A 72,089-nucleotide genomic window follows, 5' to 3' on the forward strand; every position below is an offset into this window, starting at 1 on the left:
ACGGTTCAGTTTTGCTTGACTTTTAATGTGTTTCAAAGATTCATAATCAGAATGTATAACAAATTCCTTGGGCTATAAATAATGTTGCCATGTTTCTAAGGTCCGAACAAGAGCATATAATTCTTTATCATAAGTAGAATAGTTCAGACTAGGCCCACTCAATTTTTCAGGAAAGTATGCAACGGATTTGCCATCTTGTAATAACACACCTCCTAATCCAATTCCACTAGCATCACATTCAAGCTCAAAAGTCTTATTAAAATCAGGAAGATGGAGTAAAGGAGCATGTGTCAACTTATCTTTCAATATCGTGAATGCTTCTTCCTGTGCGGTACCCCAAACAAAAGGCACATCCTTCTTTGTAAGCTCGTTGAGAGGTGCAACAATGGTGCTGAAATCTCTCACAAAACGCCTATAGAAACCAGCGAGGCCAAAGAAACTCCTCACTTGTGTGACCGTTTTGGGCTGCGACCAACTCTCAATAGCTTAAATCTTGGCTTTATCAACTTCAATTCCCTGTGGAGTAACAACATAGCCAAGAAAAGATACTCGGTCGGTGCAAAAGGTGCACTTTCCAAGGTTACCAAACAAACATGCATCACGTAGAGCAATAAAAATAGCACATAAATGTTCCATATGTTCCCCCAAAGATTTACTATAAATCAATATATCATCAAAATAGACTACCACAAATCGTCCAATGAAAGCACGTAAAACTTCGTTCATTAACCTCATGAAAGTACTAGGTGCATTAGTTAACCCAAGCATGACTAATCACTCATATAAACCAAACTTAGTTTTAAGTGCAGTTTTCCATTCATCTCCCAATTTCATACGAATTTGATGGTATCCACTACGCAAATCAACTTTGGAGAATATTGTAGAGCCACTCAATTCATCAAGCATATCATCTAGCCTAGGAATAGGATGACGATAACGGGAAGTAATATTATTAATGCCTCTACAATCAACACACATACGCGATGTACCATCCTTTTTCGGCACTAGAATAATAGGAACAACCCAAGGACTAAGGGATTCGCGAATATAACCTTTGTCGAGCAGCTCCTGGACTTGATGCATAATCTCCTTCATCTCCTCTGGATTGGTACGGTATGGTGTGCGGTTGGGTAGCGAAGCACCGGGAATTAAGTCAATCTGATGCTCAATCCCTTGAATAGGTGGTAATCCTGGTGGCACGTCTTGTGGAAAGACGTCAGCGAACTCCTGCAAAATGTTAGTAACAACAGGAGGCAAAGAGGAAGGCACATCCTCGAATGAAAATAATGCCTCTTTGGACACAAAAGCATAGCAAACAAATTTGCTGAAATCTAGATCATCAATATCAGACTTGGTGGCAAGTAAACAAGCGCTTTTCAATGTAATTTCAGAAGCAACATTAGATGGTTTATTATTAGGCTTCATGTGTTGCTCAAATTCTTTTGCCACAATCTGAGTTTCACTCTTTTTTCTCCTGTTTTCCTTTATTATCTCTATTAATATCATCTTTCAAAATGGAATCAGGAGTCATAGGAAGCAAAGTAGTATGGCTATCCTGATGAACAAGAGTATACTTATTATTTCTACCATGGTGTACAGAAATTTTATCAAATTGCCATGGTCTACCAAGTAATAAGGAACATGCTTGCATGGGTACCACATCACAGTCAACATAATCAGCATATGTAGAGATACTAAAATTCACACGAACAGTACACGTTACCTTAACCTTGCCGTTGTTGTTGAACCATTGGATGTAGTAAGGATGTGGATGTGGTCTTGTGGTGAGAGATAGCTTCTCCACCATCTCCATGCTAGCCAAGTTGTTGCAGCTCCCTCCATCTATGATGACGCGAACAGAACATTCCTTCACAACTCCCTTTGTATGGAACAAATTATGCCTCTGATTTTTCTCAGCTTGTGTAACCTGCACACTCAAAACACATTGAGCAACTAAACATTCATACCTGTCAGCATCTTCAACAGCCATGTATTGCGTCTCATGATCAGAATCATCTCCACCGTGTTCGTCACATGTAATAAGAGCCAAAGTCTCCTCATCATAGTCACTAGCGGACTCATACCCACCATCCTCAGTAGCAATCATCACACACTGAGATTTGCATTCTCTGACAAAATGTCCTCTTCCCTTACAACGACGACAAATAATATCACTTGTGTGCCCTGTTGATGCCACGGAAGAAGAAGAGCTCTGCGCAGGCCCGACAGGTGTGCTCTTGGCAGATAGTGGTGGTTGTGCTCGCTTTCTTGTATCACGGCTGGAGGTGGCACCTGATGGAGGTGCTGGTGTAGTGGAAGTAGAGGATGCACATGGTGTCCATGATGAAGATCGACCTGCAGAAAAGTTAGTTCGTGCCAATGCCTGTTGATCCTGCACTTCACGTTCACCTTTACAAGCAAGATGGAATAAACGAGTGATATTATTATACTCCTTATACTCTAGAATGGTCTGAATCTCTCTGTTTAATCCACCCATAAAACATGCAAGCATAGCTTCATTCTCCTCAACAATACCACATCTAATCATGTCAGTTTGTAATTCCTGATAATATTCTTCTACATAATTTTTTCCTTGTCTTAAACACTGCAATTTTTGAATTAATTCACATTGATAATATGGTGGAACCCAACAAGTACGCATAGCAGTTTTCAAAGCAGTCCAAGTAGCTTGAATAGGATATAACCTACAATGTTCAGACTACCAAACACATGCAAAGCTAGTGAAAGCACAAACAGCAGCAGGAACACATCTCTCCTCAGGATATTGTAAACATGTAAATCGTTGTTCAGTTTCTAACTCCCAAGTAAGATATATATCAGGAACATATCTACCCTCAAATGGTGGAATATTCAATTTCAGTTTAGGGAGATGATCATGATCTCGTACCCGAGGGGGAGCCCTACCATTGCCATTATTTGCATGTGGACGACCTGGTGGTTGTGGTGCTGGTGGTTGCACGTAGTTCTGATTTTGATCAACCTCATCCTCGTAATCTCCCGCATAATCATCCTCCTCCGCATCAGTAGCAGGAGCAACAGAAGTATGAACAGCAGCACCAACAGTTTGGCCAGGCGCAAGAGGGACACGACTCGCTTGGCGGAGGGCTGTTTCGCGACGTGGAGTTCGTCGTCGTCGTCGTTATGGTTGTGGTTGTTGTTGTTGTTGTTGTTGAGGTGCGTTAGGTGCAGCTGCTGGTGGTGGTGGAAGACGCGGGAGCAGTTCATTAAACTTGTTATCGAGCTTTGTTTCGAACGTATTCTCCATGCCATCTATCTTCTCCATGGCCTCTTCAAATCTTTTTAGCACATCTTGCACCTGTCCACTCATCATTTGCTGAAATTTATCATGCAACTCCTTATTCATCATGTTCTCCCTGTCAGTCTCGTTGGCTTGTGAGCCTGCCATGGTTAGCAGCAATAGAAACACACAAGAATATGATCCTATAGACTACTAACAAGAGGTGGTGGTGGGTGTCACAAATCCGTCAAGCAAATCTCAAATCCTTACCAGTTCTTACCCAGCAGCAGGCGGTGATCGGCAGGCGTCATAGTCAAAACTCTCAAAGTTTGGATAGAGCGATTACCAGGGAGAGTCAAACACACGACGTAGATCTTTGTGGAGCTGGGAAGGCTTATAATATGGTAGCAAAAAGGGTCAACAATAATCAATTCAAAGATGCAAAGTTGAATAAATGCTCAACGACGGTACTGTGCTGGTCCTAGGCTAGACAGTGCTAGACACGCGAGCCTAGAACACTAACAAAATCACGACGCTGCACGTAAACAAGGGAGGAGCACGCTCTGAAATTTTTTTCTTTTTATTTTCACTTTTTTTGCACTTTTTTTGTTCCTCTCTTTTTTTTGCTCCGCAACAATCTTTTTCGAAAAAGTCTACAAATGGTCTAAAAACTGCCTAGCCAGAATTTTCCAGACTTAGTTTTTTTTTAGTTTGGAACTATTTTTCTACTGCGGGTAGCACAGAATCTCGGGAGTCCTACTCTGTCACGACTCGAAGTATCGCGTGATCTGGAACTCGAAAGCAATGCAACAAATACTGGACTCGGACTGGTGGCGGAGATGAATCTGGTGGAACTCGGACTTGTGGCGAATATATGTAGGGCGGTGGAACACGCACTGGTGGCGAATCTGTGATGGAGGTGGACTCGGATTATCGTGATGGCGGTGGATATGTGGTATATGGCAGCGGCGATGACGATGGTGGTATATGGCAGCGATGACGATGATGGTGGTATATGGCAGCGGTGATGATGATGATGCGGCAGCGGCGTGACTACTGGTGAACAGAACTCGAAACTCTAAAGGACTAGACACTAAGACCAGCAACTAGACACGATGATGCAACCGCAAATTCAACAATGCAAAACCCTAAAAAGATTATGCAAAGGCTCAGACTGGTTCGGATATGATGAACCAACCCTAAATTTTTTTGTGGCTTTTTCGTGGACTTTAGGTACGAAGAACAGACTCGATCTAAACTACGAAAAATTGTAAAATCTCACCGAGCAACCTGGAAATCTGATACCACTTGATAGAGGCAAAGGTGTCCCGATGTTTCGATGAGATGGTGGCTATCATTTTCTATGGGAGTCGACCTTGACAATCCGACTACAAACGTGCGAGATGTCGCGCCTTAGCAATCGCTAAACCAACTTCCGAGGGGTTATTGACCACGCCAGAGCACGATCAACCTGATCACGAGGGTCTGTTTCCTGTGAGAAAATGAAGAACAAGCAAGAAACTAAGATTGCAATCTGGATACTGCGAATATAAGATGAAAGTTTTATTGATCAAGGTGGGGTTCTGTGACGTCTTGGTTTGGTCGTTGAACACAAACGAAGTACGCGAAGTTGCAGCTATGGCGAACTTTTAATCTAAACAAAACCCAAAGTCTAAACAATGCCCTAAGGGCTGTATATATGGAGGAGAGAGGGGGGAATTTCGTGGCCCTTGAAGGAGGGGTCCGAAACCAACCCTAACTCTTGTTTCCCCACACATACAGACTCTAAAAACTGCCTATAATCAAGTATTTCGAAATTACATGGTCCTGGCCCAAAAATAAGGTCACGCAGCACCTAGAATAGCCTCTGGACGAAATTTATGAAGTGGCATCTTGTATATTTCGTCCAAGGCTTCATGCACTCATTATGGTGGCTTCAAAGTCCTGGAATCATCACTTGTAACTCCGTTCTTGTTCCCCTTGCGCATGCCATCATCTCCATGCTTGAACTTGCTCCAATGTTCATCTTTCTTGTCCAAGGTAGGCCCTTCATTTTTAAGAAAAACGAATGTATCCAATTTAGGCAACATCATATTCTCATGAACATTAAAATCGTTACCAAGAAACGAAAGTACCTGATAATTCAATTGGCTTGCGCGAGCTCTAGTAATTGGTCTAGTATGTATAGCAGCAGGGACTGTGGGTGTAACAATGGTATTGATGTCCTCATCAGATATATGACAAGAAGCAATAACAATCATGTGCAAAGCATGATAATGATTGTCATCAACCGCATGAAATAAGCAAGTATGAATCATCGGGATGCAACAAGGCAAGCAATCATAGTAAGCAAGTCGTGCAAGCTAGTAGTGTGAAGATGCAATATACTAGAGGAAATCATGGCAATCATGTCATGTGAGCAAATAATAGGCATAGACAATGCACATGACATATCGCAAGCACGAACACAAAGCAATATGAAAGGATCATCATAGGAATGGTGCCCAAAGCAATCATGGCAATAACAAGCAATATCTCCACCAAGCTTGCAAATACACATACAAGTACTAGAACCAATCATCATGTGTAATGCAAAGCATGGGTCACAAGTGCATGGCAAAGGCATAGTAATGAGCATATCATGAAAAGTGAACATGGCAAGATGGGCATATAATATGTAATGAACAATAACCCATAGCCAAGTGAGGGCCATGTAGTAGAAATGCGTGAAGTCTTTGCGCGAAGAGAGTGGTGGGAAAGATAATCCATGGGATCCCAAGTCATCCTTGCTCTCTAGAGTTTGTTTTGTCAACTCATGAGATTGTGAGGTTGACAAGTATTCATGGGTACCTACACAAAAGAGACACAAACCAAAGAAATTGTCTTCGTGGTAAATATACACATCATCCATCATGATGTGTATGTGCACGTGAGAGTTAGCACAAGATAAGCATCGCTCAAAGAAATTTGATGCATGGTATAAGAACATGTCATCCATCATGAAAGAATAGTTATTGTGTATAACACGATGGGGGCACAAATTGGGAATACAAGTGTATGGCACATCAATACCATGTTTATTAATGGGGAGCATATTGTGCACACAAGTATTGGGATCATGCAATTGAAGGGATGGATCAAAATCTCCTAAAATGTATGAGGAAACTATGGGGGTCTCCTCATGTGCAATATTGGAAGCATCATATGGAGAATATGGACAACATCCAAAACAATGCATATCCGAAGCTAGGTGGTCATGGCATGGCATATGAGATAAATGATGCAAAGGGAGAATATCAATATCATCACAAGAAAAACAAATGCCAAGAACCATGGGCTTGTCATCTATGCCATATGTGCAAATTGGGTTTATTTTAATGGCATATGCATAGTTACTATGAAGAGATTGCGAATATGATAGTTGATCTCATGCATAGCATATGACAAGTCAAGCGGATTGTCAAACATGATGTGACCTAGAGAATTATCACAAGAAATCCTATGTAACATGGCATCACAACTAACAGACTCCACATGGCAATCATCATACTCATCATAAATGGGCAATAAATCATCACATGGGGAAGTCGAACTAGCATGAAGCATGGTAATAGGTTGATCAACATCATGCAAGCAATCAATGTCAAGAATATCCACTAGTGGGACTAGAGCATCACCGTCACATATGTTACCATTCTCATTCCACTCAAATGGTGTAGGTGAGGTGGGAAAGACCAAATGGTGGTCATCTTCATCTTGATGAAACCATGTGGGGGTGCATCATATTCCACCATGGCCATCGTCTTGTCCAAAGGGAGGAGGAAGTCGTCGAGGATTGATGCATCATCATAAATGGGACCTAGCACCAAATGAGAAGACACAATAGAGGTAGAGGTTAAGTCATTACAAATCGAAGTGGCCTCACATGCCCTATCAACTATCACTCTCTCTCTATGTGGTGGTTCACTCACTCCCTCAAAATAGGTGCACTCAAACTCACATATGGTGAAGTCACTCATCTCACTCAAGTGGTGGGGGTTGTGGATCTCCTCACATGGGAATTGGGGCAACACATCATATATGGGGCTAGTGGTGAAGTCACTCTCACTCTCAATATGGTGGCACAAGTCACTCAAGTCATCATACGTCGCCGTGGTTGAAGGGAAAATCCCATGCTCAACCATCTCGTCGTCGTCGCCGTGGATGAATGCCGAAGATGGCACATCATCACTCTCGCCTCCTAAGATGGAAGCATCCTCCGTGCTCGTCACCATGTCGCACGCCTCCAAAGCTTGTTCCTTGAGGGTCTCTGTAGTCGTACTCGTCGCCGCATCGTCTTGAAAAATAGTCGAAGTAGACTCGGCATCATCAATGCCACAAAGAGGGATGGCGATGAAGTCGAACTTGGGAGCATCGTCTTGGATCTCTTCGGGCTTGGGCATCATCGTGGTACTAGCCTCATGCTCGCCGTCTTGGAACTTGGTCATCATAAAGTGTGCTTGGGGTGGAGAAGCCTTGGCCTTCATGAGTTCTTGTTCCGCCTTGAGAGCACCAATGTATTAGTCATCGAGGGACTTGTAGTTCTCGAGGAAGATCGTCTTGGAGATGTTGTTGTGCAATCCCATCATCAAGTGGAACTTCACTGAAACGGGGTCGTCCACGCCGGCTCGTTGCAAAGCATTCTTCATCTCCTTGAAGTACTCGTCGATGGACTTGGATCCTTGTATGGTGTTCTCCAATTGGCGTAGAAGTTGTTCCGTGTAGGTTGGAGGCACAAACTCTCGCCGCAAAGCTCTCTTCATCTTGGGCCAACTCATGTCATAGCTCTCCGAATGTGTGTGAAGCCACCATGTCGATGCGTAGTCGTGGAAGTTTCTTGTGGCGCACTTCACTTGTTCTTCGGAAGTGACTTGATGTAGCTTGAGGTAGTCGTCCATCAAGCGCTCCCACTCGAGATACTCGTCGGGTTCTAGAGTTCCATAGAAAGGAATCTCGTGGTCGGTGTCGAGGTCGTAGTAGCTCGTGGAAGTCGCGGACTTGAGCTTGGAGAGCTTCTCTTGAGCGTAGTCTTGGGGTGCTTGTTGGCGAAGATGTCGTATGTCCGTTGGCGAAGATGCCTTGAAGTCACTTGGCGAAGATGCCAAGGGAGATGGTGAAGTCGTTGAGCGGTAGTTGGTGTTGAGCTCTTGACCTTCACGTTCTTGTTTATGATGGTGTCGATTCCGATTTGATCTTGCCGGAGATGGTAGCTCGGAAGCATGTTCTCTTGAGCATCTTCTCAAAGATGAGGAAAACCGCTTGTAAGACTTGATGATGGCTTTGATCTCCTCCATTTGAGCATGCATCTTGGCGTCGGTGTAGTTTTTCTTCGCATCAAACTCGTCATTGTTGTTGTAGACCGAAGGTGAAATGCCTTGCCTATCCATCACAAAACTCGAGTAGAGGTGAGTAGGAAATGAGATAAACAATACCAAGTTACCTTTTCCCAAAGTTGAGGATGTATCCCGTTTCACTCAATGTGAAATGAAAGAATAGTGGAATTGGTACCAGACTTGTTCACTCACACCTATCAAGTAAATCTTATGGAGAAGCTTGGTGAGGATAGTGGCACAAAAATTTAATGCAAAATGTTAGCAAGGGTCAATAATGTTGAAAGAGATTCACAAATTCGCAAGTGAAATAAGTAGACCAACAACAATATGGCACACGGAAACACACACACACGGATAGATAAATGGGGTCATGCAACCAAGGAATGAGCACAAAATGTGGAATCCACGGAAAACGCTCATGTTGCACAACTCAAGAGAGATGCTAGCACGATTGCTCAATAGGCGGATACGACACTTGTGCACAACCTATAAGATGCAAAATGTATCAACTTTTATCCCAAGTATGCTATGTATGTATGGTTCCCATTGTTATGATCCAAGATGATCGAATATGACAATCTTATGCAATGTGGTAGGATGCCATGGCTATTGCTGACAAGCTTCTTTGCTCTTTCTCTTTTGCTTAAAAGCTTATTCTTTTTTGTATTACCACTTTTGCACAATGCACAAACCAAGATAGCAATTGTGTATATGCGGGAACAAACTTGAGGCGCACGAGATGATATGATACCAAGATGATACCAATATGATTTGGTATGTATGCAATGGAAGGTGTAGATCAATGATCACTAATGTGCACAAGTAACGTTGCCGACAATACTCAAACGGCTAGTCTCAATAGGAAAGTGACGCAAAATGGGCTAGAGGTTAACAATGCAATTGCAAGGGGAATATACAATGGCGTCGTCGAGGTTACCATCCTTGGCGATGATGAGAGGTGGTGTTGTTGATGTCGACCCATTCCTAATTAGCCAAAACACCTTAGGAAACGAAAAACCCACAACTCAAAATCTTAAGGACAAAAGTCAAATGGTGGTAGCAGAAAGCGGTGATGGTTTGCACTCGGCAATGCGGAAGTGGAATGATGGGTTATGCGAGTCAAAGTTGAAGTTGTCGTCCCTAAGTAGCCGAAACACCTTAGGAGACACCAGCCACAACTCAAACAAGCTCGAACAAAATTGGGTTAAGTTGGGGTGGCGGAAGTGTATGGTGGGCAAGCCTATGCGGAAGTGGTGGTGGTTGATGAATAAGCAACCGTCACTAAGTAGCCAAAACACCTTAGGAGACTCAAATCACAACTCAGACAACCACTAATGCTATGGTGAACAAAATGAGTTAGGTTGCGGAAAGCTATGGTGGTTATGCGGGTGATGTGGTGGAAGCCCTAGTCAAAGATGCCAAAGTTGCAAACATTTGATGGAATCAAATGATGTTGGAAGTATTTTTGTAGGAAGGGCGATCTCAAGATCTTCGAAACGAGCTAAAGAACGTCAAAATCGGAGTTCTGATGAATTAGTTATGGGCAAAACAAAAATCTGCCGAAGTCTGAATCTACAGGTATCGGACATCCGGTAATGAACGGATGTCCGGTCGTTGGACGTCCGGTTGGCTCAGAAATCCGCTGTTTCAGCTCGGGTTTGGGGTTTTGGTCGTTCGGTAAAGGTCGGACGTCCGGTGGGTCGGGGTCAACGGGGGATTTGAGGCCCGGGACGCAATTTTGGACGGAAATTGGAGATTTTGGGGTCAAAATTGAGGAGATTTCGTGGATGGAAAGTGAGGAAACTTGTGGAGATGCTAGATCCACTCGAAACCAAGCAAATGCACGGATCAAAATCAACAAAACATCATCAAACCAACAAATCACAAAAAAATTGGGGCTATTTTTGGTGAAGATTTTCAAATTTAGGACGAAATCAAACAAAACAAGGCTAGAAAACAAAGAGGGAGGCTCTGAAATCGTGATCAACGTGACTCGTCATACCATATGATGCGGGGCTATAACCTGGTGTAGGCCGATCTTTCATGATTGGAGTGGATTCCCTCAAAGAACACAAAGAATACGGGGAAGAACGGGTAGAAATCATAAGGGAAAATACTCAAGAACAAGTCCAATCACACATCCACTAGACAATCAAACACACAAGATCCACAAGGTACATGAACAACAAAGGGAAAGATACAAGGTAAAGTTCATCCCAAATCCAAAGGAGATGGGGGCTTGAATCCTAGAAGGATCTTCTCCGTGAGAAGGTCTTGAATCCCTCGGGATCTTCTCCAAGATGGAGGTCTTGGCCTCCAATGGAGTAGTCTCTCTCTCTCAAGAGTAGAGGTAGGTAGGAGCAAAGCTCACATACAAATGAGCTATCACTTTGCTAACCCTAGCTAGGAGGAGGTAGGGGCATATTTATAGTCTAAGTGGGCAAAAGGGTAAGTGGGAAGGGATACAAGGCCAACGGCCCGCGGCTGCACACATGCAATTACCGGACGACTGGTGGGGGTCGGACGTCCGGTGGCTCGGGGCGGTCCGGGCGGTCCGGACGTCCGGCGTGCGTCGGAAGTCCGCTGATTCTTCTTGGGTGTAGCGACACCGGATTTTCGGAGGTTGTCGGACGTTCGGGCGCTGGGACTTGTCAGACGTCTGGTGGGCGTCGGTCGTCCGGTCGCTGTAGCACGCATCAGCTGTAGTTCTTCTGGCCATTTGGGATGCCTCAGGTACCGGATGTCCGGTGGTTGTAGCTTGTAGTAGCTCCGTTTCTTCCGTATTCTCTTCCATGCTTTCCTCGCGGATGGTGTAGATGTTCCTTGGCGCTTGCACTTCTCCTTGTCATCCGTGAAGCTCCGGTAATACCTATGCATGCACACGAGAGGAATGTCAAGTAGTATACCATCCTCGAAGGGGTCAAGTGAACATGTGTAAAGGAGATGATTCACCTTTATTTGTGTGAAGTAGATGTCGCATGTGTCACCTGCCAAACGGAATCTTGACATGGTGATGTCCGTAGGATGCTCCGCATCAACTGCTCTTGCAAAAGTGGATCCGGCACTCTTTAATCTGAAAGGCATGCGCACAAAGCAATATGTACCACATGGGGTGATGAATGGGGTCTTCTCTTCGTCTTCCTTGGACATGAAGATCTAATGATACCCGGAAAATGCATCCAGAAAGGAGAGCAAATCACAACCTGAAGTGGAGTGCACAATCTAGTCGATGTGCGACAAGGGAAATGGGTCCTTCGGGCAAGCCTTGTTAAGATCTGTGAAATTTATGCAAAGCCTGCATTTTCCGTTAGCCTTGCGTATGACCACTAGGTTTGCTAACAATGTCGGATGTAGTACTCCTCTGACTAGACCATCTGCCTCAAGTTTCTTAATCTCTTAGGCAATGAACTATTGCCTCTCCAAGGCCTGCTTTTGAACCTTCTTCTTGACGGGTCGGGCATGTGGGCAGACAACAAGGTGGTGCTCGATTACCTCCCTAAGAACACCGGGGATATCAGATGGTTGCCAGGAAAACACATCGATATTCGCCCGCAGGAAGGCAATGAGTGTGCTTTTCTATTTGTCATCAAGGATGGCGCTGATGGTGAAGGTACCATCAACGCCAGCTAGCCCTGCCGGGACCTTCTTTGCATGTGGTGCAACGACCTTGGATCTCTTGCTATTGGAACTCTCTGGCAAGTCATCAATAGGCGCAGCACACTCTGGAGAGGTACGCTTCCTGGAATCCTTGCTGGTGTCTATACTATCCTTCTTCTTTCCTCCGTTTTCCTTGGCGGGAACTACTGCTGTCGTGGCCTCTGTTGCGACTGCGTCCCGGTACATCTTATCCATGCAAATGATTGCGTCTTTCTCATCTGACGAAATGGAAATGACTCCTACCGGCCTTAGTATCTTCAAGGTGTTGTAGTTATAGTGGGATGCCGCCATGAATTTTGCCAGAGCTGGGTGTCCAAGGATCCCATTGTATGGCAAGGGGAGGTCGACCAAATAAAACACAACCTTCTTAGTCCGATAGTTCAATTCTCCCCTAAATGTCACTGACAACGTGAGCTTTCCCTTAGGATGACTCCTGCCGAGATTAACTCCTTGAAACGTGCCCCTGACCTTTAGTCCCTCCTCTGCTATCTGAAGCTTGCTGATAGCCTTCGGGGAAATCAGATTCGACCCGGCCCCGCCGTCAGCCAACATCTTTGTGACTTTGAGGTTGCGAATCGTTGGAGAGACCAACAACGACAAACACCCTACCGCGGTGGTACGGTCAGGATGGTCCTCTTCATCAAAGATGATGGGCGTGCGCAACCATTTGAGGGGCTTCCGAGACTCTACCGCTGGCTCCATGGCATTGGCCTCACGTGCCCACCGTTTAAGCTGATGGTGATAGGAGTGCAAAGATGCACCCCCGCCAATGCACAGGGCGTCAATGGCCTTCTGGAATTCCCGCTCGCTGGTTTCCTCTTCATCCCCTCCATCACTCTCATCTTTGCAAACTTCCTTCTGTCAACCCCTGGCGGGTTTCCCTTGGTTCCAAAAAGCCTTGCTAGGGCGATTTGCTTCACCGCCTCGGCCTTTCCCGCTAGTGCCATTCTAATATTTTTCCTTATCACGCTTCTCATATTCATCCCTCTGTCTCTTGACGAGCCGCTCAACCTGATGACATTCTTGGAGATCGTGGCCCTTGGTCCGATGGATCTTGCAGTATGGCCCATCGCCTTTCCCAGCCCTCTCGGCAGCTACAGCCTCTCGGTAGTCAGCACATGCAGCAGCTTCCTTGCCGGGGCCTCGGCCTTAGCCTTCTTGCCGGTACTAAGCGTGCCCGATCCTTCTACGGTCATCACTGTCTTATCCTTGCGCCTCATGTTGCGCTTCTTGCTCTTCTTCTTCTGACTAGTGGATTCATCATCATCCTCTGAATCAATGTCGATGCAATCTTCCTCTCCAGGGAGTTTCCTTCCCTCCTCCATCCGAGCACATTTGTCCACCAAGGTGTAAAGCTCCTTCACAGTCTTGGGCAACCACACATTCATCTTGGAATGTATCCTGCGGTTGCGCACATTGGACTGGAACGCAACTATCACAGCCACCGGGTGGATATTTGGGATATTTTTGTGGACTCTATTGAATCTCTGCAAATACTTGCGGAGAGTCTCTCCTTCTTTCTGTTAGAGAAGCTGCAAGTCCCTGGGCGTCCTGGTTCTTGATGGCCGCCCGTGAAGGCGCCAACGAACTCATGGCACAGGTCAGCCCATGATGAAATGGAGTTCTCTGGCAGGTGCATCAGCCAAGACCTCACATTGGACTTGAGTGCCAAAGGGAAATAATTGGCAAACACCTTCTCATCTCTTCCTCCGGCAGCTTGAACAGCGATGGTGTAGATGCTCAAGAACTCTGCCGGGTTCAGCCTCCCATCATACTTCTCATGTATCTCTGGCTTGAACGTGCGATGGATGGTCAACGGACTTGTCGTAGCTCATGAGTAAAGGCAAGGCACCTAACCTCAAAAGGCAGGTACCCGCTGTCCTCGAGCGCAGGCTCGTTGACATCAGGACTATCGCATCCATTGGTCCGACGGTGGTCATCGCGGCGTCCCTCGATGACGACGCGCGCACCTCCCCTCCGTCTGTCCTCTGGGGCTCGCTGTTGTCCTGGACATGCTCGAGGGTCGGAAGAGGCCATCGAGACGTCGTCGGGTCTTGATGCTGCAGTGCCCGTGCTGGTTTCCATGGTGGGGACTACATAGTGGAGTGGCCCCTTCCATGCGGCCAGCAGCGCGAGCCATTGTCATCGCTTGGGGAGGCCACGGCGGGCCAGCTCGCTGTGAGCCCCCAGCCTCATCGAAGCCAATCAAACTTTGAATGGTGGCTCTCCATTCATCCATCTGATTGGCCGTCGGTGGGAACCTCAACAGCAGTTGGGCCCACGCCATGGCCTTCGTAGCGGTGCTTGGTATCGATGATGACGATGTGGATCGTACCGTCGCTCAGCTTCTGATGGTGCCGGTGGCAACAACGTTACGCCCTCGCTGTTGCGAGCCGGCCACTTGGATGGCATGGTGACGCGGTGAAGGCGCTTGGGGGCCAGTGGCTCCATTGGGCATGGTGGCTGGGTTAACCCGCCCCAGGGGAGGCGTGCATGCTGTGCTCGCGCCCGTGGCGGGGGCGGCCGAAGGGCGGCGATTCGCCCCAGATCGGGTGCCACCACTGTGGTTGTGCCCTTCGATGAGGGGAAGAGGTATAGATGGTATGACCCCTTCGTTCGTACCTCGCGGAGCATGACCACTGGGGTGTTGCTGATGCTGCTCTCCTCTGGTGCATCCCGCTCCTGCTTCGGCCGCGGGGGAGGCGGTGACAATAACGCCTGCGCCGACCGCGTCCCCAGCAGCGCCCACCTCCTCGTGTGCCTTCGCATCCCCCGCGGCGTTGGTAGCTGCTGGCGACGGAGCCTTCGAGGTGGATGGGTGAGCTGCAACATTGGGTTTCTTCTTGGGCGCCATAGTCGATGGAGTCGTCGATGATGAAAATGGCGATGAAGAGGATGCGCTGCACATGTTTTCGGGTTCGCGCAAGTGATCCCCCTACCTGGCGCACCAAAGATGTCGTAGGAAACCACGGCCACCTATGGGACCAAGGGTCCCTTGCTGGTTCGGCGGGGGGATGGCACGTTGCACAAAGAGCCGAGGAGCGTGGAGCAGCACAACAGAGATCACACGGGCAGTCTTTACCCAGGTTCGGGCCGTCATGAGGTGTAAAACCTACTCCTGCTTTGGTGGATTGATGCTGGAAAAATGGTGGTGAGCGCAACACGCTTGCCCGGCAGGGTTTCCTTGGGGCAAAAACGGCTACGCGCATATGAGTGTGTGTGGGGATGGATTTTTCAACCCAGTGTCCAACCATTTCTACGATTGCCTTGGGCCTCCTTTTATAGACAAAGGGGTCACCACAATGGCAAATCAGTCATTATGCACTAATTAGATAGAAAACAATGCTATCATACCTAACTCTGTAGGCTGACAAGGCACATTAAATGTGCCGCCCAACGTTGTCGGCATCCTGGGAACGGGGGTCCCCAGACTTGCCTGCATGCGGCCCGCAGCGTGGCTCCACCAGCGGCCCCATACGGCCCATCTTCATCAGCAAACGCTCAAGACCCTTGCGAGGGGCCAAGCCTCGCGAGGCGGACGACGCAAGACCTCCTCGGGGGCGGCCTCTACAGGCTGGCTTGCGAGGGGCGGAGAGATCAAGGTGAGGGGCACCTCGCGAGGTCCCTGTGATGTAAGCCATGACGACCAAGGCCAGGCAGGTGCCAGCGCGCGCAGTGTCCTCGTTTCCTCTTTAGTGCTAAAGAGGCAAGCGCAGGCAAGGAGTCCCGAGGCATCAGGCAAAGGTTTCCATATCGGTGCAACAAGACCAAGACCAGCAGGATAGAAGTCACCATGGAGCCCAGGACGGCGTCACCACCAGAGCCTTTGACAGGCGAAGACCATTTTTTTTCAGGATAACTTGTACTAGTTGTCTCCCTTCAAATTTGGTTGTTGTGGGATCCCTTCCCGCCTACATTTGGGAAGAGGACCAGGGCCTCTATAAATAGGACTAGCCACCACCGTAGTCGGGGATCGTCTCATCTGGGATTGGATCCACTCCACCAAGGCCATCTCACCAGCTCACAAAGCTCAAGGACACCTCTCTTCAGGAGGCTATTCTTCCCTTGTACTTGTTCATCCTCAACCCAAGAGGCAATCCACCACACCACACTGGAGTAGGGTATTACACCACATCGGTGGCCCAAACCAGTATAAACCCTATGTCCTTTGTTCTACGAGTTCGACGTGCTGAGCTTTGAGATCGTGGTGAGAGTGTGAGCTAGGGGGGAGAGAGATCTTCATGCACACCCCAGAGTTCGAACCTCAAGGGTTTTACCGGAACCCGAAATCTGACATTTGGCATGCCGGGTAGGGGTGTGCTGAAGCTTTCCTTACGTTGATCCACATTCCACCAGTCCACCGCATCCATGGCAGATGCGCGTCGAGCCCGCGCCGAGCGCAGGGCCGCCCTCGCCGCCCGTGTCGCTCAGACGGCCCCTGTCGGCGGGCCTCTCCGTCGTTCTCCATCTCTTGTTGCCAACGCCGCTACTGGCCCGACAGCAAACGAACAGCAAGCATCATCACTGCACCCCTCCGTGCGGCGGGACGGCCGCACCGCCACCCCGTCGCTGACTTCGGCCGGCTCATCGTCTCATGCTCCTCGCGCGCCCACGGACGCGCAGGTCATGCTACTCATGGTGCATGAGCTCCTGTGCTACCGCCCGGACGACGACCCCTATGAGGACTGGTTAGACCGCATCGCCGAGCTCGTCAGCATCGCTGGGGGCTCTCCTGCACGATCCCTCTCGCTGCCTCGCCCACCTCTAGCCGCGGGCGACGTAGCTCATGGAGCACCTCCGCATTAAGACGACGCCCTTGCACCGAGGCGTGCAGCTCACGGATTGCCACTGCCTCCTCCGCGTCAAGACGGTGTCCTCGCCCCAAGACGCGCGGTCCTACAGCGTGATCCGCCACGCCGTGTGCCCGTGCATGAAGAGGGAAGCTGCCAGGAGGTCTCTTGGCCGCAAGAAAACGCTCATGCTCTCCCAACGCCACCACGACAAGACCGTGTGCCGCCTGCGGCGGTGGTGCGCGGACATCAAGGGCAGGCTCCGCCCCTGCAGAGGGCCCCGGTGGCCACCGCACGCTGCCGCACCTTCGCTCCCGAGCTACGCACCATCGTTTGACCAGGCAAGTTCAAGCCGGATCTGCCTCCGCGCTACAACGACGCTCCGACCCTGCGGAGTTCCTGCAGCTCTACGAACTGAGCATTGAGGTGGCCAACGATGATGAAAACATCATGGTGAACTGGTTTCCCAGGGCCCTCAAGGATGGCGCTCGCTCGTGGCTCCCTGCCCGAGGGATCAATCTCCTCCTGGGGTGAGATGCGCAACCGCTTCATCGCCAACTTCCAGGTCACTCGCGACCGCCCTCCGGCCGCGGGTGACCTGCGCCGCATCAAGCAACAGCCGGGAGAGACCCTGCAGAAGTACATCCAGCGCTTCAACAACGTTCGCCTCAACATCCTCAAGGTGACGGATGAGGCCATCATCTCAGAATTTTTCGATGGCATCCGCGACGTCAAGATGAAGTAGGAGCTCGCCATCCACGAGGAGCTATGCACGACTTTGGAGATGTTCAACATAGCGACCAAGTCCGCAAGAGCTGAGGAAGGGCGCCTCTCCCTCCTCGAGCTCCCTGCTGCCGACCCAGAGGAGAAGAAGGCCAAGGTCAAGGACGTGAAGCACAAGGGAGTAGCTGTGCTCGCGGCGGAGCCGGACACGAAGCGCGACCGAGACGACCCCGAGTCGTCCAAGAGCAACCGACCGTTCTGCGCCTTCCACAACGTACATAGCCACAGCACCAACAATTGTCAAGAGCTCAGGGCCATCCGAGATGGTCGCTTTGGTCGACGCCCCGAGTGCAACGACCGGGGCTATGGCCGAGGAGGAGGACGAGGTGGAGGAACACGGCTACTATAAGTATAGCCTAGCCACCACCATAGAGGGGGGAGGAGACGGATGATTGAGACCACCCACACCACCTCATACAAACACAAGAACACACCTCCTGAGGTTGTTCTCCCACTGTACTAGTTCATCCTCAGCCCACCTCAAGGCCAATCCACCACAAAGTAGGAGTAGGGTTTTACACCGCAAGGTGGCCCGAACCTGGGTAAACTGTTGTGTCCGATTTCCTTGCAGTTCATCGAGCTAGGACGTGATATCGACGCATTGGCTGACCGGGGAGGTTGAGTTCTTTGCACGCACCCCAGAGTTCGAATCTATCTAGAGTCTATCGAGCCCCGAATCCGACAAATACTACTGATGTACAAGTCTTGGAAAAATGCTTATACTTTTATTTAAATTTTGTGCCCATGTACAAGTCACAAATTTGATATTTTGTTGGGTGAAAATGTGTGGACGATTTTTGATCGAAATCAAAGTATGTGCACAACTTTGTACTAATTTGAATAATTTTCTGTAAATTGAAATGCAAAGACTATGTTGATGAATTTGAGCAGAACTACGTAAATTAAAAAACTACTTCAACTTTAAAATAACATTTTAAGCCTTGTAATATTACAAATTAGAATTTACATTACAAAATAAATTTTTCCTTGGCAAAACACCATTTAGATAATGCTCGGTTTATAGCAATGTTTTACAGGAAATTAGCATATAAACAATCTTTGAGTGGCATTAGGGGCATTATAATCGGTAGTTTCAGAGTTACTCCCACCAAACAATTTTAAGCTTCCCCACTGGAGTGAATTATGGCCATCCGAATGTTCAAGAAATGATTACTATCTCAGTCTTAGTCTGGTATTTATGGTAGGAAAGCCGAAAATTGGTGCACAAGGAGACACCATAGAGTGCGTATTAGATCTCTATGGGGGTACTAGCTCTTCTGGCAAACTTTATTACTGCCTCTTCTCCAAAGGCCTCTATGAAAAGGGTGTTGGTCTTGCTCTCTAGTGGGTTTTGTGAAACTTAATGTAGATGCTTCTTTTGACTATGACTTGCTCATGGGTATGATCAGGTAGTCTTTAGAGATGACAAAGACAAATTCATTGTTGGGGTGTAGGAAGATAGACTATTGTGCAGACATCTTAAAGGCTGAAACCTTGGCTCTCAAATTAGGACTATCGTTGGTGCAAAGGTCGAAATGTGATCGCCTTATTGTTAATTCAGACAATCTAGACGTGATTGATACCATGAAGGATGGAGGACAGTCGGTGGGTGCAGTGGCGGCTATTTTTGATGTTTGTGATTTTATTATTACTAGATTCAAACATTGTAACAGAGAAGCAAATAAAGGTGCTCATGAGCTAGCTAGTTTAGTTAGATTTTCCTTGACTTATAATTTGTTTGAAGAAATGAAATTATAACAACCCTCGTAAATGTTGTATTGGTTGTTTCTAATGAATAAAATTTCGAGTTTATTTAAGAAAATAACTCATTTTTAGTTCATAGTTCCGGGCAGTCTTTTTCCAAAACCCATGTCCGAACCAAACATGCAATCAAATCATGGATCCTGGAGATGTAAAAAAACCAATGATAAGTGCCACACGTGTGGCACGAAGTAACATAGCCCAGCCAACTCTAGTTACCTAGGATGGCAAATTTATCTTTGAAGCAAAATTAAAAAGGATGCGTCTAGCGAGTGGCCGTTGGCTCAATAGACATTCGGAGTGGCCGGCCATATATGGAAATATTTTGTCCTCTTCATCAATATTAGGGAATCCTAATCCATATTAGGAAAGGAACAACGTGAACAGGAAAGAAACAAAATAGATGTGCATGTGAACAAGTGTGAACACATTTAATTTGGGTTTTAAAATTTATAAAATACCAAAACTTTTGAACTGGATATCGAAATTAAGATCCGTTTTCACCATTGGAATCCTCGTCATGTGCTCTTCGAAAATAGATCCCATATGAGTATGTTTTGCAAAAAAATTGCGAGCAACTTGCTCCTCATTTGGTGCAACTGTCTAGCGGTCAATGTGCAACTTTCTCCCAACTTGTGGACATGCAGTTTTCGCCAATGCGAATAGGTGTGAACCCATTCAGTTCAGATTTTCATTTTCCTAAAAAATCATAGCTTTTGAACCGAACATCAGAATTAAGATCTGTTTTCACCGTAGAAATCCTCGTTGCGTGCTCTTTGATGTCTACTATGCAAATTATTCTTGTAGACTCGTGTTCGGCCTCCAAGCGTAGAGTTTTGTAGGACAGTAGCAATTTTCTCTCAAGTGGATGACCTAAGGTTTATCAATTCGTGGGAGGCGTAGGATGAAGATGGTCTCTCTCAAGCAACCCTGCAATCAAATACAAAAAATCTCTTGTGACCCCAACACACCCAATACAATGGCAATTTGTATAGGTGCACTAGTTCGGCGAAGAGATAGTGATAAAAGTGTAATATGGATGGTAGAAATATATTTTTATAATCTGAATAAAGAAAAACAGCAAGGTAGCAAATAGTAAACGGGCACAAAAATGGTATTGCAATACTTGAAACTGAGGCCTAGGGTCCGTACTTTCGCTAGTGCAATCTCTCAACAATGCAAGTAAAATTGGATCACATAACCATCCCTCAACGTGCAACAAAGAATCAATCCAAAGTTCTTATCTAGTGGAGAACATAAGGAGAAATCATTTGTAGGGTATGAAACCACCCCGAAGCTATTCTTTCCGATCGATCTATCCAAGAGTTCGTACTGAAATAACACAAAATAATTTCAGATTCATAATACTCAATCCAACACAAAGAACCTCAAAGAGTGCCCCAAGATTTCTACCGGAGAAAAAAATACAAGAACGAGCATCAACCCCTATGCATAGATTACCCTAATGTCACCTCGGGAATCCGTGAGTTGAGTGCCAAAACATATATCAAGTGAATCAATACGATACACCATTGTCACCACGAGTATTCAATTGCAAGACATATATCAAGTGTTCTCAAATCCATAAAAGTATTCAATCCGATAACAACGAAATCTCAAAGGGAAAAACTCAATTCATGACAACAAGATAGAGAGGGGAAAACACTATATGATTCGACTATATTAATAAAGCCCGCAATACATCAAGATCGTGACATCTCAAGAACACGAGAGAGAGAGAGAGAGAGAGAGATTAAACACATAGCTACTGGTACAAACCCTCAGCCCCGATGGTGGACTACTCCATCCTCATCGTGGTGGCCGTCGGGATGATGAAGATGGCCACCAGTGATGATTTCCCCCTCCGGCAGAGTGCCGGAACGGGGCCTAGATTGGTTTTCGGTGGCTACAGAGCCTTGCGGCGGCAGAACTTTTGATCTAGGTTAACCCCAAGGGTTTTTGGAATATTTGTGAATTTATAGGGTAAAGAGGGGCTGCGGGAGGCCACCAAGGTGGGCACAACCCACCTGGGCGCGCCTGGGCCCCCAGGCGCGGCCTGGTGGGTTGTGCCCCCATTGGGACACCCCACAGGTGCTTCTCTAGCCCATCCCGGGTGTTCTGGTCCATAAAAATCTCCAAAAAGTTTTGCGATGTTTGGACTCCGTTTGATATTGATTTCCTGCGATGTAAAAAACAACAACTGGCACTGGGTCAATAGGTTAGTCCCAAAAAATGATATAAAGTTGCTATAAAATGATTGTAAAACATCCAATAATGATAATAGAACGACATGAATACTTCATAAGTTATAGATACGTTGGACACGTATCAGCATCCCCAAGCTTAATTCCTACTCGTCCTCGAGTAGGTAAATGATAAAAGAGATAATTTATGAAGTGTGAACGCTAGAAAAGTGCATAAGTTTGATCATTGATAATTTCTATCACTTTTCCTAGCATCATAACAACAATTCTTTCTTATGAAACTTCTCATGTTAAAGTAGCAACCAATTCACATGTTAAGGTTCAAACATGAACTCTCTTGAAACTCAACAACCTATGTTCTCAGTCACGAAGCAATTGCAATTCAACTTATTCAACAGAGTTTAAGTAATAGCTCCACATACTAAACCATCATATAGTCTTCTATGATTGCTAACACTCACCGCATACACATGAGAAAAACATTTCAATCGAACACATAGAAAGATAGGGGCTTATAATGTCGCCCCCCAACGTATTCACCTCAAGAGTGATGTCAACAATAATAACTCATGCTACCAATATCCAACTGGATATATGTGCCTAGCTCTTTCCTCACCACATGATGCTTGCCAAAAGAGAAAAATAAAAAGGAGTAGAGAGAAAAAAATTGACTCTTGCATGAAAGTAAATACATAAAAGTAAAAGATAGGCCCTTTGCAGAGGGAAGCATAGGTTGCCATGCACTTATTTGTTTGTATGCTCAACCCCTTAGTGCAAAAGAACATTACTTTGTATTGCCTCTTGTGATGGCAAACTTTATTATGCAGTCTGTCACCATCACAAGTTCGCACAACGCTCAATTTTCTCTTACACTAAATGATCTCACACTTTTAGAAGCAATTTTATTGCCTTATTGCAGCAATGACAACTTACTTGAAGGATCTTGCTCAATCCTTAGGTAGATATGGTGGACTCTTGAAAATAAGATTTAGGTTTAAGGGTTTTTCGATGCACAAGTAGTATCTCTACTTGGTGCAGAATTTTTGGCTAGCCAAGATGGGGGGCAAGCACCACATGTTGAAGGATCTATGACAATATAACTTCTATGTGAATATGAACAAACATAAACCATTACGTTATCTTCCTTGTCCAACGTCAACAATTTTGGCATATAATATTTTGATGGGGGCTCACAATCACAAAAGATTTCCATGATAGTGTATTTGTATGTGGAAGTTCACAATCACAAAAGATTTCCATGATAGTGTATTTGTATGTGAAAGTTCTCTTATACTAATTATTCATGAATTGCTTGTATGACCAATATTGTGATTGTCAAGCCTCAAAAGATTTCACTTTCTAAACCCAATGTGAAGCTACCACTAGGCATGATATGATTTCAACTTCATGACATTCAATTTATTCAACAATTTACTCATAGGACATAAGTGAATCACAGGAGTAAATGACAAGCTACTCCAAAAATATATAAATGAAGATCATGAGCATAATATTTATTTATCTCAAATTAATTTAAGTGAAGCAAGAGAGAATTTCTTCAAAAATACTATAGCACAACGTGCTCAAAAAGATATAAGCGAAGCCCTAGAGCAATTCCATAGAAAAGAGCTTCATTGACGGGATGTGAATGCCGCTTACCTAGCCTCCCTAGCAACTATTTGAGGACTCTATTTTATTTAAAAACTATCAGATCTAAGTATTTTATTAAAACAGCAAGCAAAACAAAATAAAATGACATTCCAACAATAGCACAACTCATGTGGAGGAGCAAAAAACTTAGGCTCAACTGATACTAACCGATAATTGTTGAAGAGGATAGGAGGGATGCCTATCGGGGCATCCCCAAGCTTGAGCTTTTGTGTCTCCTTAATTCTTCTCATATCATGGTTTTCCTAAATCTCAAAAGCTTCATCCACACAAAACTAAACAAGAACTCGTGAGATAAGTTAGTATAAACCAATGCAAAAAATTTATCATTCTCTGCTGTAGCAAATCACTAAAATTATTATTCAACATTGCATACTAAATGCCTCTGCATATTTAATACTCCTATCCTCAAATAGAATCATTAAACAAGCAAACATATGCAAACAATGCAAACATAACAACAATCTGCCAAAACAGTACAGTCTGTAAACAATGCAAGAGTATCAATACTTCCCTAACTCCAAAAGTTATGAAAAAATACCACACTGTAAAAATTTATCAGAGCTCAATTTGCAAAAAGTTTTAACATTTTATCACATTCTTACTTTTCTAGGGAATTCTTGCAACAGCGGTAAACTTTCTGTTTTCAAACAGCAACGTGTAGACTTGTAAAATATGCATGGCAAAGGCTATCATTGCCACTTTTATTGAAATAAAAGATGCAAAACATTATTCTAAATAACAGCAAGCAAATCCTAACAAAATAAATTGATGCTCCAAGCAAAACACATATCATGTGATGAATGAAAACATAGCTCCAAGTGAGGTTACCGATAATGCTGGAGACGAAAGAGGGGATGCCTTCCGGGGAATCCCCAAGCTTAATTGCTTGGATCGTACTTCAATATTACCTTGGGGTGCCTTGGGCATCCCCAAGCTTAGGGTCTTGTCACTCCTTATTCTCCTCATATCGACATCTCAGCCAAAACTTGAAAACTTCAATCACACAAAACTTAACGGAACTTCGTGAGATAGGTTAGTATGATAAAGAGCAAACCATTTCACTTTCGGTACTGTCAAAGACAAGATTCGTAATTATTCTCACACGATGCCTACTGTAGCATATCATCTCCACAATTTATATTGAGCAATATAAGCCATGGAAATTAGAAAACAAGCAAACTATGCATTGAAAACAGAATCCGTCAAAAACAGAACAGTCTATAGTAATCAGTACTCCAACCATACTTATGATACTCCAAAAATTCTGAAAAAATAGGTAAACCTGGGTAATTCATCTATTAATATTCTTCAAGAAGAATTAGCATTTTATCACGCTTCTGTTAAAAATGAGAATTGCTTTCCTAAGCACAAAAGTTTCTGTTTTTCAGCAAGATCAAATCAACTATCACCATAAGCCATCCCAAAGGTCTTACTTGGCACTTTATTTAAACGAGAGCAATAAAACATGATTACTACAGTAACATAATCATGTGAACACACAAAAACAGTAGGTAAAAGTGTTGGGTTGTCTCCCAACAAGCACTTTTCTTTAATGCCTTTTAGCTAGGCATGATGATTTCAATGATGCTCGCATAAAAGATAAGAATTGAAACATAACAAGAGCATCATGAAGCATAAGTTCCTCTCTCATAATAATTTTTAGTAGCATCATGAATGGATTCGTCAATATAACCATCACATAAAGCGTTCTTTTCATGATCCAAAAGCATAGAAAATTTATTACTCTCCATATAAGCAATTTTATTCTCATTCACAATAGTGGGAGTATCATATTGAACTTGAATACTAAAGATTGTTCCCACATTATCAAAATTATAACAATAATTATCACTAATTTTTATAACATAAGTATCATCACAATAATCATCATAAGTAGGTGGCTGCAATCATCATAGAAAATTTGGTCATTCAAAGTAAGGGGACTAAAAAGATCATCTTCATTAAGCATAGCATCCCCAAGCTTGGGACAAACATTAATTGCAGCAAAGAAATTCTCAAACATGTCATTCTCATCAAACATAGCATCCCCAAGTTTGTGGCTTGGCGTATCATAAGAATAATCATTCTCATCATTAATAGTATGAATACCACCAATGGTATAACAATTGCTATCATCATAATTTCCCAAGTTGGTGCGAAAAAGATTTCCAAGAATATAAGAAGTATCATTATCTTCCCAATCATAATTATCACAACAAGCAATAGGCATAACAAAATCATCATCAAGTGCATCATCTTCCACGATTATTTTTGATTCATTTTCATGAGGCACAACAATAATAGGAGCAACACTATTTGGGAGAGATACCTTTTTACCTCTATTCTTTTTTCTTTTCTTCTTCTTCACCACATCATGTGTGGGTTTAATTAATCTTTTGAAGCTTCTTATTGACGATATCGGTTGGATAGGAAGCTCCTACTCGTTACCTGATTCATCATAATAAACACTAGGAGGGTATTGGGAAATATTTTCCCTTTCATTAGTACTCTCTTCATATTATATTTGGTTTCTTGACTTTAGATAGTTGGCAATATAATGATTTGCAATGCAATTTACCGCACAAAACATATAAATTTCCTCTAGATCAAAATCAAGAAATCTCTCGAGATTAAAATTTGGAATACCCTTAGTTATATGTTTCATTTCTTCATACCCGAAAAGAAGACTAAGCTCTTTATGATGCTCAAGGGTAATCAAGTTATCACATTTTTTGGACACGATTTGATCATGAAAGAGTTTGCATTGGATATTTAAATGACCACGTTCATTGCAAAGTTCACAAGCATGGCTAAAAAATTAAATCTTTCAGCACAATCATCTAGCCTCTCTTGCAACGTTTTCGTTTCTAAATATTTATGCTTCTTACAAAATCTATCTTCCCTTTTTGGTGTGCAAATGCACTCCCAATTCACTCTGCAAAAATTGACATGCTTATAAGAAACATTTTTCTCATGACTAGTGCAATAATCATTAGCATTTTGGATATTCAAAGAATTCATACTAACAACATTGCAATCATGCTGATCATTCAAATATTTTGTGCCAAACATTTTATTGACTTCTTATTCTAACAATTGAGCACAATTTTACGACATCATTTTCAAAAAAGATATTATAAAGATTATCAATAATATGATGCAACCTCAATTCCATTTTTATGTAGTTTTATTTTATAAACCAAACTAGTGATAAAATAAGAAACTAAAAGATTCAATTGCAAGATCTAAAGATATACCTACATGCACTCACCTCCCCGGCAACGGCGCCAGAAAAGAGCTTGATGTCTACTACGCAACTTTATTCTTGTAGACTCGTGTTGGGCCTCCAAGCGCAGAGTTTTGTAGGGCAGTAGCAATTTTCCCTCAAGTGGATGACCTAAGGTTTATCAATCCATGGGAGGCGTAGGATGAAGATGGTCTCTCTAAAGCAACCCTGCAATCAAATACAAGAAATCTCTTGTGTCCCCAACACACCCAACACAATGGCAATTTGTATAGGTGCACTAGTTCGGCGAAGAGATGGTGATAAAAGTGTAATATTGATGATACAAATATATTTTTTATAATCTGAATAAATAAAAACAGCTAGGTAGCAAATAGTAAATGGGCACAAAAATGGTATTGCAATACTTTAAATGAGGCCTAGGGTCCGTACTTTCGCTAGTGCAATCTCTCGACAATGCTAATATAATTGGATCACATAACCATCCCTCAACGTGCAACGAAGAATCACTCCAAGGTTCTTATCTAGCGGAGAACATAAGAAGAAATCATTTGTAGGGTACGAAACCACCTCGAAGCTATTCTTTCCGAACGATCTATCCAAGAGTTCGTACTAAAATAACTCCAAATAATTTCAGATTCATAATACTCAATCCAACACAAAGAACATCAAAGAGTGCCCCAAGATTTCGACCGGAGAAGCAAAGACAAGAACATGCATCAACCCCTATGCATAAATTACCCCAATGTCACCTCGGGAATCCACGAGTGGAGTGCCAAAACATATATCAAGTAAATCAACACGCTACCCCATTGTCACCACGAGTATTCAATTGCAAGACATATATCAAGTGTTCTCTAATCCATAAAAGTATTCAATCCGATAACAACGAAATCTCAAAGGGAAAAACTCAATTCATCAAAACAAGATAGAGAGGGGAAAACACTATATGTTCTAACTATAATAACAAAGCCCGCGATACATCAAGATCGTGACATCTCAAGAACACGAGAGAGAGAGAGAGATTAACACATAGCTACTAGTACAAACCCTCAATCCCGAGGGTGGACTACTCCATCCTCATCGTGGTGGCCGCCGAGATGATGAAGATCGTCACCGGTGATGATTTCCCCCTCTGGCAGAGTGCCGGAATAGGGTCTAGATTGGTTTTCGGTGGCTACAGAGCCTTGCGGTGGCGGAACTTCTGATCTAGGTTAACCCCGAGGGTTTTTGGAATATTTGTGAATTTATAGGGTAAAGAGGGGGTGCGGGAGGCCACCAAGATGGGCACAACCCACCTGGGCACGCCTGGGCCCCCAGGCGCGCCCCGGTGGGTTGTGCCCCCCTCGGGGCACCCCCCAGGTGCTTCTCTGGCCCATCCTGGGTGTTCTGCTCCATTAAAAATCTCCAAAAAGTTTCACGGTGTTTGGACTCCATTTGATATTGATTTCCTGCGATGTAAAAAACAAGCAAAAACAACAACTCGCACTGGGCACTGGGTCAATAGGTTAGTCCCAAAGATGATATAAAGTTGCTATAAAATGATTATAAAACATCCAAGAATGATAATAAAATGGCATGAATACTACATAAATTATAGATACGTTGGAGACATATCACTCTTCAAAACTAGGCCCTGCGGTATGTTTCGACGAAATTTTTTCTGTGCAATTTAGTCCCTCTTCGGTGCAACTGTCTAGCAGTCGGTGTGCAAGTACCTGACAGTCATTGTGCAACTTTCCCCTACCCATGGACGTGCAATATTCATTATTGGTACATTCACTGTCTAACAGTGAGATGTGCAACTACGTCTGCTACTCCGGCCAACTTTCTAGTAGTCGATGTGCAACTTCCTCCTATCCCCATGGATGTGTAGTTTTCACTATTTGCACCCTGCCAAAGTACTTTGCCAATGAGATGTGCAACTTCATTTGCCACCTCGGGCAACTACTTAGCAGTGGATGTGCAGCTTTTCCCTATCTCGTGGGTATGCATTTTCACTGCTGGTGTCCATGTCCCACCTACCCTCCATGTGATGTGCAACTTCCCTTGCTGCCTCCTGATAACCCACAAGTATAGGGGCTTGCAATAGTTTTCGAGGGTAGAGTATTCAACCCAAATTTATAGATTCGACACAAGGGGAGCCAAAGAATATTTGCAAGTATTAGCAGCTGAGTTGTCATTTCAACCACACATGGAGATTAATTATCTGCATCAAAGTGATCAGTAGCAAAGTAGTATGATAGTTTTGATAATAGTAGCAGCAGCAATAGTAACAGTAACAGTGATAGCGGTAATTTTGTAGCAAGTGCAACAATAATGATAGCAGTGGTAACTTAGCAAGAAAAATATAAGAGAGATTCGTAGGCATTGAATCGATGATTTGTTGGATGATATTCATCATGTGACAGTCATAACCTAGGGTGATACGGCACTAGATCTAGTTCATAAATATAATGTAGGCATGTATTCCGTAAATAGTCATACATGCTTATGGAAAGAACTTGCATGACATTTTTTGTCCTACCCTCCCGTGGCAGCGGGGTCCAATTGGAAAGTAAGGGATATTAAGGCCTCCTTTTAATAGAGAAACAGAACAAAGCATTAACACACGATGAATACATGAACTCCTCAAACTACGGTCATCACCGGGAGTGGTCCCGACTATTGTCACTCCAGGGTTGTCGGATCATAACACGTAGTAGGTGACTATAACTTGCAAGATCGGATCTAGAACATGGATATAATGGTGATAACATAAACGGTTCAGATCTAAAATCATGGCACCAGACCCAAAATGACAAGCATTAAGCATGGCAAAGTCATTGCAACATCAATCTCAGAACATAGTGGATACTAGGGATCAAGCCCTAACAAAACTAACTAGATTACATGATGAATTTCATCCAACTCCTCACCGACCAGCAAGCCTACAAAGCAATTACTCACTCCCGGTGGGGAGCATCATGGAATTGGCGATGTAGAAGGGTTGGTGATGACGAAGATCAAAGATCCCCCTCTCAGAAGCCCCAACGGACTCCAGATCTGGCCTCCTGATGAAGAATAGGACGTGACGGCGGCTCCGTCTCATGGAACGCGATAATTCTTTCTCCCTCATTTTTTCTGGAAAAATAAGATTTTATAGCGTAGGTTTCAGGGTCTGCAGGGCCACCATGTGGGGACAACCCACCTGGGCACGCATGGAGGGGGGCGCGCCCTGGTGGGTTGTGCCCACCCAGGTGCCCCCCTCCGGTGATTCTTGGCTCCAGAAATTCTCTTTTGTTATATAAAAAATCCTCGCAAAGTTTCATTCCATTCCGAGAACTTTTATTTCTGCACAAAAAAACAACACCATGGTAGTTCTGCTGAAAACAACATCAGTCCGGGTTAGTTTCATTCAAATCATGCAAATTAGAGTCCAAAAAAAGAGGAAAAGTATTAGCAAAAGTAGATATGTCGGAGACGTATCAACTCCCCCAAGCTTAAACCTTTGCTTGTCCTCAAGCAATTCAGTTGATAAAATGAAAGTGAGAAAGAAAAACTTTTACGAACTCTTTTGCTCTTGTTTGCATAAATAGGCTTAAACAGCACCCAGGTTTTTAGCCAATATTATAACTAACCATGCCGACAATAACTCTTAAAAATTATATTAACTCATATCAATGACATAATTAGCTAGCGGGCAATAATAAGATATCTCAAACAGCAACACGTTATCAAAACAACCATGATATAATATGACAATAGTGGTATCTCGCTATCCCTTTCTAAGACTGCAAAACATAAATGCAAAGCACCTCCAAAGTTCAAGCAGCGACTAAACATTGTAATTCATGGTAGAAAAGATCCACTCATGGTGCACCCAACATTAGCTACACACAATGCATCAACATGACATCGGTGCTCTCAGGTTCTGGCGCTTATTTTAGAAGGTGATGACACAACATAAAAGTAAATAGGTAGTCCCTTCGCAGAGGGAAGAAGTGATTTGCAAAGGTGCGAGAGCTCAAGTTTTTAAAACAAAGGTAAATGATATTTTGAGAAATGCACCCTTCTTCTTTACTTCGCAACCATCAATTATCTATATCTTCCATGATAAACACGCTAGTGGCGGTTCCCAAGCGATAAAGTAAAGGTTATGACTCCGTAGGAGTTTTTGTTTGATTATTTGAAAGACCAATTCTTTTTGCAGTTTGGGACTGGGCATCCCTATTACTGCCCTTTTCTCGTGCTATGGTGAGTGAATAAACACTCATCTTGAGAATAACCTGCTTAGCATGGAAGATACCGACTACCTCCTATCGCTCCATGAACGATCCAGGCACACGAAAAAGGATATTTATTTGAAGTTTTTAGAGGTGGCACATGCAAATTTACTTATGACGGCAGGGTAATACCGCATATAGGTAGGTATGGTGGACTCATCTGGAATAACTTGGGTTCAAGGTTTTGGATGTACAAGTAGAGTTCCCACTTAGTACAGGCGAAGGCTAGCAAATAGGTTGACAAGCGGCCAGCTAGAGAGCAACAACGGTCATGAACATGCATTATCCATAAGTAACATTGGATACTAGCATGAGTAGGATATGAACACCATGAACATAAATATCACAGAGGCTATGTTGGTTTTGATTCAACTACATGCATGAACATGTGCCAAGTCAAGCCACTCGAACATTCAGAGGAGGCTACCATATCATCATACTTCATCACAATCATTTCTAAGATAATTCATTATCAACTCCTAGCTACTTATGCATGTCCTAAGAAACCATAATCTCTAATTGTCATTGCAAACATGTTTGATCATAATGAGCTGAATCATGGATACTAGATTAAACATATTTACAAAAACAAAACAAGTCAAGTTCATACCCGTTCTCTCTTCCACGGCCAGTTCATCAAATATCATCATTATTGCCTTTCACTTGCACGACCGAACGATATGAAAATAATAGTAGTGCAAGAGTGTCGTGGACTAATCTGGAATCTGCAAAAAAATTATTTAATAGGAGAAGACAAGGTAAAATGGGCTCTTTGTTAGATCAACAATAATGCATATGAGAACCACTCAACATTTTCATCGTGGCCTTCTCCTCGGTATGACTCAATAAAAAGAAAAGAAATTCAGAGAAACACACTGAACTATTTTTGGAGTTTTTGGTTTTCTTGAACAAGCGAATAAAAAGGAAAAGCAAAAATGAGAAAAACTATTTACATGGGAAAGCTCCCAACAAGCAAAAGAGGAACAAGGAAATCTTTTTGGGTTTTATTTTTAGTGCTACAGCTAAGTACTCTAGAAAGAAAAATCAAAAGAAGTAGGAAATATTTTTGGATTTTATCAAAGTTTTTCAAACACACAAGAAGAAAGCGAGAAAATAAATTTAAATGGATGATACAATGAAAAAGTGTGAACACCAACAAATGAAATGTGTGAACATGAATGTAAAGTCGGTGGAAATACGTACTCCCCCAAGCTTAGGCTTTTGGCCTAACTTGGTAATCAATCAGTTGTCGAAGAAACCGTGGGCTCCCATGTCGAAATGTTGAGGAGCGGGCACCTGTGGATCCCACTGCCGAGGCTCAGCCTGTGCTGCAGCTAGGTTGTTCCGGTAGGTGGTGATGTATGCAGGCATAATCTTGTATCCACCCCTGGCAATAGGATCAAACAAAGCAGGTGCAAGCAGTGGAATAATATCATGAGTTTTCACATTGAAAACCAGGTTATAAGGAATAGGAATGTTAGGGTAATCGCTTGCAATAAACTGGTGTTGTTCCATGGCTGTTCGATCTAGGTGAGCCTTGGGCAAGGGATAATCATGTTGGCGTATCTGAATGTTAAAGCGATTAGCCAAGCGAGTAGCGTAAATACCACCATGTATTTTGCCCTTGGATTTATTAATATGGAGGCAGCGTGCCATAATAGCCCCCAAGCTATAAGTGGTGTCGCCTTGGAGTGCACGGTGTAAAACAGCAAGGTCTGGGGCACTAAGTGCACCCACCTTCTCTCTAGCAAGCAAGCAGTTTGCAATGAAAAGAGCAAAATAATGAACGACAGCAAAATGAAAGCTAGTAGCGGTGACACTCAACACCCCTCTCTCATCCTCTACAGATAGAGTACAATAAAATCCTTCAAAGTCTGCAGGCCTAGACTCTGCTAAACTCCCATAGGAAGGGATCAAGCATATATCACAAAATTCAGTAAACGGTATCTGATGGGGTTTAGCATATAAATTAAACTGCACTTCAGGGTGATTATTCCTAGGAAGGAAAGTAAAACTTTGCACAAAGGAGTTTGTGAGGAGATGATAATGTTCATATTCAGCTGCGATGAAGTCGGTGAGGCCGGCATTAGCAGCATATTATGCAAAATCCCGAAGGATTCCGGCCCCTTCCATGAACGGGGTATGCAGCCATTCGCACGGCCGTAGCTCCGCCATTCTCCGGGTATGGATATCACTGTCAAATGACTCCCCAATCACTCACTTGGAGTTCTTCTTGGAAGCGAACTTCCTAAAGATACTCATGTTTTTTCAATGAACAAAAATTCTGAAATTTTTAGTCCACACAATTTTCTCAACAAAACTTTACAAGATTGGTAGCAACAACTCATAGGGATGCATAAAGGCCATAGCAAGCATTCAAACTACTTAAAACTCTAAGAATTCAACATGCAAGCTCATCTACAGCAGCACCAAGATTAGCTAATTATTCAAAATATAAACCACTAAAGCAAAAACTAATTGGACAAACGGAGGAGTCACATACCAAGCAACAATTCCCCGAAACAGTTTCGGAAATGGAGCTTCGAGCAAAGAGAACGAAATCCGCGGGTTTGAGAGCAAGAACACGAGAGAGAGAGAGACAGAGCAATGGTGATTTTTTCTGGAGGTAGGTGGTGATGTGGGATGAAGAGGTAAGTGAGGGGGGCCACGTGGGGACCACAACCCACCAGGGCGCGCCTGGGGGTCCTGGCACGCCCAGGTGGGTTGTGCCTACCTCGTGCACCTCCCTATGATGTTATTTGCACCAAAAATTCTTAAATATTCAGAAAAAATCGCATTAAAATTTTAGAGCATTCTGAGAACTTCTATTTTTGGGTCATTTTTTATTGCACAGAAAATTCAAAAAATAGAAAAACATGGCATTTTATTTTATTACACTAATAAAAACAGAAAATAAAAGGTAGGGATAGAAGGTAGTGCTCACTAAATTCATCAACTTCATACCTTTCAAAAATGATCCATTAATAAGGTTGATCAAGTCTTATTAACAACCAAATCGATTAGCATGAAACCGAAGAATTTTCGTAAATCACTAAGTTACCTCAACGGGGATATGCATATCCCCAACAATAAGCATTTCATATTTCTTTTTAACGTTAGGTAGAGGTAGTTGAAAACTTCCAATAGTGATTGTTGGAGATTTTTCAATGACATTAATACCATTCACTTGGAATTGTTTCTTCGGAAAGTGCACCGTATGCTCATTACCATTTATATGAAAAGTCATCTTGCTTTTATTGCAATCAATAACAGCAATTGTAGCATTCAAGAAGGGTCTACCAAGGATAATCGACATGTTGTCGTCCTCGGGCATCTCAAGTATAACAAAGTTAGTCAAAATAGTAACATTAGCAAAAACAACGGGCACATCCTCACAAATACCGACAGGTATGGCAGTTGATTTGCCGGCCATTTGCAAAAATATTTTAGTAGGTGTGAGTTTATTCAAATCAAGTCTTTTATATAAAGAGAAAGGCATAACACTAACAGCAGCTCCCAAATCACATAAGGCAGTTTTCACATAGTTTCTTTTGATGGAGCAAGGTATAGTTGGTATTACCAGATCTCCAAGTTTCTTAGGTACTCCATCTTTAAAAGTATAATTAGCAAGCATGGTGGAGATTTCAGCTTCCGGTATTTTTCTCTTATTGGTGATGATGTCTTTCATGTACTTTGCATAAGGAGGCATTTTCAAGATATTAGTCAAGCGAGTACACAAAAAGACTGGCCTCAACATTTCAGCAAAGCGTTCAAATTCTTCTTCATCATCTTTCTTTTTAGTTGATTTAGCTGGAAAGGGCATAGGTTTTTGAACCCATGGTTCTCTTTCCTTACCATGTTTTCTAGCAACAAAGTCTCTTTTATCATATGTTTTTATTCTTAGGTTGTGGGTTATAAAGATCAACTGGAGGTTCTATCTCGACATCATTGTCTGGTTCTTTATTATTTGTTTGAGTGTCTTCATGAACCTCATCATTATCTTTTTAATTATCAGAAGGTTATTGTTCACTACCAGGTTGAGTTTCAACATCAGAGATAGAAACTTCATTATCATTATCAGGAGGTTTTTCTACTTCAGGTTCACTAGAGGCATGCAAAGTCCTATCATTTTTCTTCTTCTTATCATCAACAAAGATAGGTGAAGTAGCAAACTTAGGATCACATTTCATTCTATCATTCAAAGATTTCTCTTTATACTTGCAAAATAATTTCTCTAGATCATCTCTATCCTTACAAGCAAGAATATATCTAGTTGCCCTTCACCCAATACATAACCTTCCGGTACCTTTGGCAATTCATATCTAGGAGGGCTAGTTCTAGTAGGTGTTTCAAGATTTTCAGTTTCAAGCTCATCATCAGTTTCAACAATACCATAATGTCTTACTCTAGCAATTTGTTCATCAAGAAATTCACCTAGTGGCACATTATCATCAAGCAAGGTACTAGCATCATCATAACCATCATTCATAGCAGAGTTAGCATCATCAATAACTTGCGACATATCAGAATTAATAGCATGCGGTGGTGTTGCAAGTTTACTTATAACAGAAGGTGAATCTAAAGCGGAGCTAGATGGCAGTTCCTTACCTCCCCTCGTCTTAGAGGGAAAATCTTAGTCTTAGCATCCTTTAGATTCTTCATAGTGATAAATTAATAATAATACCAAGTGACTCAGCAAATATAGCTATGCTCCCCGGCAACGACGCTAAAAAGGTCTTGATAACCCACAATTATAGGGGATCGCAACAGTTTTTGAGGGTAGAGTATTCAACCCAAATTTATAGATTCGACACAAGGGGAGCCAAAGAATATTTGCAAGTATTAGCAGCTGTGTTGTCAATTCAACCACACCTGGAGATTAATTATTTGCAGCAAAGTGATCAGTAGCAAAGTAGTATGGTAGTTTTGATAATAGTAGCAGCAGCAATAGTAACGCTAACAGTGATAGCAGTAATTTTGTAGCAAGTGCAACAACAACGATAGAAGTGGTAACTTAGCAAGAACAATATAAGAGAAATTCATAGGCATTGGATTGATAATTTGTTGGATGATATTCATCATCTGACAGTCATAACCTAGGGCGATACAACACTAGCTCCAGTTCACAAATATAATGTAGGCATGTATTCCGTAAATAGTCATACGTGCTTATGGAAAGAACTTGCATGACATCTTTTGTCCTACCCTTCTGTGGCAGCAGGATCCAATTGGAAACTAAGGGATATTAAGGCCTCCTTTTAATAGAGAACCAGAACAAAGCATTAACACGCGGTGAATACATGAACTTCTCAAACTATGGTCATCACCAGGAGTGGTCCCAACTATTATCACTCCGGGGTTGCCGGATCATAACACGTAGTATGTGACTATAACTTGCAAGATCGGATCTAGAACATGGATATAATGGTGATAACATAAATGGTTCAAATCTGAAATCATGGCACCCGGGCCCAAAGTGACAAGCACTAAGCATGGCAAGGTCATAGCAACATCAATCTCAGAACATAGTGGATACTAGGGATCAAGCCCTAACAAAACTAACTAGATTACATGATGAATCTCATCCAACTCATCACCGACTTGTGAGCCTACGAAGGAATTACTCACTCCCGGTGTGGAGCATCATTGAATTGGCGATGGAGAACGGTTGGTGATGACGAAGATTGAAGACCCCCCCCCCCTCTACGGAGCCCCAAAAGGATTCGAGGTCTGGCCTCCCTATGAAGAACATGAGGTGACGGCGGCTCCATCTCTTGGAACGCGATAATTCTTTCTCCCTCATTTTTTTCTGGAAAAATAGGATTTTATAGCGTATGTTTCAGGGTCTGTGGGGCCACCAGGTGGGGACAACCCACCTGGGCGCGCCTGGAGGGGGGCACGCTGATACGTCTCCAACGTATCTATAATTTTTGATTGCTCCATGCTAAATTATCTACTGTTTTGGACATTATTGGGCTTTATTATACACTTTTATATTATTTTTGGGACTAACCTATTAACCGGAGGCCCAGCCCAGAATTGCTATTTTTTGCCTATTTTAGGGTTTTGAAGAAAAGGAATATCAAATGGAGTCCAAACGGAATGAAACCTTTGGGAACGTGATTTTTGGAACGAACAAGACCCAGGAGACTTGGACCCTACGTCAGGCAACCAATAGGGAGGCCACAAGGTAGGGGGCCATGCCTACCCCCCCCCCCCAGGCGTGCCCTCCACCCTCATGGGCCCCCTGTTGCTCCACCGACGTACTTCTTCCTCCTATATATACCTACGTGCCCCCAAACGATCAGATACGGAGCCAAAACCCTAATTCCACCGCCATAACTTTCTGTATCCACGAGATCCCATCTTGGGGCCTGTTCCAGAGCTCCGCCGGAGGGGGCATCGATCATGGAGGGCTTCTACATCAACACCATAGCCCTTCCGATGAAGTGTGAGTAGTTTACCTCAGACCTTCGGGTCCATAGTTATTAGCTAGATGGCTTCTTCTCTCTTTTTGGATCTCAATACAAAGTTCTCCCCCTCTCTTGTGGAGATCTATTCGATGTAATCTTCTTTTGCGGTGTGTTTGTTGAGACCGATGAATTGTGGGTTTATGATCAAGTTTATCTATGAACAATATTTGAATCTTCTCTGAATTCTTTTATGTATGATTGGTTATCTTTGCAAGTCTCTTCAAATTATCAGTTTGGTTTGGCCTACTAGATTGATCTTTCTTGCAATGGGAGAAGTGCTTAGCTTTGGGTTCAATCTTGCGGGGTCCTTTCCCAGTGACAGTAGGGGCAGCAAGGCACGTATTGTATTGTTGCCATCGAGGATAACAAGATGGGGTTTTCATCATATTGCATGAGTTTATCCCTCTACATCATGTCATCTTGCTTAAGGCGTTACTCTGTTCTTATGAACTTAATACTCTAGATGCATGCTGGATAGCGGTCGATGTGTGGAGTAATAGTAGTAGATGCAGGCAGGAGTCGGTCTACTTTTCTTGGACGTGATGCCTATATACATGATCATACCTAGATATTCTCATAACTATGCTCAATTCTGTCAATTGCTCAATAGTAATTCGTTCACCCACCATAAAATACCTATGCTCTTGAGAGAAGCCACTAGTGAAACCTATGGCCCCAGGGTCTATCTTCATCATATTAATCTTCCAATACTTAGTTATTTTCATTGCCTTTTATTTTAATTTGCATCTTTATCATAAAAATACCAAAAATATTATCTTATCATATCTATCAGATCTCACTCTCGTAAGTGACCGTGTAGGGATTGACAACCCCTTATCGCGTTGGTTGCGAGGATTTATTTGTTTTGTGCTGGTGTGAGGGACTCGCTCGTAGCCTCCTACTGGATTGATATCTTGGTTCTGAAAAACTGAGGGAAATACTTATGCTACTTCTCTGCACCACCCTTTCCTCTTCAAGGGAAAACCAACGCAAGTGCTCAAGAGGTAGCAAGAAGGATTTCTGGCGCCGTTGCCGGGGAGGTCTACGCAAAATTCAACATACCAAGTACCCATCACAAACCCTTATCTCCCGCATTACATTATTTGCCATTTGCCTCTCGTTTTCCTCTCCCCCACTTCAACCTTGCCATTGTATTCGCCCTTCTTATGTTCGTCTTTCCATTTGCTTTGATGTCTTACTTGGTCCGTTTGCTCGTTTGGTTGGAATAGTTATTTATTTATTGCTAAACAAAGAACCTAAGATCTATGGATCCTCATCCGCTTGCTAATCTTTTTAAGAGATCCAATTATGATGAACCAATTGCTAGTGAGTTTTGTGCACTAGATTATCTTTATGAAGTTTTGCTTGAAATTCATAAATCTGAAAATTTTGATGAAGTACTTTGTGGAGTGATTCATGATGGACCTTTGAATAGAAAGCATGATTGCAATGATGATAGTATAAATTCTATTAATGTTAATTGTGCTTATAATATGCAAGACCCTAAGCTTGGGGATGCTAGTTTTGCTATGTCTACTACTTGTTGCGATGATCATGATTGGGGTGATTCTTCTTATGATCTTGAAAATTTATTTAAGCCCCATGATGAATATGAGATTGATTATAATGTATGTAATAATATTGAAAGTTGGATTGGAAGAGTGTCAACTTTAGATCCCACATATTTGAAGAATGTTCAATCTTATGAAGTTTTTGATAAAAGTGGGTTTGGAGAAGTCATGACTTTAGTTAATGTTAATCCCACTATTTTGGAAGAGTGTCAACTTTGCATGCATGTGGATGGTGTTGAAAATATTTTATGTGATAGATATTTTGTTGAATTTTCTTATGATCCTACATGTAATTATTATGAGAGAGGAAAATATGGTGGTAGAAATTTCCATGTTACTAAATTACCTCTCGTTATGTTGAGATTGCTATTGTTTCTTTCCGCTTCCTTGCATATGCTAGTTTTTGCTTGCCTTGATAATTTGTTTGCCTATAAGATGCCTATGCATAGGAAGTATGTTAGACTTATATGTGTTTGTCACATGTCTTATGATGCTCTCTTGGTGCTTCAATTCTTGTCTTTCATGTGAGCATCGTTGAAATCTTATTGCCTAGCTATAAGGCTTTAAAGAAAAGCACTTGTTAGGAGACAACCCAATATTTTTCCTTGCTGTTATTCAATAAATAATTTATCTAGCCTCTGTTTTGGTTGTGTTTTTTGTGTTTAATTAGTGTTTGTGCCAAGTAGAACCGTTGGGAAGACTTGGGGAAAGTCTTGTTAATCTTGCTATAAAAAACAGAAACTTTAGCGCTCACGAGAACTACTCTCATTTTTATTTGGAAAGTGCTATTTAGTTAATTATTTTGCAGATGATTAATAGATAAATTACTCACGTCCAGAAATTTATTTTAGAATTTTTGGGGTTCCAGATCTTGCTCTAGCTACAGATTACTACATACTGTTCTGTTTTTGACAGATTCTGTTTTTCGTGTGTTGTTTGCTTATTTTGATGAATCTATGGCTAGTAAAATAGTTTATAAACCATAGAGAAGTTGGAATACAGTATTTTTAACACCAATATAATTAAATAATGAGTTCATTACAGTACCTTGAAGTGATCTTTTGTTTTCTTTCGCTAACGGAGCTCACGAGATTTTCTACTTTAAGTTTTGTGTTGTGAAGTTTTCAAGTTTTGGGTAAAGATTTGATGGATTATGGAACAAGGAGCGGCAAGAGACTAAGCTTGGGGATGCCCATGGCACCCCCAAGATAATCTAAGGACACCAAAAAGCCAAAGCTTGGGGATGCCCAGGAAGGTATCCCCTCTTTCGTCTACTTTTATCGGTAACTTTACTTGGAGCTATATTTTTATTCACCACATGATATGTGTTTTGCTTGGAGCGTCTTGTATGATTTGAGTCTTTGATTTTTAGTTTACCACAATCATCTTTGCTGTACACACCTTTTGATAGAGACACACAAGATTCAGAAATTATTAGAATGATCTATGTGCTTCACTTATATCTTTTGAGTTATATAGTTTTGCTCTAGTACTTCACTTATATATTTTAGAGCACGATGATGGATTTGTTTTATAGAAACTATTGATCTCTCATGCTTCACTTATATTATTTTGAGATTCTTAAATAAGCATGGTAATTTTCTTAAATAATCCTAATATGCTAGGTATACAATATTAATAATAAAATTCTCTTATGAGTGTGTTGATAATATGAGAAGTTTGATACTTGATAATTGTTTTGAGATATGGAGATGGTGATATTAGAGTCATGCTAGTTGAGTAGTTGTGAATTTGAGTGGTAATTTTCTTAAATAATCCTAATATGCTAGGTATACAATATTAATAATAAAATTCTCTTATGAGTATGTTGAATACTATGAGAAGTTTGATACTTCATAATTGTTTTGAGATATGGAGATGGTGATATTAGAGTCATGCTAGTTGAGTAGTTGTGAATTTTAGAAATACTTATGATAAAGTTTGTGATTCCCGTAGCATGCACGTATGGTGAACCGTTATGTGATGAAGTCGGAGCATGATTTATTTATTGATTGTCTTCCTTATGAGTGGCGGTCGGGGACGAGCGATGGTCTTTTCCTACCAATCTATCCCCCTAGGAGCATGCGCGTAATACTTTGCTTTGATAACTTGTAGATTTTTGCAATATGTATATGAGTTCTTTATGACTAATGTTGAGTCCATGGATCATACGCACTCTCACCCTTCCACCATTGCTAGCCTCTCTAATACCGCGCACTTTTCGCTGGTATCATACACCCACCATATGCCTTCCTCAAAACAGCCACCATACCTACCTATCATGGCATTTCCATAGCCATTCCGAGATATATTGCCATGCAACTTTCCACCATTCCATTTATTATGACATGCTCCATCATTGTCATATTGCTTTGCATGATCATGTAGTTGACATTGTATTTGTGGCAAAGCCACCGTTCATAATTCTTTCATACATGTCACTCTTGAGTCATTGCATATCCCGGTACACCGCCGGAGGCATTCATATAGATTCATATCTTGTTCTAAGTATCGAGTTGTAATTCTTGAGTTGTAAGAAAATAGAAGTGTGATGATCATCATTATTAGAGCATTGTCCCAGTGAAGAAAGGATGATGGAGACTATGATTTCCCCACAAGTCGGGATGAGACTCCGGACGAAAAAAAAGAGGCCAAAGAAGCCCAAATAAAAAAATGAGAGAAAAAGAGAGAAGGGACAATGCTACTATCCTTTTACCACACTTGTGCTTCAAAGTAGCACCATGATCTTCATAGTAGAGAGTCTCCTTTGTTATCACCTTCATATACTAGTGGGAAATTTTCATTATAGAACTTGGCTTGTACATTCCAATGATGGGCTTCCTCAAAATGCCCTAGGTCTTCGTGAGCAAGCAAGTTGGATGCACACCCACTTAGTTTCTTTTTGAGCTTTCATATACTTATAGCTCTAGTGCATCCGTTGCATGGCAATCCCTACTCACTCACATTGATATCTATTGATGGGCATCTCCATAGCCCGTTGATACGCCTAGTTGATGTGAGACTATCTTCTCCTTTTTGTCTCCTCCACAACCACCATTCTATTCCACCTAAAGTGCTATATCCATGGCTCACGCTCATGTATTCTGTGAAGATTGAAAAAGTTTGAAAACACCAAAAGTATGAAACAATTGCTTGGCTTGTCATCGGGGTTGTGCATGATTTAAATACTTTGTGTGGTGACGATAGAGCATAGCCAGACTATATGATTTTGTAGGGATAACTTTCTTTGGCCATGTTATTTTGAAGAGACATAATTGCTTAGTTAGTATGCTTGAAGTATTTTTATTTTTATGTCAATATTAAACTTTTGTCTTGAATCTTTCGGATCTGAATATTCATACCAAAATTAATAAGAATTACATTGAAATTATGCCAAGTAGCATTCCACATCAAAAATTCTATTTTTATCATTTACCTACTCGAGGACGAGCAGGAATTAAGCTTGGGGATGCTTGATACGTCTCCAATGTATCTACAATTTTTGATTGCTCCATGCCATATTATCTACTGTTTTGGACATTATTGGGCTTTATTATACACTTTTATATTATTTTTGGGACTAACCTATTAACCGGAGGCCCAGCCCAGAATTGCTGTTTTTTTTGCCTATTTTAGGGTTTCGAAGAAAAGGAATATCAAATGGAGTCCAAACGGAATGAAACCTTTGGGAACGTGATTTTTGGAATGAACAAGACCCAGGAGACTTGGACCCTACATCAAGCAACCAACAGGGAGGCCAAGAGGTAGGGGGCGCGCCTACCCCCCCCCCCCCCCCCAGGCACGCCCTCCACCCTCGTGGGCCCCATGTTGCTCCATCGACGTACTTCTTCCTCCTATATATACCTACGTACCCCCAAACGATCAGATATGGAGCCAAAACCCTAATTCCACCGCCGTAACTTTCTGTATCCACGAGATCCCATCTTAGGGCCTATTCCGGAGCTCCGCCGGAGGGGGCATCGATCACAGAGGGCTTCTACATCAACACCATAGCCCTTCCGATGAAGTGTGAGTAGTTTACCTCAGACCTTCGGGTCCATAGTTATTAGCTAGATGGCTTCTTCTCTCTTTTTGGATCTCAATACAAAATTCTCCCCCTCTCTTGTGGAGATCTATTCGATGTAATCTTCTTTTGCGGTGTGTTTGTTGAGAACGATGAATTGTGGGTTTATGATCAAGTTTATCTATGAACAATATTTGAATCTTCTCTGAATTCTTTTATGTATGATTGGTTATCTTTGTAAGTCTCTTCGAATTATCAGTTTGGTTTGGCCTACTAGATTGATCTTTCTTGCAATGGGAGAAGTGCTTAGCTTTGGGTTCAATCTTGCAGTGTCCTTTCCTAGTGACAGTAGGGGCAGCAAGGCACGTATTGTATTGTTGCCATCTTGCTTAAGGCGTTACTCTGTTCTTATGAACTTAATACTCTAGATGCATGCTGGATAGCGATCGATGTGTGGAGTAATAGTAGTAGATGCAGGCAGGAGTCGGTCTACTTGTCTTGGACGTGATGCCTATATACATGATCATACCTAGATATTCTCATAACTTTGCTCAATTCTGTCAATTGCTCAACAGTAATTCATTCACCCACCGTAAAATACCTATGCTCTTGAGAGAAGCCAATAGTGAAACCTATGGCCCCGGGTCTATGTTCATCATACTAATCTTCCAATACTTAGTTATTTTCATTGCCTTTTATTTTACTTTGCATCTTTATCATAAAAATACCAAAAATATTATCTTATCATATCTATCAGATCTCACTCTCGTAAGTAACCGTGTAGGGATTGACAACCCCTTATCGCGTTGGTTGCGAGGATTTATTTGTTTTGTGCAGGTGTGAGGGACTCGCGTGCAGCCTCCTATTGGATTGATACCTTGGTTCTCAAAAACTGAGGGAAATACTTACGCTACTTTGCTGCACCACCCTTTCCTCTTCAAGGGAAAACCAACACAAGTGCTCAAGAGGTAGCACGCGCCCTGGTGGGTTGTGCCCACCCAGGTTCCCCCCCTCTAGTGGTTCTTGGCTCCAGAAATTCTCTCTTATTATATAAAAAATCCTCACAAAGTTTCGTTCTATTCCGAGAACTTTTATTTTTGCACAAAACACAACACCATGGTAGTTCTGCTGAGAAAAATGCCAGTCCGGGTTAGTTTCATTCAAATCATGCAAATTAGAGTCCAAAACAAGAGGAAAAGCGTAAGGAAAATTAGATACGTCGGAGACATATCACCTCCCAGTGGCGGAGCCACCTCCTGGCGACCCTGGGTAGCCGCCCGAGCTCTACTAAAGATTCACCATAGAAATTAGAGCACGAAACATGAAGTGATTAGCATTTTCTATGGGAAAATGGCCGTCGGTCCAGTGCCTTTGTGCTCATGCCCGGGCGGGTGAGTTGGCTCCGCCACTTCTGCCTCCTGCCAACTGTCTACCAGCTGATGTGCAACTTTATGTGTTGTACTGACCAACTAACTAGCACAATGTGCAACTTTACCCTGTTTCCCCAACCAACTATACCAACGAAAGTGTACAACTCTGCGGCTGTACGTGCGTGACTCTGATGTGGCACGTGTGTGCAACTCCCGTGGCCGTGATTGCGTGACTATGCCACCATGTGTGTGCAACCCCCACAACCATGCGTGAGCTACTTGATAACCCACAAGTAGGGGATCACAGCCGTTTTTGAGGGTAGAGTATTCAACCCAAATTTATTTATTCTACACAATGGGAGCCAAAGAATATTTGCAAGTATTAGCAGCTGAGTTGTCAATTCAACCACAACTGGAGATTAATTATCTGCAACAATATGATCAGTAGCAAAGTAATATGGTAGTTTTGATAGTAGTAGCAACGGCAATAGTAACGGTAACGGTGATAGCAATGATTTTTTAGCAAGTGTAAAAGTAACAATAGCAGTAGTAACTTAACAAGAACAATATAAGAGAAATTTGTAGGCATTGGATCGGTGTATTCGTTGGATGATATTCATCATATAACAGTCATAACCTAGGGCGATACAAAACTAGCTCAAGTTCATAAATATAATGTAGGCATGTATTCCTTAAATAATCATATGTGCTTATGGAAAGAACTTGCATGACATATTTTGTCCTACCCTCCCGTGGCAGCGGGGTCCATATGGAAACTAAGGGATATTAAGGCCTCCTTTTTACAGAGAACCGGAACAAAGCATTAACACATAGTGAATACATGAACTCCTCAAACTACGGTCACCACCGGAAAGTATCCCGAATACTGTCACTCCGGGGTTTATAGATCATAACAGGTAATACGTGAATATAACTTGCAAGATCGGATCTAAAACATAGATATAATGGTGATAACATAAATGGTTCAGATCTGAAATCATGGCACCCGGGCCCAAAGTGACAAGCATTAAGCATGGAAAAGTCATATCAACATCAATCTCAGAACATAGTGGATACAAGGGATCAAGTCCTAACAAAACTAACTCGATTACATGATGAATCTCATCCAACTCCTCACCGACCAGTGAGCCTATGAAGGAATTACTCACTCCCGGTGGGGAGCATCATGGAATTGGTTATGAAAGAGGGTTGGTGATGATGAAGATCGAAGATCCCCCTCTCTGGAGCCCAAAACGGACTCCAGATATGGCCTCTCGGTGAAGAACTGGAGGTGGCAGCGTCTCCGTATCGTGAAACAAGATAATTCTTCCTTCCTGATTTTTTCTGGAAAAATAGGTATTTATGGAGTTGGACTCAGGGTCTGCGGGGCCACCAGGTGGGCACAACCCACCTGGGAGCGCCTAAGGGGGGTGCCCCTGGTGAGTTGTGCTTACCCAGGGGTCCCCCTCCAGTGGTTCTTGGCTCCAGTATTTTTCTTTTACTATATAAAAATTCTCCAAAAGGTTTCGTTCCAATCTGAGAACTTTTATTTCTACACAAAAACAACACCATGGTAGTTCTCCTGAAAACAACGTCAGTCCGGGTTAGTTTCATTCAAATCATGCAAATTAGAGTCCAAAACAAGAGGAAAAGCGTTAGGAAAAGTAGATACGACGGAGACATATCAACTCCCCCAAGCTTAAACCTTTGCTTTTCCTCAAGCAATTCGGTTGATAAACTGAAAGTGGAAAAGAAAAACTTTTACAAACTCTTTTGCTCTTGTTTACATAAATAAGCTGAAGTAGCACCCAGGTTTTCAGCAAAGATTATAACTAACCATGTCAACAATAACTCTTAAAAATTATATTAACTCATATCAATGACATAATCAACTAGCGAGCAATAATAAAATACCTCAAATGACAACACCTTGCCAAAACACTCATGATATAATATGACAACAGTGGTATCTCGCTAGCCCTTTCTGAGACCACAAAACATAAATGCAGAGCACCTCCAAAGTTCAAGCAGCGACTAAACATTGTAATTCATGGTAGAAAAGATCTAGTCATGATGCATCATGATGCATCCAACATTAACTATACACAATGCACGAGGATGACAATAGTGCTCTCAAAATCTGGTACTTATTTGAGAAGGTGATGACTCAACATAAAATTAAATAGATAGTCCCTTCAGAGAGGGAAGCAGGGATTTGCAGCGGTGCTAGAGCTCAGTTTTTAAAACAGAGGCAAATGAAATTTTGAGAAATGCACCCTTCCTGTCGCACGTCTGCGCCGCCTTTCCTCGATAAAGGGGCTAATTAAAAGGAGTAGCCTTTGGGTGAATGTACAAACTGAAACTCTGATAGAGTCGATGAGATGACCAGCCTGCGAGTCGCGTGTGGTAAAGGATAATGAAAAAGAAGAGTAGTTAGAAAAGAAAAGAAGGAGGGTATGGGAGTACTTGTGGGCCCGTCCGTGTCGTGCTTCCGCCGATGTCCATGGTATTTTAAGTGCATAGTTATGTATGCGCGGTACAGATTTCGTGGGTGTATGAGGCGGACGGTGGAAGTCGAACTGCTAGTCCAGCTCCAGAATTGGTTGGTCGTGCTGAATGGAGACCGGCGGCTTAATGGCTGACAATGTATGCGGTTTAATAAGACCGCTTTGTACTTTGGCTGAAGGAAACGTAGTATGATCCTCCGTCTGGAGGGAGTGCTTCTCATGCTCCCCTATAGGGGTGTGTGTCACGTATACCATGTTCACTGTTTTTACCTCAAGGGGAAATTGCTTCTCACCCCTAGTATTCGGTTGGTGAGTTTCTTCGTCATCGCTATCACTGGGCAGCCTCTTCCCCTTGTATTCGGCGTTAAGCTTGTCGGCTTGCTTGAAGACCCAACAACTTCTATTGGTGTGATTAGCTGGTTTATCGGGGTTGCCATGAATCTGGCAGGGCCGATCCAATATCTTGTCTAAATTGGATGGTCTGTCTCCGCTTGCCTTGAATGGATTTTTCCGTTGACCAGGTTTGGGGCTGCTGAATACAGCGTTGACTACTATGTCGTGCATTCTTTCTTTATCATTACGACGCTTGTGTTTGCTCCGTCGTGGTTTGCCATTGCCATCTCGGACTTCAGAAGTGCCCGATTCACTAGCGTTGTTGCTTCTACGAGCGAGCCAGCTGTCTTCTCCTGCGCAAAAGCGGGTCATCAGAGCAGTAAGGGCTGACATGGATTTTGGTTTTCTTGACCGATGTGGCGGGCGAGCCACTCGTCCCGGACGCTGTGTTTGAAGGCCGCTAGGGCTTCCGCGTCCGGACAGTCGACGATTTGATTCGTTTTAACTAAGAACCTAGTCCAGAGCTTCCTGGCTGACTCTCCGGGCTGCTGGACAATGTGACTCAAGTCATCGGTGTCTGGTGGCCAGACATATGTACCTTGGAAGGTGTCACGAAAAGCGTCTTCCAAATCCTCCCAACTGCCAATAGAGTTTTCAGGCAGATTGTTTAGCCAGTACCAAGCTGGCCGTTTGAGTTTTAGTGGGAGGTATTTGATGGGATGAAGGTCATCTCCGCGGGCCATGTGGATATGGAGAAGGAAATCCTCGATCCATACTGCGGGGTCAGTTGGTCCATCATATGATTCGATATTCACGGGTTTAAACACTCCTGGGAATTCGTGCTCCATTACTTCGTCTGTGAAGCAAAGAGGGTGTGCGGCGCCTCTATGTTGGGCCACGTTGCGACGTAGCTCTGATGGAGTGCGTCTGCGATTTTTGGCCCGGGTGTGACTAGGCTTGTCACGTCCGAATAGACGGCCGTCGTCACATGTCGGGGCACGTCCTCGTGATCCGTAGATCGATCTGGTATGTCCTGCTCCAGGTCCTGCCGAAGGTCATATGTGTGACCACGAGCTGTGTTGTCTCTGCCTTTACGGTGAGGTGGGGCGGGCTGGTGTTCCGCTTGAGTTGCCGCTTTGTCCCGACCACGTGGTGGTCGGTTAGCCGGATTGTGCGGTGATGGTATGGGCTCCGGCGCCTCGTCATCGAACTGAGGTAGCGACTTGCACTTCGGGTAAATTTTGTCTAGGCGCTTGAGGCCGTATTCTTCGGCTGCTAGGACATTAGTTCATCTATCGTTAAGCAGATCTTGGTCAGCTTGAAGCTGCTGCTGCTTCTTTTTTAGGCTCCTTGCAGTGGCTATTAGCCGACGCTTAAAGCGCTCCTGCTCCTGAGGTTCCTCAGGCACGATAAAATCCTTGCTGCCGAGGCTCACCTCGTCCTTGGAGAGTGGGAGATAATTACTGTCCTCCGAGTCATCGTTTATGGCCTGTTTGTCAGGGCTGACTTGCCCGTTTTCCCGATCGTCCTGTTTGGCAGTTTGTTCGCCGGGATCTTCTCTGTCTTCCGCACCGTCCGGAGTGTTATCGTCTCCCGTGCTGGTATTGTTTTCTTTGTTGCGGCTTGACTTAGAGCGGCGCCACTGACGCCGGTGCTTTGGTTCTCTCCTGGGAGGTTCATCCTCGACTGGATTCTCTTTGTCATCGCCGCTATTTTCTTTTGGTGCATCCACCATGTATACGTCATACGAGGAAGTGGTCGTCCAGTGTCTAGTAAATGGCGGGTTTTGGGCCTCTTCTTCTCCGGCATCATCATCCATACCCTCGATGTCGTCGGAGCCGTAATCGAGTGTGTCGGTTAAGTCTTCGACAGTGGCTATGAAGTGGGCGGTGGGTGGGAAGCGAAATTCTCCATCATCAACCTCCAGTTCGAACCGGATGTAGTTCGGCTGTGAGCCCCCCGCTAAGGATAGTGCTCTGAACGAGTTTAACACGTCGCCCAAAGGCGAGTGCCGGAAGATGTCCGCGGAGCTGAATTCAACGATTGATGACCGATCAAGCTCGACGTATGCGGACGCACAAGGTTCGGAATCTGTAGTAGGAGACGAGTCCATGGTTCTGGTGACACAAACGTTACTTGAAGTTACGTATGTGTGCGGCTCCAACGCCGCTGAGCCTGCGGCCTCCGCGGCGGGGTTGAGCTTCCCGTCTTCGGATGGCGTGATCTGCTCCAGATCTAGGGCCACAACAGCTACAGGTACTATCTCCTAGGTATGGAACGATGACAGATTTACGTCATGTTCGTCGTGGTGGCAGGGAGCGGCTGCCGTGGTCTCGAATCCGTCGAAGATCAAGTCTCCACGGATATCCGTGACATAGTTCAAGCTTCCAAATCTGACCTGATGGCCAGGGACGTAGCTTTCGATCTGCTCCAGATGGCCAAGCAAGTTGGCCCGCAGTGCGAAGCCGCCGAACATGAAGATCTGTCTGGGGAGGAAGACTTCCCCTTGGACAGCTCGTTGTAGATGGTTGAAGGGGCCATCAAACCATTTGACGACGGCACAGTGGAACTCTCAATGAAAGCACCAATGTCGTTGTCAAAACCGGCGGATCTCGGGTAGGGGGTCCCGAAGTATGCGTCTAAGGTCGATGGTAACAGGAGACAAGGGACACAATGTTTACCCAAGTTCGGGCCCTCTCTATGGAGGTAATACCCTACTTACTGCTTGATTGATCTTGATGAATATGAGTATTACAAGAGTTGATCTACCACGAGATCGTAATGGCTAAACCCTAGATGTCTAGCCTATCTGACTATGATCATGAGGATCTCTGTCTACGGACCTAGCCTTCCGGTTTATATAGACACCGGAGGGATCTAGGGTTACATAAGGTCGGTTACAGAGAAAGGAATCTTCATATTTGGACGCCAAGCTTGCCTTCCACGCCAGGGAGAGTCCCATCCGGACACGGGTAGAGTCTTCGGTCTTTGCATCTTCACAGCCCATGAGTCCGGCCCATGTCCAATAGATCGGACGCCTGAGGACCCCTTAGTACAGAACTCCCTCAGGGGGACCTCCCAGAGTTTCAATAGGAACATTGTGTTTAAGCAGAGGACGTTGTTCAAAGAAAATCTTATCTATTTCATTTCTTTCATGCATATGTAAATCATTCTCATGGTCTAGCAAGTATTGTTCTAAAGGATCAGTAGGTGGCATAGCAATAGAAGCAAGACCAATTAATTCATCCTTACTAGGCAATTCTTTTTCATGATGATTTCCACTAAACTTGGAAAAATTAAACTCAAGAGACTCATCACCAAAGCTAACACCCAAAGTTTGTTTCTTACAATCTATCTTAGCTTTAACTGTGTTCAAGAAAGGTCTACCAAAGATAATGGGACAGAAGTCATCTTGCGGGGTACCAAGAACAAGAAAATCAGTAGGATATTTTATTTTCCCACACAAGACTTCAACATCTCTAATAATCCCACAAGGTGGTATGGTGTCTCTATTAGCAAGTTTAATAGTAACATCTATATCTTCTAACTCAGCATGTGCTATGTCCTTTATAATTTCTTGATATAGAGTGTAAGGAATAGCACTCACACTAGCACCCCTATCACATAAACCAACAGCAGGTCTATGTTTATCTTTTCCATTAGGTTTAGAAATTCTAGTAGCTTCTTCATAGAAGTAAATAACATGCCCATCCATATCTTCTTACAAGAGATCTTTAACCATAGCAATGCTAGGTTCTACATTAATTTGTGCATCAGGTTTAGGTGTTCTAACATAGCTCTTGTTAACCACAGTTGAAACTTTAGCATGCTCCTTTATCCTAATAGGAAAAGGGGGTTTCTCAATATAAGCAGAAGGAACAACTGGATCAACATTATAAAGTATATTTTCTTCTTTAACTGGTACTGGTTCTTTAGTTTCTTCTTTAATAGGTGGGTGATATCTAAACCACTTCTCTTTAGGGAGTTCAACATGAGTAGCAAATGATTCACAAAAGGAGGCTACTATCTCAGAGTCTAGTATATTTAGTGCTAAACTTTTGAAAAGCTTTAGTATCCATAAAAGATTTAACACAATCATACTTAAGTTTAATACCTTACTGTTTACCTTCGTTGAGTTCCTAATCTTCATAGTTGCGTTTAATTCTTTCCAAAAGATACCACCGGAATTCAATAGTCTTCTTCATAAATGGACCAGCACAAGAAGTATCAAGCATGGTTTGATCATTACGAGAAAGCTGAGCATAAAAATTCTGGATAATAATTTTTCTTGAGAGCTCATGGTTGGGGCATGAATATAACATTGACTTAAGCCTCCCCCAAGATAGAGCGATACTTTCTCCTTCACGATGCCAAAACTTGTATATATAAATCCGATCACAATGAACTAGATGCATAGGATAATTTTTTTGGTGGAACTCCAATTTCAAATGATTCCAATTCCATGATCCAATATCATTGCATAGCCTATGTTGGGGAACGCAGTAATTTCAAAAAAAAATCCTATGCACACGCAAGATCATGGTGATGCACAACAACGAGAGGGGAGAGTATCGTCTATGTACCCTCGTAGATCGTAAGCGGAAGCGTTATGACTATGCGGTTGATGTAGTCGTACGTCTTCACGATCGACCGATCTAGTACCGAAGATACGGCACCTCAGCGATCTGCACACGTTCGGCTCGGTGATGTCCCGCGAACTCACGATCCAGTAGAGCTTCGAGGGAGAGCTTCGTCAGCACGACGGCGTGATGATGGTGATGATGCTGCTACCAGAACAGGGCTTCGCCTAAGCACCGCTATGATATTATCGAGGTGGATTATGGTGAAGGGGGGAAATGCACACGGCTAAAGATCAATGATCAACTTGTGTGTCTATGGGGTGCCCCCTCCCCCGTATATAATGGAGTGGAGGAGGGGGAGGGGGTCGGCCTCTCTAGGCGCGCCCCAAGGGAGTCCTACTCCCACCGGGAGTAGGATTCCCCCCCCCTTTGTTGGTTCTAGGAGAGAAGGAAGGAGGAGGAAGAAGGAAGGAAAGGGGGGCCGGGGCCCCTCCCAATTCGGATTGGGCTTGGGGGGCGCACCCCCTCCTTTGCTTCTTTTCCCTCTCTTCCACTAAGGCCCAATAAGGCCCATATACCTCCCGGGGGGTTCCGGTAACCTCCCGGTGCTCCGGTATACTCCCGATTTCACCCGGAACCATTCTGATGTCCAAACATAGGCTTCCAATATATCTATCTTTACGTCTCGACCATTTAGAGACTCCTCGTCATGTCCGTGATCAAATCTGGGACACCGAACAACCTTCGGTACATCAAAACACATAAACACGTAATACCGATCGTCACCGAACGTTAAGCGTGCGGACCCTACGGGTTCGAGAACTATGTAGACATGACCGAGACATGTCTCCGGTCAATAACCAATAGCTTAACCTGGATGCTCATATTGGTTCCTACATATTCTATGAAGATCTTTATCGGTCAAACCGCATAACGATATACGTTGTTCCCTTTGTCATCGGTATGTTACTTGCCCGAGATTCGATTGCTGGTATCTCAATACCTAGTTCAACCTCATTATCTAGAAGTCTTACTTGTTCTGTAATGCTACATCTCGTAACTAACTCATTTGCTACATTGCTTGCAAGGATTATGGTGATGTATATTACCGAGAGGGCCCAGAGATACCTCTCCGACAATCGGAGTGAAAAATCCTAATCTTGATCCATGCTAACTCAACAAACACCATCAGAGACACCTGTAGAGCACCTTTATAATCACCTAGTTACATTGTGACGTTTGGTAGAACACAAAGTGTTCCTCCGGTATTCGGGAGTTGCATGATCTCATAGTCATAGGAACATGTATAGTCATGGAGAAAGCAATAGCAACAAACTAAACGATCATCGTGCTAAGCTAACGGATGGGTCAAGTCAATCACATCATTCTCTAATGATGCGGTCCCGTTAATAAAATGACAACTCATGTCTATGGTTAGGAAACATAACCATCATTGATTCAACGAGCTAGTCAAGTAGAGGCAAACTAGTGACACTCTGTTTGTCTATGTATTCACACATGTATTAAGTTTTCCGGTTAATACAATTATATCATGAATACTAAACATTTATCATGATATAAGGAAATATAAATAACAACTTTATTATTGCCTCTAGGGCATATTTCCTTCAGTCTGCCACTTGCACTAGAGTCAATAATCTAGTTCACATCGTCATGTGATTTAACACGAATAGTTCACATCTTTATGTGATTAGTTCACATCTCCATGTGACTAACACCCAAAGGGTTTACTAGAGTCGATAATCTAGTTCACATCGCTATGTGATTAACACCCAAAGAGTGATCATGTTTTGCTTGTGAGAGAAATTTAGTCAACGGGTCTGCCACATTCAGAGTCGTATGTATTTTGGAAATTTTCTATGTCTACAATGCTTTGCACGGAGCTACTCTAGCTAATTGCTCCCACTTTTAATATGTATCTAGATCAAGACTTAGAGTCATCTAGATCGGTGTCGAAGCTTGCATCGACGTAACTCTTTACGACGAACTCTTTGTCACCTCCATAACCGAGAATCATTTCCTTATTCCACTAAGGATATTTTTTACCGCTGTTCAGTGATTCACTCCTGGATCACTATTGTACCCTCTTGCCAAACTTATGGTCAGGTACATAATAGGTCTGGTACACAGCATAGCATATTTTATAGAACCTATGACTGAGGCATAGGGAATGACTTTTCATTCTCTTTCTATTTTCTGTCGTGTTTGGGTTTTGAGTCTTTACTCAACTTCACACCTTGCAACACAAGCAAGAAATCCTTCTTTGACTGTTCTATTTTGAACTACTTCAAATTCTTGTTAAGGTATGTACTAATTGAAAATATAACAAGCTTCTTGATCTATCTCTATAGATCTTGATGCTCAGTATGTAAGTAGCTTCACCGAGGTCTTTCTTTGAAAAACTCCTTTATGCTTTCCAGAAAATTCTACATTATATCCGATCAACAATATGTCATTCACATATACTTATTAGAAATGTTGTAGTGCTCCCACTCACTTTCTTGTAAATACAGGCTTCACCGCAAGTCTGTATAAAACCGTATGCTTTGATCACTTTATCAAAGCATATATTCCAACTCTGAGATGCTTGCACCAGTCCATAGATGGATCGCTGGAGCTTGCTCACTTTGTTAGCACCTTTAGGATTGACAAAATCTTCTGGTTGCATCATATACAACTCTTCTTTAAGAAATCCATTAAGGAATGCAGTTTTGACACCCATTTGCCAGATTTCATAAAATGTGGCAACTGCTAACATGATTCGGACAGACTTTTAAGCATCGATACGAGTGAGAAAATCTCATCGTAGTCAACACCTTGATCTTGTCGAAAACATTTTGCGACAATTCGAGCTTTGCAGATAGTAACATTACTATCAGTGTCCGTCTCCCTCTTGAAGATCCATTTATTCTCAATGACTCACCGATCATCGGGCAAGTCAATCAAAGTCCATACTTTGTTCTCATACATTGATCCCATCTTAGATTTCATGGCCTCAAGCTATTTTGCGGAATCTGGGCTCATCATCGCTTCCTCATAGTTCTTAGGTTCGTCATGGTCTAGTAACATGACTACCAGAATAGGATTACCGTACCACTCTGGTGCGGACTGTACTCTGGTTGACGTACGAGGTTCGGTAATAACTTGATCTGAAGTTTCATGATCATTATCATTAGCTTCCTCACTAATTGGTGTAGGAATCACTGGAACTGATTTCTGTGATGAACTACTTTCCAATTCAGGAGAAGGTACAATTACCTCATCAAGTTCTACTTTCCTACCACTCACTTCTTTTGAGAGAAACTCCTTCTCTAGAAAGGATCCATTCTTAGCAACAAAATATCTTGCCTTCGGATCTGTGATAGAAGGTATACCCAACTATTTCTTTTGGGTATCCTATGAAGACGCACTACTCCAATTTGGGTTCAAGCTTATCAGTTTGAAACTTTTTCACATAAGCATCCCAACCCCAAACTTTAAGAAATGACAGCTTTGGTTTCTTGCCAAACCATAGTTTATATTGTGTCATCTCAACGGATTTAGATGGTGCCCTATTTAACGTGAATGCAGCTGTCTCTAATGCACAAACCAAAAACGATAGTGGTAAATCGGTAAGAGACATCATAGATTGCACTATATCCAATAAAGTACGGTTATGACGTTCGGACACACCATTATGCTGTGGTGTTCCAGGTGCCATGAATTTGTGAAACTATTCCACGTTGTTTTAGTTGAAGACCAAACTCGCAACTCAAATATTCGTCTCCCGATCAGATCGTAGAAACTTTATTTTCTTGTTTCCATGATTTTCCACTTCACTCTGAAATTCTTTGAACTTTTCAAATGTTTCAGAATTATGTTTCATCAAGTAGATATACCCATATCTGCTCAAATCATCTGTGAAGGTCAAAAAATAACGGTACCCGCCGCGAGCCTCAACACTCATCGGACCGCATACATTAGTATGTATTATTTCCAATAAGTCAGTTGCTTGCTCCATTGTTCTGGAGAACGGAGTCTTAGTCATCTTTCCCATGAGGCATGGTTCGCAAGCATCAAGTGATTCCAAAAGCCCATTAGCATGGAGTTTCTTCATGCGCTTTACACCAACATGACCTAAACGGCAGTGCCACAAATAAGTTGCACTATCAATATTATCTTTGCATCTTTTGGCTTCAATATTGTGAATATGTGTATCACTACGATCGAGATTCAATAAACCATTTATATTGAGTGTATGACCATAGAAGGTTTTTTCATGTAAGTAGAACAACAATTATTCTTTGACTTAAATGAATAATTGTATTGCAATAAACATGATCCAATCATATTCATGCTCAACGCAAACACCACATAACATTTATTTTAGGTTCAACACTAATCCCGAAGGTAAAGGGAGTGTGCGATGGTGATCTTATCAACCTTGGAAGCACTTCCAACACACATCATCACCTTGCCCTTAACTAGTCTCTGTTTATTTTGCAACTCCCATTTCGAGTTACTACTCTTAGCAATTGAACCAGTATCAAATACAGAGGGATTGCTATAAACACTAGTAAAGTACACATCAATAACATGTATATCCAATATACCTTTGTTCACTATGCCATCCTTCTTATCCGCCAATAATATAGGGCAGTTCCACTTCCAGTGACCATTTCCTTTGCAGTAGAAGCACTCAGTTTCAGGCTTGGGTCTAGCTTTGGGCTTCTTTATGGGAGTGGCAACTTTATTGCCATTCTTCTTGTAGTTCCCTTTCTTTCCCTTGCCCTTTTACTTGAAACTAGTGGTTTTGTCAACCATCAACATTTGATGCTTTTCTCGATTTCTACCTTCGTCAATTTCAGCATCAGGAAGAGCTCGAGAATCGTTTTCATCATCCCTTGCATATTATAGTTCATCACGAAGTTTGAGTAACTTGGTGATAATGACTAGAGAATTCTGTCAATCACCTTTTTATCTGGCAGATTAACTCCCACTTGATTCAAGCGATTGTAGTACTCAGACAATCTAAGCACATGCTTACTAGTTGAGCTATTCTCATGCATCTTGTAGGCAAAGTACTTGTCAGAGGTCTCATACCTCTCGACTCGGGCATGAGTCTGAAATACAAATTTCAGCTCTTGGAACATCTTATATGCTCTGTGGCGTTCAAAACATTTTTGAAGTCCCGGTTCTAAGCTGTAAAGTATGGTGCACTAAACTATCAAGTAGTCATCATACCGAGCTTTACCAAACGTTCACAACGTCTGTATCTTCTCCTACAATAGGTCTGTCACCTAGTGGTGCATCAAGGACATAATTCTTCTGTGCAACAATGAGCATAATCCTCAGATCACAGACCTAGTCCGCATCATTGCTACTATCATCTTTCAACATAGTTTTTTTAGGAACATATCAAAAATAAATGGGGAGCTATGTCGCGAGCTATTGATCTACAACATAGTTATGCAAATACTATCAGGACTAAGTTCATGATAAATTAAAGTTCAATTAATCAAATTACTTAAGAACTCCCACTTAGATAGACATCTCTCTAATCATCTAAGTGATCACGTGATCCATATCAACTAAACCATGTCTGATCATCACGTGAGATGGAGTAGTTTCCAATGGTGAACATCACTATGTTGATCATATCTACTATATGATTCACGCTCGACCTTTCGGTCTCCAGTGTTCTGAGGCCATATCTGCATATGCTAGGCTTGTCAAGTTTAACCCGAGTATTCTGCGTGAGCATAACTGGCTTGCACCCGTTGTATGTGAACGTAGAACTTATCACACCCGATCATCACGTGGTGTCTCGGCACGACGAACTATAGCAACGGTGCATACTCAGGGAGAACACTTATACCTTGAAATTTAGCGAGAGATCATCTTATACTGCTTCCTCCGAACTAAGCAAAATAAGATGCATAAAGGATAAACATCACATGCAATTAATATAAGTGATATGATATGGCCATCATCATCTTGTGCCTTTGATCTCCATCTTCAAAGCACCGTCATGATCACCATCCTCACCGGCTTGACACCTTGATCTCCATCGAAGCATCGTTGTCGTCTCGCCAACTATTGCTTCTACGACTATCGCTACCGCTTAGTGATAAAATAAAGCAATTACATGGCGATTGCATTTTATACAATAAAGCGACAACCATATGGCTCCTGCTAGTTGTCGATAACTGTGTTACAAAACATGATCATCTCATACAATAAAATTTAGCATCATGTCTAGACCATATCACATCACAACATGCCCTGCAAAAACAAGTTAGACGTCCTCTACTTTGTTGTTGCTAATTTTACGTGGCTGCTATGGGCTGAGCAAGAACCGTTCTTACCTACGCATAAAAAAATCCACAACGCGGTATAGTGATTGCTTTTTGATCTTCAGAAATAACCCTGTTCATTGAATCTGATTCAACTAAAGCTGGAGAAACAGACACCCACTAGCCACATGTGTGCGAAGCACGTCGGTAGAACCAGTCTCGCGTAAGCGTACGTGTAATGTTGGTCCGGGCCGCTTCATCCAACAATGCCGTTGAATCAAGAATCAACTAGTGACGGCAAGCAATATGTATATACCCACGCCCACAACTCCTTTGTGTTCTACTCATGCATATAACATCTACGCATAAACCTGGCTGGGATGCCACTATTGGGGAACGCAATAATTTCAAAAAAAAAATCCTACGCACACGCAAGATCATGGTGATGCATAGCAACGAGAGTGGAGAGTACCGTCTACGTACCCTCGTAGACCGTAAGCGGAAGTGTTATGACAACGCGGTTGATGTAGTCGTACGTCTTCATGATTGACTGATCTAGTACCAAAGATACATCACCTCCGTGATCTGCACATGTTCGGCTCGGTGATGTCCTGCGAACTCATGATCCAGTAGAGCTTCGAGGGAGAGCTTCATCAGCACAACGGCGGGGTGACGGTGATGATGTTGCTACCAGAACAGGGCTTCGCCTAAGCACCGCTACGATATTACCGAGGTGGATTATGGTGGAGGGGGCATCGCACATGGCTAAATATAAATGATCAACTTGTGTGTCTATGGGGTGCCCCCTCCCCCGTATATAAAGGAGTGGAGGGGGAGGGGGCCGGCCTATCTAGGCGCGCCCCAAGGGATTCCTACTCCCACCGGGAGTAGGATTCCCCCCTTCCCTTTGTTGGTTCTAGGAGAGAAGGAAGGAGGAGGAAGAAGGAAGGAAAGGTGGGGCGGCCCCCCTCCCAATTCAGAATGGACTTGAGGGGCTCCCCCTCCTTTTCTTCTTTTCCCTCTCTTCCACTAAGGCCCAATAAGGCCCATATACCTCCCGGGGGTTCCGGTAACCTCTCGGTGCTCCAGTATACTCCCAATTTCACCCGGAACCATTCCGATGTCCAAACTTAGGCTTCCAATATATCGATCTTTACGTATCGACCATTTCGAGACTCCTCGTCATGTCCGTGATCAAATACGGGACTTCGAACTACCTTCAGTACATCAAAACACATAAACTCGTAATCCCGATTGTCACCGAACGTTAAGCGTGCGGACCCTACGGGTTCGAGAACTATGTAGACATGACCGAGACATGTCTCCGGTCAATAACCAATAGCGGAACCTGGATGCTCATATTGGTTCCTACATATTCTACGAAGATCTTTATCGGTCAAACCGCATAACGCTATACGTTGTTCCCTTTGTCATCGGTATGTTACTTGCCCGAGATTCGATCGTCGGTATCTCAATACCTAGTTCAATCTCGTTACCGGCAAGTCTCTTTACTTTTTCCGTACTACTACATCCCGTAACTAACTCATTAGCTACATTGCTTACAAGGCTTATGGTGATGTACATTACCGAGAGGGCCTAGAGATACCTCTCCGACAATCGGAGTGACAAATCCTATTATTGATCCATGCCAACTCAACGAACACCATCAGAGACACATGTAGAGCACCTTTAGAATCACCCAGTTATGTTGTGACGTTTGGTAGCACATAATGTGTTCCTCCAGTATTCGGGAGTTGCATGATCTCATAGTCATAGGAACATGTATAGTCATGGAGAGAGCAATAGCAACAAACTAAACGATCATCGTGCTAAGCTAACGGATGGGTCAAGTCAATCACATCATTCTCTAACGATGTGATCCCGTTAATCGAATGACAACTCATGTCTATGGTTAGGAAACATAACCATCATTGATCCAACGAGCTAGTCAAGTAGAGGCGAACTAGTGACATTCTGTTTGTCTATGTATTCACACATGTATTAAGTTTCTGGTTAATACAATTCTAGCATGAATAATAAACATTTATCATGATATAAGAAAATATAAATAACAACTTTATTATTGCCTCTAGGGCATATTTCCTTTAGCCTATACCATGCCAATGCTTTTCCCTTTAAAGATAAAGGGAAAACCTTTCTCAGCACCTCATCTCCGGGTAAACCTGCAAGCTTAAACAATCCACAAATTTGTTCCACATATATCAAGTGCATATCAGTATGTTCAATTCCATCTCCTGCATAAGGATTAGCTAGCAGTTGTTCTATCATTCCCAAAGGAATTTCATATTCAATATTTTCAGTAGGTGCAGTAGGTTGAGGGGTAGCTAATTGTGGTTCCGGACAAGGTGAAGATACCCCAAACAGATCCCTCAAAGAATTGTTTTCCATAGTGACAAGTGACAATAAATTCCAGCACACTATATAAATGTTTCCTTACCGAATTCCACTTAACAAAGGTGCTTCACTCCTCGGCAACGCTGCCAGAAAATAGCTTGATGACCCACAAGTATAGGGGGTGTAGCTCTTTTCGATAAGTAAGAGTGTCGAACACAACGAGGAGCAAAAGGAAATGACAAGTAGCGAGTAGTTTGATAGCAAGATAATTTGTAACGAGCAAGTAACGATAATAGTAACAAGTATGCAGCAAGATAGCCCAATCCTTTTAAGCAAAGGACAGGCCAAAATGGTCTCTTATAATAAGCAAAGCGTTCTTGAGGGTACACGGGAATTTCATCTAGTCACTTTCATCATGTTGGTTTGATTTATGTTTGCTACTTTGATAATTTGATATGTGGGTGGACTAGTGCTTAGGTGTTGTTCTTACTTGAACAAAACTCCTACTTATGATTAACCCTCTCGCAAGCATCCACAACTATGAGAAAAGTATTAAGAATAAATTCTAACCATAGCACTAAACTCTAGGATCCAATCGGTCCCTTATGGAATAGTGCATAAACTGGGGTTTCAGTTTCTGTCGCTCTTGCAACCCACCATCTATTTACTACTTCACAATGCATTCCCTTAGGCCCAAGTATGGTGAAAGGTCATGTAGTCGACGTTCACATGACACCACTAAGGGAATCACAACATACATACTATCAAAATATCGAACACGTATCAAATTCACATGATTACTTGCAACATGATTTCTCCCGTGAACTCAAGAACAAAAGTAACTACTCACAAATAATAGACATTCTAATGATCAGAGGGGTATTAATATGCATAATGGATCTGAACATATAATCTTCCACCAAATAAACCATATAGTAATCAACTACAAGATGTAATCAACACTACTAGTCACCCCCTAGCAACAATCTATAGTTCCGGTAACAAGATTGCATACAAGAGATGAACTAGGGTTTGAGATGAGATGGTGCTGGTGAAAATGTTGATGGAGATTGCCCTCCCCAAGATGGGAGAGTTGTTGGTGATGATGATGACGATGATTTCCCCCTCCGGGAGGGAAGTTCCCCCGGCAGAATCGCTCCGCCGGAGGGCAAAAGTGCTCCTGCCCAAGTTCCGCCTCGAGGCAGCGGCGCTTCGTCCCGAAAGTCGTCCTTCTATTTTTCTAGGTCAAAACCACTTATATACCAGAAGATGGACACCGGAGGTGGGCCGAGGAGGCCACAACCCACCAGGGCGTGCCAGGGGGCCTGGCGCGCCTAGGTGGGTTGTGCCCACTTGGTGGGGCCCCTCTAGTGTTTATTGGCTCTAGTATTTCTTAAATAATCCATGAAAAATCTTCGTAAAGTTTCAGCTCATTTGGAGTTGTGCAGAATAGGTGGCCTGACGTAGCTTTTCCAGGTCCAAATTTCCAGCTGTTGGAATTCTCCCTCTTGGTGTGTTCCTTGCAAATTATGAGAGAAAGGGCATTAGAATTACTCCAAAAAGCATTATTATGGAAAAAACATTACAAATAACAATAATAAAACATGATGCAAAATGGCCGTATTAGGGAGCTACACCCCCAAAAATAGTGTGCAACTCTGTGGTGCCATGTGCAACTCCCACGGTCGTGCTTGAGCTACTATGAAGATGAGAGTGTGCACCTCTCTGGCCACGCATGTGCGACTATGATGATGAGAGTGTGCAACTCCGTGGTCGTGCGTGTGTGACCATTTGAATGAGAGTGTGATGTAGGGTGGAACCCTAGATGGCTGATCTTTCATGAAAGGAGCGGATCCCAACAAGGAACACGAAGAACACGAGGGTAAACACAAGAGAAACACTCAAACCAACGAGATTAGGTCACACATATTCTAGATCCTCGAAAGACAAAAGGAGATACAAGATCCACGATCAACAAAGGACGATACAAAGGTAACCGGTTCTTCTCCGTGAGGAGGTCTTGAGGGGTCTTCCCATGAAGGGGTCTTGAATCCAAGGTGGATCTTCTCTGAAGAGGTAACGGTCCCTCGCAATGGAGTAGATCCGGATGGATGAGCAAAGCTCTATCTCACATATGAGCTAACACAACGCTAACCCTAACTAGGAGGAGGAGGAGGGGGTCTATATATAGTGCTAGCCCACGAAGGGGTAAGTGAGAGGGGGATACATGGGCCCTTGGCCCGATCTCTGCGCACAGGCAGGTGCCGGATATCCGGGCTGCAGGCCTGATGTCCGGTGGCTCACGAAGAGCCGGATGTCCGGGCCTCTGGCCGGATGTCCGGGCTAAACTTGGCCGGCTTCGGTTGCATTCTGTGATGAGGGGGTAGATTTCCGGGCGAAGGGGCCGGATGTCCGGGGCTTCGGGAGGAGCCGAATGTCCGAGGCATGGTGTCAGATGTCCGGGCTGTCGGGGTCGCTTCCGGAGCTCTCTGGATAGGAAGGGGACGGATTTCCGCGGGTCGGGCCGGATGTCCGGGCACTGTAGTAGCTGGCTCTTCTTCCTTCTCCTTCCTTAGCTCCAGCGCACACTTGGCCTTGGTCCTTGGGCTCTCCATGGTCTACTCGGGTGTACCTAAGTATCCACAAGGCTCGCGCTTGAAGTAGCATCCATGTCTTACATGCGGTAAGGGAAGATTCGGAAAGGAGTGAGTTCACCTTAGGTCCAATAGCGTATGCTTGAGTGTACATGGGGATGATCATAGGGTGCTCCGCATCATCTCCCCTCCGTTGGGAAAGATCCGACCTTAGATCGAAAACCTCATCACCATGGAAACGGTTGATGTGGACGGACTTGTAGTTGGACGAAGTGGAAGACATGGCGCAATCCAAGTACTCCAAGGTGTCGCCGGAGTGGTATACATGCAAAAAGAGCAAACACAAATGACACTCGGAAATACGATGGTTAGCGCACACAAAGTGTCCATCATGTAAGAATGAGTCCGTGCGGCAAGGTTGTTCGTGACAAAGTGTGTGAAGCTTATCAAGATGATATAGAATGGTATGCAAAGCATTCATGGGAGCAAAAGCATTCATTGTCCACACAAATGTATTGTGAATATGATCAATGCAACTACGGTGCAAAATGATGTCATAGTGTGATGGTTTATCAAGAGCATGAATATGGCGATGTATGCTCAATATGTATATGTTATCATGCAATTGATGGTAGGCAATGTGATCATTATGTATGAATATGCCATCAAGGAAGATCACAACAAATTTGCTAAGGAAATGCACAAGCTCATATATCATGGATGACATGGTAATACAAGATCCAACAAGGCAATCATAATGTGAGTCAATCCATGCATTAGGTGCAAATTATTCATGCATATGATATGTCCATCGAGCATGACATATGTGAGCACAATCAACAAATATGGAGGTGTTGATGCAATGTGTCAAAGGAGTGTTGATGTACCAATGCTCGATGTCGTGGCATGAGTGGAGGTTCGAAGGTGCATCCAATACGTCCGAACACTCCTCAATGTGAAGCTCCATAGATCCAATCTTCAATGTCGCTCCTCCGTTCGTGAGATGTATCATGTAGACAACAAGAAGGAAACAACAATGAGAGAATGACCCATCCAATATGCGTATGTGAGGGTGTCTCAAAGGGAAGGAGGTCACCTTTAGAAATGTCTCAAGGATGTTGGAGTTTCGCATCGTGTATGCCTTTGCATAACCAATATTTCTCATGATGGTACCATCTTGTGAATCCTTCAAAACTAAAGAACATGACAAACTCTCGGAAAAACAAATGAGGTTAGTGCAAATGCAACACCTATCATTCGTGTGGTAAAGTACCCAACAAGTGTTTTCATCATTCTTATCATAAGAAAGTACAAGGGCGTAGTTCATGGTATGGAGGCATATGATGCGAGAACAACCAAATACAATAGGCTCAATCAAACAAGCATGCATCACAAGTAATATGTCCAAGTCTCCAAGATGAATAAGCATAGTATGGTTGCACTCACTACAAGTAGATATGAGAGAGGCAACTAATGGACACAAGAGACAATGATCAAGATATATCATGTGAGAGGAATGAACATATATGTCATCAACCCAACAAAGCGAGTAATAATGGAACATGGGTGATGCGACAAAGCAAGCAATCATAGTGGTCAAGTCAAGCAAGCTAGTAGTGAGAAGATGCAACGTACTAGAAGGGATCATGGCAAGCATGTCATGGGTCTAAATAGTGTTCATGAATAATTCACATGACATAGCACAAGCATGAAAGGGATATATGAGCAAAGTAGGTTCATGGTGTTGGCAAGAAGTCCTATGTAAAATGCAATGGAACATCATGACTCTCCCAACACAACAAGCATCAATAGTATGTGGCACAAGGAAAACATGGCAATAGCAACAATTATCTTCACCAAGCATGCAAATACACATAGAAGTAGTATAATGGTGAATCATATGTAAGTGCAAGCAATGGTCACAATTGCATGGCAAAGACATAGAAATAGGCATAACATGCAAAGTGAACACGATATAATGGGCATAAGGTGACAAATGGTAAATAGCCCATAGCCGTGTGAGAGCCAAGTAGAAGAGATGCGCGTAGTCCTTGTGCGAAGGGAATGGTGGTAAGGGTAGTCCACGGGATCCCAAGTCATCATTGCTCTCAAGAGCTTGTTTCATCAACTCTTGGGATTGAGAGGTTGATGAGTATACGTGAGTACCTACACGAAACAAAGACAAAGGGAAATTGTGTGTGCGTGGTAGATGTACACATCATCCATCATGATGCATACATGCATGTGTTGGTTAGCACAAAATAGCCAATGCTCAAATAAATGAGATGCGTGATATAGAAACATGCCATCCATCACGAGAGGTTTGTTATTATGTACAGCATAATGGAGACTCAAATTGTGTAATGCATCATGAGAGATATGTAGAGCATTGTTATTCATGGAATGCATATGGTGCAAGCAATTATGGAAAGCATTTAAAGGACAGGATGCATCAAAATCTCCTAATATGTATGAGGAAACTATGGGGTCTCCTCATGAGCATTTGTATAAACATCACATGGAGAATATTGACAACATCCAAAACAAAGCATATTTGGTTCTATGTGATCATGCCATGGTATAGTAGATGAATTGCACAAATCATGTAAAGGAAGCATGGCCATATCATCACATGAAAAACAAAAGCCAATGATCATCATATCGTCATCTATGCCATAAGTGCAAATGGGATGTATTTTAATGGGGCATGCATATTAACTATGTTGAGATTGAAATGATGCAATATGGGAGATCTCACTCATAGCATATGACAAGTTCAATTGGTTGTCGAACATGATGTGACCAAAAGAATTTTCACATGATATCCTATGGAGCATAGCGTCACAACCAGGCAAGTCAACATGCTCATCAACGTATTCATCATAAATGGGTGGCATGTCGAAACAAGACATAGTATGTGATGAATCCATAGGGTGATCAACATCATGGGAGCAATCAATGTCAAGAGAGTCCACTAGTGGGACAAGTGAAGTACCATCACCTATGTTACCTTTGGAGCGTCGCTCATGTGTTGTAGGTGAGGTGTCGAAGATCCACTCGTTGTCATCTTCATCTTGATGGAACCATGTGGGGGTGCATCTTCTTCCACCATAGCCATCGGTTTTCCCATTGGAGGGATGGACTCGTCGAGGGTACGCATGTAGTCATGTAAGAGACCTAGCACCAAAGAAAACACACTCGGAGTAGAGTTTAATTTGTTAGAAATCATAGTGGCCTCACATGCCCTCTCAACTACCTCACTCACTAAGTGTTCTGGCTCACTCACTCCCTCTTGGATGCTCTCACTCGTATGGTTGGTGGAGTCACTCAAATGGCTCTCAACCTCACATAGGATGTGTGGCATGCTCTCATGTGAGGGGCGAGTGGTGGTCACACTAATCCTCTCATAGGAAATGCACTCAATGTCACATATGGTGGAGTCACTCATATCACTCATGGTGGGGTGGCTCTCCTCACATGGCAATTGGGGCATCTCTTCATATGTGGGTGTCGGAGATATGTTGGTGCAAATGTCTCCATGCTCAACTCCTATCGCCGCCTTGGTTGAAGGGATAGTCCCATGCTCAACTTCCTCATCAAAGGGATAGTCCCATGCCGCCTTGGTGCAAAGGGCATCTCTTCATCCTTGGTTGAATCTCTTTCAACATTATTGACTCTTGCTAACATTTTGCATCAAATGTTTGTGCCACTATCCTCACCGAGCTCCACCATAAGCCTTATTTGTGTAGGTGTGATAAATTGACGAGATCGGTACCAATTGTGCTATTTCCTTGTTACACCATTGAGTGATCATTGATCCATTTTCAACATCGGTCAAGGTAAATTTGGTATAGTTATCTTCTTTCTCCCACTCATATTTGCTCGAGTCTTTGTGATGGATAGGAAATGCATTTTATCTTCGGTCTTCCACAACAACGATGGCGCGAACAACTACATCACGATCGCACGAACAATTTATGAATCTCTCCGGTCTCCCACTCATAACGCCTCCAAAGATGAATGTCGTAGGAAGTGGCAAAACATCACTCTCCTCCGAGACCAAAGATAGTGTCTCATGTGCGGTCTCATAGCTTGACTCGGAGTATGATCCCGTTGGGGCGCCGTCTTCATGTTGTTGAGGAGGTTCATGTTCGTCGTTGTGGTCAAAGGGGATGGCCCTTGCTCGACCTTGTTGTCACCGTCTTGTTGTTGGAGGCCCATATGATGTGGCACCTCGTAGCTCATCTCCATGACCGAGGGGAAATTCCCTTACTCGGCCATCTTCCTTGAGGGGCTTTCGAAGATGGAAGTGTCGCCCTCGCTCATAGGTGGTCGCCTTGGACTTGATGAAGTCAATGTAGGCGTACTCATGGGAAGTAGGCAAAGATGTCGTACGTCCAAAGGCGAAGATGCCTTGATATCACTTGGCGAAGATGTCGAAGTGGTTGGTGTAGCCGTAGCTCCGTCTTGGTGGTGCTTGTCTCGCGGTCTTCTCTTTGCTCATGAAGCTTGGCCTTAACTTGATGTAGAGCTTGTTGGGACTTGTAGGTAGGCGCATCTCGAGCATCTTCATGTTGATGGTGTCATTGTCGCACTTGAGCTCGATGGCGTTCGTCATCGCGCACATGTTGCTTGGAAGTGACTTTCCCTTCATGACGATGTGGATCACGAATGTGATGGTGGTCGCCATGGAGATGTCAATGTGGATGACTTGCGCTTGTATCATTTTTGTGCTCCGAATACTTGTGAATCGAACATCGCCGCCTTGAGGATGATGAAGGGGAAGTAGACTTGACCAAGGCCCGAATCTCCTCCATCCTTGCATCTTGCTCCTCCTTTTGTGCGGAAAGCTTGTTGTCGAGGTAGTCTCTTGTACGTACTTCGGAGTGTCATATGTCGATGTCAAGGTTGTCGATGTGCTGGCGCAATCTAGATTGTGTGCCTTGCATTTGTCGTTGTAGATCGAAGAGGACGCTTTGGTGATGTAGTTGTTCGCGTCATCGTTGTTGTGGAAGACCGGAGATAAAATGCCTTTCCTATCCATCACAAAGACTCAAGCAAATATGAGTGGGAGAAATAAGAGAACTATACCAAATTTACCTTGACCAATGTTGAAAATGGATCAATGATCACTCAATGGTGTAACAAGGAAATAGCACAATTGGTACCGATCTCATCAATTTATCACACCTACACAAATAAGGCTTATGGTGGAGCTCGGTGAGGATAGTGGCACAAACATTTGATGCAAAATGTTAGCAAGAGTCAATAATGTTGAAAGAGATTCATAAATTCGCAAGTGAAACAAGTAGACCAATAGCAATATGTGGCACACGGAAACGCACACACAGATAGATAAATGGGGTCGTGCAACCAAGGAAAGAGCTCAAAATGTGGAATCCACAGAAAATTCTTTTGTTGCACAACTCTAGAGAGACGCTAGCACGATTGCTCAATGGGCGGATACGACACTTGTGCACAACCTATGGGAGACAAAAATGCAATGACTTCTATCCCAATTATGCTATGTATATCTGGTTCCCGATGTTTCTCAAGATGATCCAAGATGATCAGATATGACAACCTTATATGCAATGTGGTATGATGCTATGGCTATTGCTTACAAGCTTCTTTGCTCTCTTTTTTTGCTTAAAAGCTTATTCTTTTTTTTTGATATGGCCACAATGCGAAATGCACAAACCAAGATAGCAATTGGGTATATACGGGAACAATCTTGTGACACAAGGGATGATATGATACCAATATGATATGGTATGTATGCAATGGATGGTGTAGATCACTAATGTGCACAAGTAACGTTGCTGGTAATACTCAAATGGTTAGTCTCGATAGGCAAGTGATGCAAAATAGCCTAGGGGTTATCAATGTAATGGCAACGGGAATATACAATGGTGTCATCGAGGTTACGGTCCATTGCAATGATGAGTGGCAGTGTTCTTGATGTAGAACCGTTCCTAATTAGCCGAAACACCTTAGGAAACGGAAAAAACCGCGAACTCAAAATCTCAAATGTCAAATGTCAAATGGTGGTAGCGGGGAAGTGGTGGTGGTTGCGGAAGTATTGGTGGAAACCCGGTCAAAATGGGTTAAGGTGGTAGGGTATAATGGGCTATACACCGTGTCGGAGTTGGAAGCATGGTCCCTAAGTAGCCGAAACACCTTAGGAGACACAACTCACAACACAAACAAAATTGGCTTAAGTTGGGGAGGCGGAAGTATATGTTGGGCAAGCCTATGCGGAAGTTATGGTGGTGGTTTATGAAGAATCAATCGTCCCTAAGTAGCCTAAACACCTTAGGAGACTCAAATCACAACTCAAACAACCTCAAATGCTATAGGGAACAAATTGGGTTAGGTTGCGGAAGTCGATGGTGGTAATGCGAATGTGAACATGGAAGGCCTAGGAAAAGATGTCAAAGTTCCAAAAATTTGATGGAGTCAAGTGGAGATGGTAGTATTTTTGTGGGATGGGGGTGTCAATAGCTTCAAAACGAGCTAAAGAACGTCAAAATTGGACTCCGGATGAATTAGTTATGGACAAAATGGTGAAATGGCAAAGGCTGAAGTTATAGGGGTCGGACATCCGGTATTGGGGGCCGGATATCCGGGGGTTAGTGTCCAGAACCGTGCGGATTTTGTGCTCCAGGAGCCGTATGTCCGTCTTGGGGCCCGGATGTTCGGCCCGACGATTCTAGATCAGGATTTGGACTTCAAAACTCGATTTGGGGTGGAAATTGATGATTTCGGGGGCAAAATTTGATGGATTTCATGGGTGGAAAGTGGGGAAAATTGGGTGAAAGATAGATCTACTCAAGACACAATGAATCTATGGATCAAAATCGACAAAACATTATCAAACCAACAAATCACAAAAAAAATTGGGGGCTATTTTTTGCGGGGAATTTTCGAATTTGGGACAAAGTCAACAAAACAAGGCTAGAAAACAAATAGGGGAGGCTCCGAAATCGTGATTGATGTCTACTACACAACTTTCTTCTTGTAGACTTTATTGAGCCTCCAAGTGCAGAGGTTTGTAGGACAGTAGCAAATTTCCCTCAAGTGGATGACCTAAGGTTTATCAATCCGTGGGAGGCATAGGATGAAGATGGTCTCTCTCAAGCAACCCTGCAACCAAATAACAAAGAGTCTCTTGTGTCCCCAACACACCCAATACAATGGTAAATTGTATAGGCGCACTAGTTCGGCGAAGAGATGGTGAAACAAGTGGTATATGGATAGTATATAAAGGTATTTGTAATCTGAAATAATAAAAACAGCAAGGTAGCAAGTGATAAAAGTGAGCGTAAACGGTATTGCAATGATAGGAAACAAGGCCTAGGGTTTATACTTTCGCTAGTGTAAGTTCCCTCAACAATACTAACATAATTGGATCACATAACTATCCCTCAACATGCAACAAAGAGTCACTTCAAAGTCACCAATAGCGGAGAACGAACGAAGAGATTATGGTAGGGTACGAAACCACCTCAAAGTTATTCTTTTCAATCAATCCGTTGGGCTATTCTTATAAGTGTCACAAACAGCCCTAGAGTTCTTACTAGAATAACACCTTAAGACATAAATCAACCAAAACCCTAATGTCACCTAGATACTCCAATGTCACCTCAAGTATCCGTGGGTATGATTATACGATATGCATCACACAATCTCAGATTCATCTATTCAACGAACACAAAGGACCTCAAAGAGTGCCCCAAAGTTTCTACCGGAGAATCACGAAGAAAACGTGTGCCAACCCCTATGCATAGGTTCATGGGCGGAACCTGCAAGTTGATCACCAAAACATACAGCAAGTGAATCACGTGGTATCCCATTGTCACCACAGATACGCACGGCAAGACATACATCAAGTGTTCTCAAATATTTAAAGATTCAATCTGATAAGATAACTTCAAAGGGGAAACTCAATTCATTACAAGAGAGTAGAGGGGGGAGAAAACATCATAGGATCCAACTATAATAGCAAAGCTCACGATACATCAAGATCGTATCACCTCAAGAACACGAGAGAGAGAGAGAGAGAGAGAGAGAGAGAGAGTGAGAGAGAGATCAAACACATAGCTACTGGTACATACCCTCAGCCCCGAGGGAGAACTACTCCCTCCTCGTCATGGAGAGCACCGGGATGATGAAGATGACCACCGGAGAAGGATTCCCCCCTCCGGCAGGGTGCCGGAACGGGTCTAGATTGGTTTTCGGTGGCTATGGAGGCTTCTGGCGGTGGAACTCCCGATCTATTGTGTTCCCTGGAAGTTTTAGGGTATATGGAGATATATAGGCGGAAGAAGTACGTCAGGGTGGCCACGAGGGGCCCACGAGGGTGGAGGGCGCGCCCGGGGGGGTGGCGCGCCCCCCTGCCTCGTGGCCTCCTCGCAGGTCCCCCGGCGTGCACGCCAAGTCTTCTGGGCTTCTTTCCTTCCAAAAATGAGTTCCGTGAAGTTTCAGGTCAATTGGACTCCGTTTGATTTTCCTTTTCTTCGAAACCCTAAAACAGGGTAAAAACAGAAACTGGCATTGGGCTCTGGGTTAATAGGTTAGTCCCAAAAATGATATAGAAGTGTATAATAAAGCCCATAAACATTCAAAACAGTATATAATATAGCATGGAGCAATCAAAAATTATAGATACGTTGGAGACGTATCAGCATCCCCAAGCTTAATTCCTGCTCGTCCTTGAGTAGGTAAATGATAAAAACAGAATTTTTGATGCGGAGTGCTACTTGGCATAATTTCAGTTCAATTCTTCTTAATTGTGGCATGAATATTCAGATCCGAAAGATTCAAGATAAAAGTTCATATTGACATAAAAATAATAATACTTCAAGCATACTAACTAAGCAATTATGTCTTCTCAAAATAACATGGCCAAAGAAAGTTCATCCCTACAAAATCATATAGTTTAGTCATGTTTCATTTTCGTCACACAAGAATGCTCTCA

This window comes from Triticum aestivum, chromosome 1A (genome assembly GCF_018294505.1).
Source record: "Triticum aestivum cultivar Chinese Spring chromosome 1A, IWGSC CS RefSeq v2.1, whole genome shotgun sequence".
Classification (NCBI taxonomy): Eukaryota; Viridiplantae; Streptophyta; class Magnoliopsida; order Poales; family Poaceae; genus Triticum; species Triticum aestivum.